The sequence below is a fragment of the Chiloscyllium punctatum genome, chromosome 14 (genome assembly GCF_047496795.1).
Source record: "Chiloscyllium punctatum isolate Juve2018m chromosome 14, sChiPun1.3, whole genome shotgun sequence".
NCBI classification, from domain to species: domain Eukaryota; kingdom Metazoa; phylum Chordata; class Chondrichthyes; order Orectolobiformes; family Hemiscylliidae; genus Chiloscyllium; species Chiloscyllium punctatum.
Window position 1 is genome coordinate 79,500,088 of NC_092752.1, and position 72,089 is coordinate 79,572,176.

Below are 72,089 nucleotides of genomic sequence, written 5' to 3' on the forward strand. Positions count from 1 at the left end.
CTTGCTCCCTATCATGTTCCAGCCTGGTCTGTCTCTTCAACGTACTATTTCTGAATACTGTATTTCCTTCCAGCCTCATATTTGCCTCCCTGCTCTTGAGGATACCACCTCCTGCCAATCTCGTTTAAACACTCCCTTGTAACATGATCAAAACTGGCTGCGAAGATATTGGTCCCCCGTCCAGTGCATGTGCCACCAGTCCCTCTTGAACAGGTCAACTCTGTCACAGAAAAGCTCCCAATGATCTAAAAATATGAATCCCCACCCCCTGCACCAATTCTTTAGTCACATACTTATCCGCCATATCTTCCTGTTCTTACCGACAGTAGCTCATGACAATGGAAGTCATCAGGTGTCTGTCAAGGTCCTGTTTTTTAACTTTTCTTCGAGCTCTCAGTAATTACTCTGAAGGACCACATTCCTATGTCTACCTGTGTCATTTGTGCCAACGTGCACAATGACTTCTAACAGTTCACACCTCCCCCCACTCCCCCCCCCCCCCCCAACTCCAGCAGACACTCAGAGACATCCTGGACACTGACAACTGAGAGGCAACACACCAGCCTGGTTTGCCGTTTGAGGCCACAGAATCTCTTATACCTAAGACCCTGTTTACCTTTATCCTTTCCCATTGCTCCCCAGACCCAGTCGTAATGCAACTAAGCTGGCTACTGCTGCTTTCCCCTAAACGGTCATTTCCTGACATCCATTTCCCTACACCACAAAGTCAGTATCAAAAACGGTATACTTGTTTTCGAGAGGACTGCCACAGGGGATTCCTGCACTCTCTGCCTACTCCCTTCCCCATTCATGGTTGTCGTCCAGCTACTCTCTGCCTGGAACACGACAGGAAGCAAGGAACGCCTGTTGGATTAAATTGCGTTTATTTAAATGCAACACGGCTGACAGGTAAGGCTGATGAACTCAGGGTGTGGATCTTTACATGGGACTGGGATATGACAGTCTTTAAAGAAACACGGTTAAGGGAGGGACTTGGGTGTGACCACCTCACGAAAGCTCTTATCTCTGAAGTGCTCTGTATCTGGATGATCCGGAGAACAGCCAACTCCAGATCCTGAACACTGCTTCCCAGGAACTGCAGCTGGTTGCACTGCCCACATGTGTAGTCACCAGGGACAGTGGAAATCTCCCTGAGCTCCCACATCCCGCATGTGGAACGTGCAACTGCCCTAACTGCCATCTCAACAGCTGTCAGACTAGCGTTAAAAAGACTTTACGTGAACTTACCTGTACCTTTTGCTGAGCCTGTGCTCACCAAAGCCTCTGGAACCAAAGCATTACTACCTATTCTGCCACTAACAGCACGTCAATAAACCACTCCACATTTAGTTTTGGTTAAGGCAGGAGGGAAACACTGCAGTGATGTATTGTTTGGGACTTAAGCACCCCTTGACACCAGACCCATACTTGGACTTGGAGAGTGTCTTGCTGAGGTTTTCCTTCTCGTCGTGGTGACTGTGCTGATGCAAATATTCACCCTGACAGCCAATCCACGTTGTCGCAGTCCTCTGATCTTTTCTGTCTATTAGTACTGCATTTATGAATTCCTTGAATCTATTGATTGCTTTCCAAACTGTGTCTCATTCTGGAGGGAGAGATGCTGGTGTTCCAGTGAATACAGCCTATTTGAAAAGGTTTACCATTAGACATATGAGCGATATGATGCCCATCCGCTCGCTGACTCTGTTTTTCCTTTCAATTAGGGTACATTTATTCTGATAACCTTCAATTCCATTTTCCAGCATTTTCCCTGTAACCCTTGTTTAAAACTCTGTCCATCTCAGCCTTGAACATATTTAGTGATCAATCCCCAACAGCTATCTCAATTTTCTACAATTGTTTCCCTCCCACTGATGTGAGACTTGGTGGTCTTTAATCCCATGGCTTTTTTTCTAGCACTCTGTGTGGAAGTTGAACCTACATTAGATGTTATCATGTTCGATCATACCAACTTTGTGTCCAGAGGCATAACAAAAAAAAAGCAACACAAAGTTTAAGAGCCTGTAATCTCCTCCCTCATCTTCCACATCAGTCTAAGATACAGTTCATCCGTATCAAGGGATTTGGCCACATTTTATCATACACCAACTTCCAATTCTTCCTCAGCTTCTGTGTCAATTTGCTCAAGGTCACACTGTCAGGAACAGACATTGAATACAGTAACTGCTCCTCCAAATTGAAGACCAATATGTAATAGGTCTTTGACATATTCTCTGGCTCGATGCACAGGTTGCCTCCTCGGATCATAATGCTCCCTATTCTTTCTCTAGTTATCCCTCTTACCCTTAATAAACCGATAAAATGTCTTTGGAATCTTGTAAATACTGCCCACTAATATTTGTATCACCGCTGCACACCCACCCTCTTTTTGCTCTTTTACTTACTTTCTTGAGTTTAGACCTTCACGTTCTCTCCTCTTCTGGGACCTCCATTGACCTGCTCCCTTTATGCCTGTTTTAAGCTTCTCTTTCATTGTTAATTCCATTCTGAATATGTGTAGATATCCCAGTCTCTCCGGGCTGGTTTTCCTACATTTCATCTTTGGTGTAACATGTTGTGGTGACACTCTCATCAATTCCATTGTGAGCATGTGATCCCCCACCCCCCCCCCCCGCCCCCACCTAATACGCTGTGCTGTTACAGTTTCAACCAGAAGTAACTGTACTATGGCCAGATCCTGTCTTTCTCTTGGTAAGATCTGCCTCCATCATCCAAATTATTTTCAATTTTCAAGCCTTTTTCTTTTGGTCTTTTCCTTAAGAAGATAAAAATGCTTGAGTCACGGTCACTGGTCCTGCAATGCTCTCCCAAACCTGCCTGGCACCTGACTGGCTTCGCTCCCCACAGTCACGCCTATGCACTGCCCCGCCCATCGTTGTATCTGCTCCATGTTGATATAAGAGTCTCTCTGGAATAAATGTCAAGTCCTCTTCCCCTCTTTAAAAAAAATCACTGTCCTAATGAATATTTGGAATTGAAATGTCTAAATATCATAATCCTGTTATTGTTTTTACACACCTCAGTGAATTGGTTATATACCTGCTGCTGTATTTTCTTTTATCTGACAGTCGGTAATATATCCCCAGCAGTGCATCTGTCAACCCACAAAGCGTCATTTGAATACCCTTCCAAGATATGATGCTAGCTAACTGCAGTCATTGACTCCATAATTAATAAGGCAATGCCACCTTCTCTTTTACCCTTCTCCTGTGCTGCCCATAGTTCTTGTACCACAGAATATTGAGTTGTCAGCCCTGACCACCCTCAAACACATCTCTGTGATGGCAAAAATGTCACACTGCAAAAATGTCAACTCATTCCCTTATCACACCTGTCGGTCCGATAATATTCCCAACATTAAGGTAAAGGACATCCAGCCTGGATAATAGCACATGGAATACTCTGTACCTCGCAGTTCTTCAGTCATTTACTGTTTGTTATCAAACTGCCTTTCCATGAACTAAAACTGTAACTCTGGGACTGAATGAATAATTGTTGAATTGTAATTTCTTTTTTAATTAATGTGTTAATCAAATGCAACGTTCCAGAACTGAACAGTCAGCTCCAAATACCTTACTTTGCTTAGTGTGCAGAGGGGTCAGCCCTCAGTAATGGAAAAAGTGAGGACTGCAGATGCTGGAGATCAGAGTCGAAAAGTATGGTGCTGGTAGAGCGCAGCGAGTCTGGCTGCATCCGAGGACCAGGAGAGTGAAAACTTTGAGCAGAGTCCCTTCATCAGGAAGACATTGGTGCATTCACATTTTTTCCATTCCATGGGAAATTTGGAACTGTACTTGCTCAGGAGGGCAGCACTGTATATAGCCCTGAAATGGAAAGCAGTCAGTCAGTTGTTTGGACAGGGGGTAGACAAAGTAAGGTGAGTACAGACTGATTGAAGTACAAACATAAGGATAGATAAGTCCCCTGGACCAGGCAGGAGGCACCCGAGGTTACCAGAGGAAGTGAGGGAAGAGATTGCTGCGCCTTTGTAGATGATCTTTGCGTCCCCACTGTCCACTGAAGTATTGCCTGATGATTGGAGGGTGGCAAAAGTTATTCCCTTGTTCAGGAAAGGCAATAGGGATAATCCTGCAAAATACTGGCCAGTCAGGAAAAGTATTGGAGAGGATTCTGAGAAACAGAATTTATGATTACTTGGAAAGAGATAGTTTGATTAGAGATCGTCAGCATGGCGTTTTGATGGACAATCATGCCTCACAGAACTTATTGAATTCTTTCAGGATGGGATCAAACACGTTGATGAAGGTAGAGCAGTGGATGTGATGTACATGGAGTTTAGCAAGGTGGTTAATAAAGTTACCATAAGATCGGCTCATTCAGAAAGTAAGGAGGCATGGGGTACAAGGAAACAGGGAAATCTGTGTGTGTGGATACAAATTGTCTGACCTGTAGAAGACTGATGGTGGTAGAACATGGAAAGGGTTCATCCTGGAGATTGGTGACCAGTAGCGTTCTTCAGGAATCGGTTCTGGGACTGCTCTTCTTTGTGATTTTTACAAATGACTCGGATGATAAAGTGAAAGGGTGCTTTAGTAAGTTTTACAATGTAATAAAGATGTTAGAGTTATGGATAGTGTTAAGGGCTGTCTTAGGTTGTAATTGGACATTGACAGGATTGGCTGGTAAATGGAAGATGGAGTTCAACTTGGATAAGTGTAAAGCAATTCATTTTTTAAGGTCGAATTCGAATGCAACATACAGGTTTAAAGGCAGGATTATTGGCAGACTGGAGGACCCTAGGGATCGTGTGGTCCATATCATAGGATGCTCAATGTTGTTTCCCAAGCTGATAAGGTTGTTAAGATGTATGGTGTTTTCATTAGCCAGGGATTGAGTTTAAGAGCCGCAAGGTTACGCTGCAGCGCCAAAAATCTCTCTTATGACTACACTTAGAGTATTGTATTCAGTTCTAGTCGCCTCATTACTGCAAAGATGTTGAGACTTCGGAGAGGGTGCCGGGGAGATTTACCAGGATGCTTCTGAGACTGGATTGCATGTCTTACAAAGAAGCGTTGAGGGAGCTAGGGCTTTTCTCCTTGGAACAATAAAGAATGGGAGTTGACTTCATAGACGTGTATAAGATGATGAGAGATATAGGCAGAGTTCGTAGCCAGAGACTTTTTCGCACGTTGGAAATGGCTATCTCCAGCGGGCATAAGTTTAGTATGATTAGAAGAAGGTTTGAGGAGATGTCAGAGGTAGGTTCTTTAAACAGAGAGTGGTGGGTGCTTGGAATGCACTGCCAGCAGCGTTAGTGGAGTCAGCTGCATTACGGATATTTAAGTGACTATTGGATAGACACATGAATGATAGTACAATGAAGGGTATGTCAGTTAGTCTGAACTTCGAGTAGGATAAAGGTTCGGCAGGACGTCAAGGTTTGAAGGGTTTGCACTAAGCTGTACTGTTCTGTGTTTTATGTTTCACCCAGCCTCTGGATTCTTTTCAATTGTTGAATGTGTGAGGGAGTGATCTGAGTGAGATTAGGAAGCTGGGGAGGGGCGTTAGCCCAAAACTTCCAGTTATGTTGTTCATTGTTCCATTCAACTGAATGCCAGTGCAATATGTGACGTGTCCTACACCAGAAAGGCTCCGCCAAGTTCAGTTATTAGCGTAATTCTTGACTTATCATTTGCTGCTGTTTTCTTCAGATACAATCTGTTGGGTGACCCATGTATTAATCAGATGTTTGCTATGTTTCGTGAATTGCGCAAAAATAAGACGTCAACTATGATTATTCGACTGAACTATAATCTCTGAAAAGAATTAGGCTGATTCTATATTTATGGAACAAAAATATAAACTCCTGTCAAGATTTTCTAACACAGAAATTAAGAATGTACATTTTATTTTGTATCAAACAAACAACATGGATGTAACTCTTTTGGCGATCAGAATTACACAAACAATGTCAGGATTCAAAACTATGCATTGTCACTCCAACATCTTGAAAGTGGTTGGCTTCTGAGTGATTACATGTTCAGGGTGAGCAAACGATTGAATAATCAAATAGAATGAGCATTCTTATATATTTATATATAATCAATCAGTTCAATTTCTCACTGAAATGTACAAGCTACAGCTATTTGTCAGCGAATTAGAAATGGCTATAGTTCAACATGCTCTTTGAATATTAAACTAACTAAATGATTTGTGCTATCAAATTTTAGTGAACAATAATTTGAAAACGTTTAACTTTTAGAAAGAATGTTATTTAATTTGAAATGCAGACAGTGAACAAAAACGATGAGCATATTATCGTGTAAGTGAAAAGTCAAACCTTTTCGAAGAGATTTGTGGCAAAGCAATGACAGATTTGTTTTCGTAATTGGAATTCAACATTTCAAATATTCATATTCTGAGCAATAATTAGATTATTTAATGAAGCTGACCTTGCAGTAGTTGCATTTTAAATGCTTATGCTGCACTAAGTAATCAGATATTCGTGAGTATTTACAATGGGAAATAATCGGATCCTGAATTTTATTCGCATCAGACACATGATAGAGTGCAAAACCTTAAAGTACAGGAGGAGGCCATTGGCCACTGTGTGGGCATCAGCTCCAGGAATGTCTCCCAAGTCCCTCCAATTTGCCAACCCTATCTCTGCAGCCTGTTAAATACATATTTCCAAATGCATATCCAGTTCTATTTTTTAATGTTCATCCACAACTCTCCCAGGCAGTTCCATTCCAAATCCTAACAACTCTCTCAATAAAGAAGTTTTTCCTTATCTCATTCCTGGCTCTTTTGCTGACAAGCTTGAAATAAGAACTCCTTGATGCTGTAATGCCAACTAACGGAAGCAGAGTATTCCTGTTTTACTTGACAACTTTTTTTCATACATTTGAGCACCGCAACTAGTTCACATATTTGTCTGTTCTGCTCAAGCAAGAATAAGTCTTGCAAGAACTGTTACAAGCACTACATCGGAAAAACAGTCAGAAAACTAGCCACCTGGATACATGAACAACAACTGGCCAGAAGAAAAAGACATGACCCACTATCACTAGTATCCTTACTTATAGATGAGGAAGTACACGATTTAGACTGGGTCTGCATATCCATCTAGGACAAGCCAAACAGAGACACGCACGAGAATTCCTAGAAAAATAGCATTCCAACCTGAACTCTATCAACAAACATATTGATTTTGATTCCATCGAACACTCTCTGACAAAAAGAACCGGACATGAAATCACCAATACTGGAAATTATATCACTGACTCAAAGAAACCTAAACACATAAATAGCAAGTGGGACATAATATCAGCACTTCGCCAGAGGTTCACTGATAATGTTCCCTAGTGCAGTGATGAACCGTCTGAAAATGAACTCTCCAACTCAGGGAGCAAACTGACATCCAGAAGAAGCACAATTTCTCTCATCCTCCCTTTAACTAAATACTTCATTCCACTTGTCATTCCGATTATTTTAAGGTTATTTGCATTATTTTGCAAAGTAATATAGTGTCTTTCTGTGTGTGTTTGAATGTGTGTGTGTATATGAGAGAGAGAGAGACAGCGAGCGAGAAAGAGAAAGAATAATCCTCTGTAATCACTGGATTACTCCCCGTGCCATGTGGAAAAGAGAGAAAGATGAGGAAGACACTAAACCTTAACATGTTGTTAAAAATCTAGTTCAGGGGTGAGAGTTCCAGATTGTTGTATCATTGGAATCTCTTCCAGGACAGGTGGGGACCTGTACAAAAAAGACAGATTGTATCGTAACTGTACAAGCACCATCATCATGTGGGGATGTTGTCTAGTACAAGTCAGATGGATTTGAATAAACCAGGAGAGTGAGAACCAAAGCAGAAGATCAGGAACTGAGCAGAAAGTTAGGTGAATAGGACATCAGGCACGGCCAGTCTAATGACCATGCCGAGAGAAGGAATCTAAACAGTGAGTTGGGAGTTGGAATAAATTATAGAGAGGAGGCGCAGGTTTTTCAGAGATTAACAAGTAAGGATTGAGAGTGTGGGGGATGTGACGGAGTGAGGTGTGTGGGATCAGGGAGACATTGCACAAGAAAATGTTAAATGGGAAAGAGGTTGGGCTGGGGAATTCCATGATAAACAACTGACAGCAAAACACAGGAAAACTTGCTGCTTGTAAAAGTGAATACCTGGGAAAGAATTTATTATGCTTCAGATAAATAACACCCTTATTGCTAGAGGTCTGTATTATAATGGAGGAAAAGCTGTCTTCATATTATGGCTGTAGCTTTAATAATGGTTGCATACAGCTAGAATAGTGTCAGTGTTGTTGTTGGAGAGCATCCACTGAGCATATGAATTCCACTGGATGGTCCCAGAGATGGCTGGGCTGCCTTTGGTTGACTGAGTGCTGAAGATGCATGAGATGATGCTGGTTTGTAATATAGCCACTTACTGAGTACAGTCAAAGGAACAAAGCAGCAACTGCCATTGTTAATTGTTTCAGAATATACCAGATGCTCATGGCTGCCACTGCAAAGAATCATGCAATGAAAAACAGGCCTATCACGTCTGTGACAGCAAGTGCACATCCAAAGACATTTTAAACATTTGTGAGGTTACCTGCATCAACCACCCTCCTAGACAACGCATTCCAGATTCATACCATCCACTCAGTTCTAAACACATTCCACACATCCTCTCTCAATCCCGTGACATTCAGTTTAAAAGTGTGTCTCTTTGTTTTTGATCCTTTGACGAAGGAAAACAGCTGCTGTCTGTTCATCCCCTCAATACCCCATTTGCTCATGTACACCTGTACCATATTCCCTCCTCAACTTTCCCTGCTGCAAAGAAAAAAAGAGCAAATTTAGCCCTCCTCTTTCATACTCACTTTTAAGTACTCACTTGTCTTGTTACTTCTTACTTGCATCTTCCCAAATTATCGGTGTTAAATTTCGTCAGACCATTGACTATCTGAATAATCTGTTTCTATCCTTCTGTAGCCTAACACTTCCCTCCTGACTCTGATCCATCCCGCCCATTTTTGTGTCATCTACAACATTGATCATCATTTCACTGCTCCCCAACACCACATTCTCAAAATCGGCATTTCTGAATATCACAAACAACCAGTGATTTCCTTCCTGTTCTCCAGAAGTTATTTAGATGATGATTGGACAATTACAGTCTCTTGCTTTTCCGATTTTGGTGAATTTATGAGTGATGTAATTAACACATTTTATGAGGGATCCACAATTAACATTTTCGACAAAGAGTTGAATTCACCATTTACACTCCGCCCCTCTGCATGTTTTGTTTTTAAACATTGTAAATAATTTAGGATAAACTAGGATTTGGCATTTTGCGGTAGAACATTAGCATCTTGTGTGGCACTGTTCTTTGTAACATTCCCTGCAATAGCCAGAGCTGAAGAAATTTTTCATCTGCAGGATGGACATGCACTCATTTATTGTTTGTTTTAATCAGCGAGTGTGATGAGGATAAATATTCCAATAAATTCTATATTATGGGCAAACTGCAGAAGATCAAATCATGTTCTCATATCCACCTTGAATTGGAAGCAAATATATACTGTAAAAAAATCAAAAATATTGAAACACCACGTAGGGGAGAAAGAAACATGTCGTTTGTACTTGATGGAGATATAGAAATATATAGTACATGTACAACATGAACAAGAATCAAGTGATAGAAGAGAAAGTACAAGAAATCCTTTCTTAATTTTGAATGGAATCCCGATCCCGATTTTCTTGTACAGTGATGTTTTCTCATCCAATCTCACTTCCTCAAAAGCAAGCTTTTCCCTGTCACTAAAACTTCATCTGCCTTTCTTCCTCCTCCGTACTACTCTTTTCTTACAGTCCTACTTCCCTTGCAATATCCCTCCTGTTGCTACATACTCTTCCACTGATGATCTCCCTTCACACTCTTCTTCTGCCACTCCCCTGTAAGTTACACCAATTCCCCAGTTACTCCCACTTTCTCTGGCCATTCCTTCCCCATTTTGCTTTCCAACTGGGATGATGGGAGCCGCTGGCTTCTGGGCTGCTATTGAGCATCAGTAAATGATGAGATTGAGATGATCAATGTCCAGTAAGAACTGACAATAGTTGTTTCTGTCACTGTCTGATGCACCATGAACAGGGTGGTTTTGTTCCCCATGGTACAGAGTGGAGTGCCTTTCTGTCTCTCTGTCACAACGCTTAACCAAACAGCCTCATCACGAATAGGACAAACCTCACCTCACAATCAGAAATCCATGCATCAATTTTACCTGAAACATTGTGAGTAGAGTGAGCACATTGTTCTAACAGGCTGTGTACTGGCCTTTTATTCTTTATTCATTTAACTGATCTTCCAATGTCAGTTGAGGTGAGATCAGAGTAACTTTCGTTGCATGAAAGGAGTATTTGACTCATGTGATATCAGAGACCCTGAGTAAACTGTGGTCACTGGGATTCGCAGGAAATTCTGCGCTGGTAATTTCCTCACTGAACAATGACACTTTCCCCAGAGCTATTGGGAATGACAAATAAACTCTGCCCTTGCTAGTGCCTTCGAAAACCATGGATAAATTTGCCCTGTTAATAACATCAAGCAAAATTATATTTTCACAGTTTGGTCTAAAGTCTCCGAAAAGGAACACTTTGCTGCTTGAGTGTCACTCCATTGAAATCAGGATGTTACAATAAGATTACTTTCCCAATTATTTTCAATCAGTTACTTTCTGAGGTCTGATCGTGCGATATCAGTACCACTGAGATCAACATTTTCTCTGTCCAACATTATATTGTCTCAAGGCTGCACCACTCTACAATTCTAATTTATTCACCGGCTCATTCGTCGTGCTAAACAGATGTACTGGGCACAAAATTTGCAACAAGGTAGAGATGCCCTTGACCCTCTGGAACCTTCCTCCCCTCCCATACCTGCCCACTGACTCCATGCCCTCCCCCAGCTCCACCTCCTATCGTTTATTCACCGTCCCTCCTTAACTTCCACTCTCTGATGCTGAATGTTCTGTACTCAGCAAATATCTGAACATTACCTCTCTGTGCCCCCACTTTAATGAATTTTAAGCATGACATTTAGTTGAGCTCTTCTGCTGCCTTCGCCTCAGTGCCCATTTCTTTCGGCAAGATTCCTCTCCCTGTCCCATATACCACGTTACCCAGCTGCAACACTCTCCCTCCACCTGGACCCCTCCCTCTGGCCTTTACCTGAACTAAATCGGTTCATTGAGAAATCTCAACATGACATTGGTTGTCTTAATTTCTCTGCACTCCCCTCACCAAATCCATACTATCAATGTCCTACAGCCTACACTCCATGTGCTTAGGTCCAACCCTGACTGTGTTACTCAGCCTGTGCCGACAAGGGTGGTGCTGCTATCATCTGGTGGACTGACCTCGACATTGCAGAGGTTGAACGCCCACTCTCAGGTACTGCCTCTAATCTCCCCCTAGACCATGACCCTACCATGGCACATCAGGCAATTGTATCAACTCCGATAACTGACCACATTTCATTGGAGATTTCTGCCCCACTCGCCCCACGCCCCTAACTGCCCCCGAGCTGATGGTCCTCTTATAGCAGAGCTCGCTTCTATCTCCTCTCAAAAATTCACAAACAGAACTGCCCGGGCAGACCCATTGCTTCACCCTGCTCCTGCCACACAGAGGAAGTGCATGGATACATACTTGGGCCCCAGTTATGCCTGTTTCTTCTTGGGGGATGTCGACCATTCCCTGTTCCAGTTCTACTCCAGCACCCATCCACAAATCTTTGTCCGATAAATAGATGATATCATTGCAGATGCGTCTCTCTCTTGTCCGGAATTGGAAAAGTTCATCGATTTCGCTTGGAATTTAAAACTCTCCATCACTTTCATCTGGCCGATCTCTGGCTCCTTACTTCCTTTCCTCAACATTTCTGCTTCCATTTCTGGGGACAGACAAGCCACTGATATCCAGTAAAATCCCACCGAATCCCACAGCTTCCTGGAGTATACATCCTCACACCTGGTTTCCTGCATCGAGTCAATTCCATTCCCCCAGTTCCTCCGTCTCCACCGCATTGCTTCTGATGATACTAAATTCAACAAGGAAGCCTTTGAAATGTCCACCTTGTTCCTCCATCAAGGGATTCCCCATCACTGTTGTCAACAGGGTCCTCAACCGAGTCTGACCCATCTTCTGCATTTCTAGCCTTCCCCTCCCCTTTACTCTCGCAACAGAGTTCCCCTTGTCCTTGCCTACTATCCCAGCAGCATTCACATGCAGAGGATCATCAGCCCACATTTCCCCCACCTCCGGCGAGATGCCCCCACCTGCACATATTCACCTCTCCTCCCTTGTCCACCGTCTAGAGGGATTATTCCCTCCAGGATACACTGGTCTACTCTTTATTCACTGCCACCACAGGTCCACTTCACTTTCCCATGCCGGAGGTGTGACACATTCCCATTTACCTCCCTCCTCATCAGTATCAAAGGGCCCAACTGTACCTTTGAGGTGAAGCAGCACCTTACCAACATTTCCCACAATCCAGTCTACTACATGTGCTGCTCACAATGTGGTCTCCTCTACATTGGGGAAATGGAGGGTAGACTGGGTGACCGCTTCACGGGACATCCAAGTTGGACCGCTGCAAATGACACTGAGCTTTCAGTTGCCTGCCAGTTTAACAGCCCATCCTATTCCCTGGCCAATATCTCTTTGTCAGGGTTGCTGCAGTATTCCAGGCAAATTCAGCGCAAGCTGAAAGAACGAGACCTCATTTACCATGTGCGGACTTTACAGCCCTTTAGATTCAATATCAAGTTCAATAATTTTCGGGCCTGAACTCCCCAAAGTCCTAGCCCCCTATCCATACACCATGCCGAGTTGTCACATAGCCTTCTATTACTCACACCCTATTGTTAGCTACTAACAGTCTCCATTAAGAACTATCCAGTCTCTTCTGCATATAAACCAACATATTCCGTGTTACTATCAGTTCTGAGGAAGGGGCACTGGACCTGAAACGTTAACTCTGATTTCTTTGCATAGATCCTGTCAGACCTGCTGAGCGATTACAGTAACTTCTGTTTTTTTTCAATATTTTCATCGCAAGGTCTCACAATGCAATACGTCATCGATATTTAGAGCCCTGTCAAACATAGGAACTTTGTAATTTCTCATTTAATGTCCATAACAAGTTACTCAAGATTCAACTGAGATAACAACTTTGTTGTTATCATTCAGATCGGACTCTTTGTCACAGTTCAGAAAGAAGAAAGATATCAAAAGAGCTGGAGCGAAACTCAGTAGATCTGCTAACATCTGAGCAGAGATGAAAAAAATTAACCTTTGATTCTAATAGGACTTTTAAGAACAGTGTCACATCATATGACATATGCTAATTCTGTTGCTCTGTGCAGACGCTTCCCCACCTTTTTCGTTTCTCCAGCATTTTCTGTTTGCATTTCATGTTTCCATTATCTCTATATTTCATGTTTCTTGACAGGTCTACATGTTGACCTTGGTAATATTTGGACAATGTGGTCCTTTCATGTTTCTATTACAGTTGGTGTGTCTGTGACACCTGAATTACAGCCGAAATCTGTTTCTTCTTTAAGACAGAAAGTAAAAAGAAAATCTGAACATCTTGTAAATCTCAGGAAATCTATTTTGTTTGAAAATAGATGTTAGAGGCAGCTAAACTTCATTAAATAATAGGGATAGATTTTGAACACTTGTGTCCTTCATTGAACTAGCTTGTCTCTCCTATCTCCAAAAGCTTTTATGAATAACATAGAATTATTACAGCAAAGGTGGTCAAAACTCAGCCTATTGTCTCTTCCAGTTTGGAATGAGCGATATTTCTACTATCATTCTTCTGTATTGTCCACGTAGCCCTGTACATTTTGTTATTAGCATCTGCTTTTAATTGTAAGCATCCTGCCAGATATGAACAACATGATCAATCTCAAACAAAAACAGACGTTGGAGGGAAGGCTCAGCAGTTCTGGCTGTATCTGTGAAGAGACATCAAAGTTACTGCTTCAGATGCGGTGACAATACTCAATCTGTATTCCCAATGATTAAATGGTGTGTATATAAAATATAGTTCACTTTATTACTTTTAAAATTATCAGGTTCAGTTCACATTGTCATTGAGCATTACATATCCCAAACGTTGGCTCGTTCCTTGTTGTGAACTATATTAATTCTATCTGACGTTACGAGTGATGATGACTGGGGAATATCATTGTACTCCCCATGCAGTCTCCACAGCCACTATCCCCATTCCGCCCGATCTACTAGGTAAATCTGACTCATTAATTCATAAGTCTTAATGAATAAGTTCACTTTTGGTTTTGGACTGAGGGGGAAAAGGCGAAAAATTATTGCGTTACAGCAAATAAAACTGCATTAAAATTTTTATCAATTTGTATAAATTAATTCCTGAAACATATTCTATATGGAAAGTCCAACGTTTCTGTATTAGAGCAGTGAGAGGACCATTCAGAGAAGTCCAAACTTCTTGTCTATGTTCAGGACAGTTGTGCCCAGTGACAGTCTGTTGGCTGGGGTTTGTTCCCGTGAAGGAGACATCAGCACTGTAACAACATCCTGATTGTGTTTTTTTGTGTGGAGGGGCAGAGATTCGGGGTATGATGGTGACAGCATTGCAAGCGTACAACAGGACAGAGTCATCTAGCCTGCGATAAGAAAACGTCCATCATTCTCCTTCACAACTGACTTCACTAGAGGAATTAGTGATCGGAGATGCGACCATTAGCCAGCAATGTCAGCATCGAGTCCAGTCCAGTCCAGATATATTGTGAACTGAATGTGCTGTATTGAAATCTAGAGCTGTTTGCTCAGTGACTGCATTGTAACTGTGTCCTATTGGTGAGGAGCTTCACTCAGTGCGCTATCCCAGCCTAGGAGCAGATGCATCAGCTCCAACAGTAACAGGGATCAGCAGCTGCACAGACGTGGAGAGGACAGAACTGAATCTGCGAATAATGGACTGGATAATTACACCAATGGAGAGGAGGCTTCCCTTGGTTCTTTTCAATATTTTCCTCTGATGGAAATTTCTACCCTTTCGGATATTAGTGGTGCTGATTATTATTTTGGGCGGGGTGGAGAGTGTGTGACTAACCTATGGTGGAGGAGCGACGCTCCGAAAGCTAGTGTGCTTCCAATTAAACCTGTTGGACTATAGACTGGCGTTGTGTGATTTTTAACTTTGTACACCCCAGTCCAACACCGGCATCTCCAAATCATAACCTATTCTCGCTATTGTTGGTGTTCTTTACTTCTGTCCATTCATTAATCCCATAAACAATTTTGAACTTCATTGCAATTTCTGTTATCTGTATTTTCCCATGAAAGAAACTTTTATCTTCAATTTCAATTGCAGTTTCCATTCATCTGAATTGCAGACCACTCCCTCACAAATATCTGAGAACAAAACTGTGCACAACCTCGAGATCCCTTTTTGCCCTGAACTGATTTTTGTCTCTTGTTCTCTCTGTCACGAACCCTATCCACTACCAGCTCACAATGTCCCCAGTCTCCATCTCTGCATCACTGCTGTGGCTGAACAAACCGTTGTATGTACGTTGGTAAAATTCAGACTTTATGTTTCAAGCTCTCTCCTGGCCACTTTTCCAGCTACAAGTATTTCAATCACAAAATTGTTCTTGTCTCGGACGTTACTTCATGATTAGGACAATGTATCAGAGTAGGAATGTCGCTGGATGTAATTCAGGAGCAAAACTTATTAAACGAAAGACTTTGTTTCAAGCGATTTGTTTCAAGTCTTACCACAGCTGATGGCAGAACTTAAATAAAAATGATAAGAATTGGAATAAAAGTGCATTTCACGAAAAACAACTATAAAACCCACATTTTGTCTGAAAATTTTCCTGTTTCACTGATGACCTTCGGTAAAGAAATCTAACGTTACTACCCGGTCTGGGTTAAGTGTGACTTCAGACCCATATCAATGTGCTTGACTTCATATTGGCTTGAGGAATGGCGTCAGTTTCAGGGCAATTAGTGATGATTAACAAATGCTGCCCTTGGCAGAGACGCCGACTTCCCATGGAATAACAAACTTGAAGATTAAACCAAATAAAGAAAGATGCTGTAGATCTGAAATTGCATAAATAATGCAAAGAAAAGATCAGAAAGTGCTGGGAAGCTTTTGTGAACTGATATCAGCTGGAAAATAGTGTGAACAATGCTGGTGACAGGGAAGTCTGCTTTGAAGGGCAGGAGGAGTGAGTTGAATCGATAGAGAAAGAGAGAGATAGAAGACAAAGAGCAAACAAAGGGAATGGTTATCAGCTGGGTTGGAAATAAAATATGAGATCCTCCTCATTTATTTTTAACTTTTCCCACCTTCCTGAATATCATGCCGATGGTGGTACATGGATACCCCGCTTTTCAAAAATTCGCTTTTTTCCACTTCTCTTTCCTCAAATCTTCCATTATGTCCTGTTTTCACTAACCAAAAGAAATCCGAAGAGGATTTTCACTTTTAACAAGAAAAGTAAATTTTTCGCACATAAATTAATGCTACTTCACTTTATGCCTTTTCAGCTTATGAAAGGCTTTGTAGGAACACTCTACTTTCAGATACTGAGGGAAATCTCGATCTATCTAAGATCATGTTTAAAGCGATTTGATCCGACCTGTCTGTGTTCCCTGAGTGTCGTCATGTTCTTATATTTATTAATGGGATATAGGAATCGCTGGTTGGGCAGCATTAGTTCACTTTGTTGATTGCCCTTGAGAAGACCTTGAGCCTCACAGGGCACTTAGACAGAGTGAGGCGGACAAGGTGACAGCAACACAGGAGCTGTGGAATTCAAGATCGACTTTCGCAAGATTAACATTATTTGAAAAATTAGAGATGTCAATTCGTCAGTCTAATAACGGTAGGAAAGAAGGTATTCCTGAGCAAGCTGGTCCATGTTTTCAAGTCTCTGTATCTCCTCCCTCCTGGAAGAGGTTGTTGGAGATCATTACCATTTTGGGAGAGATATTTGATGTTGCCAGCCTTTCACTGACAATGAGAAGCATAAATGGATGGAAGGTTGTCCTCCATGATAGTCTGGGCTATGCACAAATCCGTCTATAGTTCATTATGGTTCTGGGAAGAGCAGTTACCGTCACACTATTATGCACATGAATAGAAAGCTTTCAGTTGCCAGTATGCAGAGCACTGGGAGAAGGCAGTTCCAAAATATTTAGATGTAACAATTGACCGTTAAATGGATATCTACATTCTGATTGCTGTTTTGACAACAATTGAAATTTAACCAATAAATTTAAATTATGTCTAAGATACCAAATTGAGTTTATTGTATTGCCAACATCCAACCAAAGAGCCATCACATGCTTCAAAATAATAGAGAAGCCATCACCATCAAAACGAGGGAGAAAGAGACAGACACGTAGAAGGGGAGAGAGAACACAGCGAGGCAAACAGAAGGACAGTCAGTAAAACAGAGAAAGGAAACAAAACAAGAAACAAACAGTCACAAGAACAGGGAGAAGGGAAGATTGTAATCTGGGAAAGAAGCAGAAGACAGAGAAAAGGAAAACACGGAAACAGACAGTGTGAGAGAAATAGTGAGATACAAAGCACACAGGGAGTGGGGATGGGGTCACAGTGTGCTGGGGTGGGGATCAGAGACAGCTGGGAGTGAGCACTGGAGGAACTGGGGGAAGGGAGGTGAGGATTTACTTTGACCTCTACCAAGATATACAGGCAAAGCATATTAAACAATGATTACAGAACAATGGCTATAAAATATGTTTGAGAGCCATGCAGGTTATGCTGCACAGGGCGTGGGCGAGGCGAGATCAACAGGAACAAGATCAGCATTATCTGAGATTAAAGAGTACACTCATCACTTTAATAACATTCAGGATGAAGCTGTTCCTGAACCAGCTGCTCAGTGTTTTCAAGCTTCTGTACCTTTTAGCCAGATGGAAGAGGTTATAGGAGAACATTACTGAGGTCTGATGGGTCATTGATAATGTCATAACAAAGAACATTCCAGCACAGAAACAGGACATTCGGTGGTACAAGCCTGTGCCGATCCAAATCCTCTATCTTAGCCTGTCGCAAATTTTCTAAGGATCTGTATCTCTTTGTTCCCTGCCCATTCATGTATGTTTCCAGAAACATCTTAAAATAATCCACTGGTCACAGTTCTCCATTTTGCGAAACTCCCTCCCCCTACTATTCTCTGCCTCCTGTTTCCCAGCCAGTTCTTTATTCACCAGCTCGCGCACCATGTGACTTCACTTTCGACATACCCCGACCATGGGGAAACATGCCAAACGCCTTCCTGAAGTCCACGTACATGACATCTACAGACCCTCCCTCATCAATAAATTTTGTCCCTTCCTCAAAGAATTCCATTCATTTGGTAAGACATGACCTTCTCTGCACAAAGCCATGTTGCCTATCACTGGTAAGACTATTTTCATTCAAATAAGAATAATTCCAATCTCTGGACCATGTCTTTGTGGAGTTTTTTTTACAATCTCCCCGTTTCTGCATTGGGAGAATTAACTCTTTTCTCTCTCCAGTGTATGTTTCTATGTTTGTTTCAGGTTTCTGCAGTATAATTACTTGTATTTGATGGAGAATTGCTGCAAATATGACGGGTTTATTGTAAAAGTGGCACTGGTGCTCGGGCTCCCCGAGTGCTTGGGAATCTTGCCCAGCTACTTATGTGAGTGCATGTCCCTGATTACCTACTCTGTCTCTCTCAATCCCTGAGTCCATCCGTCACTGCATGCAGCCTTTCATCAAGCCACCCTGGGATTCCCCACACCCCATCGCCTGGCACTGGATGCTCCCTACGCAAGGAGCACACAAAGCCACTGGGCACTTTCTGACCCACCAGGGATGCGGGGCAAAGACTCTGCCTTTAAAAGGAACAGAATAGCTAAAATCCAATTGAACAGCAAAGCAGAGTAAACAGGCTGAATGACAGCCATCTGTTATGACATTTTCTGGTCTTTTGGACTAATTCTGTTTATCCTCGTCCATCTACAAATAGATGCTCTATATCTATACCTTGTCAGACAGGTTTGGTGAAGGTGATAGATATCCTGTGATCATTGCGACTGATTCATTGGTCTCCACTTTCCTGTTTAATGAGATCACACTAAGTTTTTATTGTCCAGTCTATCGATTTCAAAGTAAAGATCTTGCCGGAGTTGTGCTGAAAGGATATTTGAATGTTGGAGAGACTAGATTATGCCACGTGCCAGTGAGGTTAGGGATAGGAAGGCAGTAAAGTTAAAAACATGGCTAAACAACTGGTAGTATAGGAAGCACTTGCAATATATGGATCATTTGGATTCCCGGGTTGGTAGGATATACACAAGATGGACGGGATGGACGTGAACTGGCAGCAATCTCCAATATGTGGATCATTGGGATTCCCGGGTCGATAGGATACACACAAGAAGGACGGGATGCATCTGAACTGGCAGCAATCTCCGCTATGTGAGTCATTGGGAATCCTGGGACAGTATGAAATGCACAAGAAGGACGGGATGGACGTGAACCGGCAGCAATCGTCTGGCAGGCAGGTTTGCTATTGTCACTCAGGAGGGTTTAAACTAGTGTGATTTTGGGGGGAAGGGGGGGGGGGGAGAGCCTGAGCAGTACACCCACAAGCACAGTGACTGAAGAGCAGTTGCAGACTAATCCCAGTACAGCTAAGACTAGCAACAAACTGGCAGTTGGGAGTGAACACAATGGGGCTGGCGGTCTGAAGTGTGCTGATTTTAATGAGAGCAGCATGGCAGGCAAGACAGATGAGCTTGGAGCTTGGAGTTTGAATGAGTATATATAACTATGATATATATATTACAGAGATTTGGTTGAGAGGGGGATCAGAAAACAGTCAATCCAAAGGTCCAGAGAGAGTTGAAGAATGTGCAGTGAGAAGCTGGAGACTGTTGTTTGAAGCATAATAATTATCCAGCAGTTTATTGGAATTGGACAGTGTGTGATGCAAAGTACAGATAGAAGGGACAAGGGAGGAAAAAGAAATTGTCTGTTTGCAATATTTTCTGCTTTACTGACAGTCTTTTCTAATCTCCTATTACCAGAGAATAGACAAGGAGAATTTACATCAGGGAAACTCAAACCAAATATCAGGTCAGGATCTGATGGATTTGGGCTGAAGTGTATTTATTTCAATGGAAGAATTATTATGGTTAAAACCGATGAACTGACAGCCTGAATCCGTGCATGGGACTATGATGTTGCAGCTTTACAGAGACTTGGTTGAGAGAGGGAAAGGACTGGCCATTTAACATTCCAGGGTTTCATTGTTTTATGCGAGATGGAGAGGAAGGTAAAAGAGGTGGACGAGGTGTTTTACTAATCGGGAGAATGCTCCATCTTTACTTGAAGAGGACATACAGGAGGGATCATCCACTGCAGCAATATGGGTAAAGCTCAAAAATAAGATGGCTGCAAGCACTGCGTTACTATAATCCCCCCCAACAACCACGGAGGGATTGAGGAACAGAAATGTACGTCGATTAAGGAAAGGTGTATTAAAAATCAGAGAGATCATCGTGAGTGACTTTAAGATCTCCAGTAATGACTGGGAGTCCCTTGGAGCAAGAGGCTTCGACGGGCAGAATTTATTAACTGCAACAGTATGTGGATAGTCCAACCAGAGGAAGAACCATACTGGATCTCGTATTGACTCATGAACCTGGACAGGTGACTGACCTTTCAGTCGGACTTAATTTTCGAAACAGTGGTCACAGCTCCTTCAGATTTAAGATAGCTATGAACACGGATATGTCAGGACCTTGTGGGAATCTACTGAATTGGCGGAAGGCAAATTACGTGAACATCAGGCAGAGCTAGGCCATGTCAATTTGAAGGAGATGCTGTCAGGCAAATCCACATTTTGTATGTGGCAACTGCTTGTTAAATCCTGACAGCTGGTGAACGTCTGGTGAACGTCCTCCCGACAGCACGAATTTCAATCTATTTTTTTTGAACAGATATTTCAAGGCCGCTGCATATCAGGCAACAGGAAGAGATAAAGGATGATTCTGCACTGTGTCCTTGGCAGGACCAGCTTGTCTCTCCAGGCACCTGATGTCTTTATTGTGTTAAAGTCTTCATTGTGGTTCAAAGAGCTTCAGAATTAATCGAGCACTGATTAAGGCCGTTTAGCAAATTGTACAACGATGAGCTCTCCAGCATCACAATTTGAAAAAAGAGAGAACTGCATGTGTGTGTGTGTGTGCGTGCGTGTGTGCGTGAGAGAGAGAAAAATTAACAAAGAAGAATGAAGTGAAGAGAGATATAAGGAATAGAGTGAAAACGGAGCGACAGAGTGAGTGAGAAAAAGGGGTGTCAGACGAGTGTGAAGTTAGATCAGAAAACAGCACGAGGAGAAATACACAGACATTTTATTTAGAAACTCCCACAGACTGCAAGCCCTTTGTCTGGTGCTTTACCCTGTGAGCACTATACTGACATCCCAGATCATTTATCGCCAATAATATCACAGAGCTGGGTTGCTGACTGCTGAACAAGGTCCAAAATAACTATAGATTGGTTCCAGGGAGAAGGTGAATTAATTTAAATATTCTGGGCCAACAGGAACTTGTAGTCCCTCTGGACACTGTGTGACAGACAAGGCGAGAGAATCTCAGTGAGGGGGATTACTGACTGGGGGAAAATCAGCATCTCAGCTGTGGGTCAAATAATGACCAATAAAGCTTGAACACCTCGTCCGTGGTTTTGTAATTCACATTTCAATTCATATAGCTCCACATAGTAAGTGAATTTTAACAGACTTGCCTCTTTGTAGTTTTCATGTTTTGGTATGTGCAGAAACGCTTGTGCCTTGTCCAAGTATTTTGTTTTGAATAAACACATTTTATTGTTGTGGTTCTGTTCGCCGAGCTGGGAATTTGTGTTGCAGACGTTTCGTCCCCTGTCTAGGTGACATCCTCGGTGCTTAGGAGCCTCCTCTGAAACGCATCTGTGATCTTTCCTCCGGCATTTATAGTGGTTTGAATCTGCCGCTTCCGGTTGTCAGTTCCAGCTATCAGTTGCAGTGGTCGGTATATTGGGTCCAGGTCGATGTGCTTATTGATTGAATCTGTGTTTGAGTGACATGCCTCCAGGAATTCCCTGGCTGTTCTCTGTTTGGCTTGTCCTATAATAGTCGTGTTGTCCCTGTCGAATCATATTGCTTGTCATCTGCGTGTGTGTATACTAAGGATAGCTCCTCGTGTCGTTTCGTGGGTAGTTGGTGTTCATGGATGCGGATCGTTAGCTGTCTTCCTGTATGTCCTATGTAGTGTTTTGTGCAGTCTTTCCATGGGGTTTTGTACACTACATTGGTTTTGCTCATGTTGGGTATTGGATCCTTCGTCCTGGTGAGTTGTTGTCTGAGAGTGGCTGTTGGTTTGTGTGCTGTTATGAGTCCTAGTGGTCGCAGTAGTCTGGCTGTCAGTTCGGAAATGATCTTGATGTATGGTCGTGTGGCTATTCCTTTGGGTCGTGGCATGTCCTCGTTCCGTTGTCTTTCCCTTAGGCATCTGTTGATGAAATTGCGGGGTATCCGTTGTTGGCAAATACATTGTATAGGTGTTCTTCTTCCTCTTTTTGCAGTTCTGGTGTACTGCAGTGTTGTTGCCTTTGTGAACAGTGTCTTGATGCAACTTCTTTTGTGTGTGTTGGGGTGGTTGCTTTCGTAGTTCAGTACTTGGTCTGTGTGCGTGGCTTTCCTGTATATCTTTGTGGTGAATTCTCCGTTCGGTGTTCTCTGTACCATCACGTCTAGGAATGGGCGTTGGTTGTCCTTCTCTTCCTCTCTAGTGAATCGGATTCCTGTGAGTGTGGCGTTGATGATCTGGTGTGTGTCCTCTATTTCTGTGTTTTTAATGATTACAAAGGTGTCAACCACATATCTGACCCAGAGTTTAGGTTGAATTTGCGGTAAGACTGTTTGTTCGAATCTTTGCATTACTGCTTCTGCTATGAGTCCAGAGATGGTTGAGCCCATGGGGGTGCTGTTGATTTGTTCATATATTTGGTTGTTGAATGTTCAGTGTTGGTGAGGCACAGGTCCAGTGCAGTTTTGTTGATTGGTTCCCCGTCTTGTTGTCCGTTCTGCATGTCCAGCAGGTTGGCTATTGTTTCTCTGGCTGGGGTTTTGTCAGTAGAGGTGAACAGTGCCAAAACATCGAATGAGACCATGGTTTCTTCCTTGTCTATGTGTATATTTCTAATGATGTCCAAGAATTCCTGTGTTGATTGTATAGATTGTCTGGATCCGCTGATCAGGTGTTTCAGTTTCTGCTGTAGTTCTTTAGCCAGTTTGTGTGATGGTGTCCCAGGTAGTGATACTATGGGTCGATGACATCTTACATATCCTTGAAATACCCTAGACCCCTTTTCTCATGAAAGGTGTAAATGTTTTGGAGGTGGTTCAAAGGAGGTTTACTGGACTGATAGCTGAAATGACTGTGATGTCTCATGGAGAATATGTGGAAAGGCTGTTCTTACAAACAGCCAGACAACACACACCAACTCATCAACACTACACTCACAGGAATCCGATTCACTAGAGAGGAAGAAAAGGACAACCAACTCCCATTCCTAGACGTGATGGTACAGAGAACACCGAACGGGGCATTCACCACAAAGGTATACAGGAAAGCCACACACACAGACCAAGTACTGAACTACGAAAGCAACCACCCCAACACACACAAAAGAAGTTGTATTGAGACACTGTTCAAAAGGGCCACAACACACTGCAGCACACCAGAACGCAAAAAATAGGAAGAAGAACACCTATACAATGTATTCGCCAAAAACGGATACCCTCGCAATTTCAACAACAGATGCCTAAGGGAGAGACAACGGAACGAGGACATGCCGCAACCCAAAGGACTAGCCACACTATCATACATCAGGAGCATTTCTGAACTGACAGCCAGACTACTGCGACCACTAGGACTCATAACAGCACACAAACCAACAGCCACTCTCAGACAACAACTCACCAGAACGAAGGACCCGATACCCAGCATGAGCAAAACCAATGTTGTACACAAAATTCCATGCAAGGACTGCACAAAACATTACATTGGACAAACAGGAAGACAGCTAATTATCCGCATCCATGAACACTAACTACCCACGAAACGACACGACCAGCTATCCTTAGTAGCCACACACACAGATGACAAGCAACATGACTGGGACAACACTACTATTATAGGGCAAGCCAAATAGAGAACAGCCAGAGAATTCCTGGAGGCATGTCACTCAAACACAGATTCAATCAATAAGCACATCGACCTGGACCCAATATACCGACCACTGGAACTGACAGCTGGAACTGGCAACCGGAAGCGGCAGATTCAAACCACTATAAATGCCGGAGGAAAGATCACAGAAGCGCTTCACAGGAGACTCCCAAGCACTGAGGATGTCACCTAGACAGGGGACGAAACGTCTGCAACACATATTCCCAGCTTGGCGAACAGAACCAGAACAACGAGCACCAGAGCTACAAATCTTCTCACAAACTTTAAACACATTTTATTACGAAGAAAGTAATAACCTGTTCCGATGGGACAGTCTTCATCTGAACCGTGTGTGTGTGTGTGTGTGTATGTGTGTGCGCGGGGTGGGATAGGGTTATAGGGTTATAGGGTTTAATTAGAAAAAAGGAGGTAAGAGTACAGAGCTCAGGAGAGGTTATTCAAATCTCCAGCATAACGCAAATAGAACAGAGTGTATGGAAAGTGTAAGTAATTAAACTTCAATCACACTGGACAAACAAATGGCAATAGAAGAGGGACCGTTAACACAAGATTGAAGGGTTATATCTGAATGCGAGCAGTATAAGGAATAGGGTAAATGAGCTTGTGGCATAGATTGAAATTGATAGGTATGACGTGATGTGCATCACAGAGAAGTGGCTGCAAGGGGATTAGGATATTCAAGGACATATATCCTATCGAAAAGATAGAGAGAGTGGGTCCACATTATTAATAAGAAATGAAATTAAATTAACAATAAGAAAGAAAGTAAGGTCAGATGGTGTAGAATCTGTGTGCGTAAAATTGAGGAACCACAAAGGTAAGACAACCACAGTTGGAGACTTGCACAGACCTCCAAAGAGTAGTCAGGAGCTAGGGCACAAGATACACCAGGAGATAGAAAAGATCTGCAGGTAAGGCAAAGTTACAATGATCATGGGGGATTTCAATATGTAAGTGCAATGGAAAACCATGTTGGTAGTGAATCGCAAGATAAGGAATTTGAAGAATGTCTACGGGGATGGCTTTTTGGAGCATCATGTGGTGGAGCCCACTCGGGATCAGATGACACTGGATTTAATGACGCAGGCGAGACAAGGGAGCTTAAGGTGAAGGAAAACTTCAGAAGCAGTGATCAGAACATGGTTGAATTTATTCTGCAATTTGAGAGAGAAGATAGAATCAGAGTGAACAGTATTTCATCTGAATAAAGGCAATTGGAGAGGCATAAGGGAGAAGCTGGGTAGAATTGACCGGGACAGGCGTCTAACAGGAAAGACAGGGGAACAGCAATGGCTGGAAATTCCACGATAATTTAAAAGACACTGCAGAGATTCATGCTGAGTAATAGAGGTATGGTACAGGGAGGATGAGGCAACCAGTGCTGACAAGGAAGTCAGGGATGCTATATAAGCAAAAGATCAAGCAGAGTGAAGGGCAGTGGGAAAAATGGAGAATTGGAGCCAACGGAAGGTAAGAAAAAATAAAGAAGGAGGGCGAAGCTTAAGTATGGGGTAAGCTAACTAGTAATATAAAGGAAACTGTAAGAGATTCTTTAGATATATAAAGTGCAAAAGAGAGGTAAATGTGAATATGGACCACTCGGAAATGATGCTGGAAAGAGGGTAGTGGGAATCAAAGAAATGGCTGAGAAATTTTGCATCAGTCTTCACGGTGGAATACACGAGTAATTACCCAAGAATTGAAGAAAGTGAGAGGGAAGTCCTAAATACAGTGGCCATCACCAAGAACAACATGTTAGAAAACGGAATGGCCTGAATGTGGATAACTCACCTGGACCAGATGGACTACGCCCTAGACTTGTAAGGGAGATCGCTGAAGAGTTAGTGCAAGCGAAAGTGGTAATCTTTCAGGAATGACTAAAATCAGGAAAGGGCCAAGTGGCTGTATAATTGCTAACATGTCACCCTGTTTAATAAGGGAGTTAGGCAGAAGATGGAAAACTGCAGACTGATTTGCAGACTTGGTTGTGGGTAACATCATGGAATTCATCGTGAAGAATGGGATTTCTGAATACTTGAAGGCCTTTGGTAAAATAGGAAAGAGTCAGCATGGTTTCATCAAGGGGAGGTCATGCCTGACAAGCCAGCTAGAATACATTGAGGGAATAATGTGCAGATTTGATCAAGGAGAACCGATAGATGTTATCCATCTGCACCTCAAGAATCCTTTGACAAGGTGCTATGCATGAGGCTATAGAGAAAGATATGGGTCCATGGTGTTAGAGGCACGGTGGAAGTTGAAGTTTGGCTGTCTGACAGAAAGCAGAGAGTGTGGATTAAAGTGTCCTTCTCAGGATGACAGCCAGTGACAAGTGGTGTTCCACAAGACTGAGTTTTGGGACCACAGCTTTTCACTTTGTGCATTCATTATCGATATGAACGAACTGAGGGCATCCTGGCCAAGCTTTCAAACAGTGCAATGATAGATAGAGGGACAGGTAGCATTGAAGAGGTGGTTCAGCTGCAGGAGGGTGCTCTAGCACATCTCCTCAAGTGCCCAAAACTCTGCCCTTGAACTTCACCCTTCCAACTACAACAAGTTAGAACCTCTCTGGAGCTTGCCTTGCATCCCACCAACTTCAGGCTACAACGCATCATCCCCCGTCATTTCTGCCACCAACAGTCAGACCCCACCACCAGAGATATACTTCCCTCCCTACCCCTATCATCATACTGCTGTGACCATTCCCTCACAGGTCCCTCGTCAGGTCCACACAACCCCAACAAGCCACCTTCCACTCCCGACACTTTCCCTTTGCCACTACAACACGTATGAAACCTGTGCCAACACCTCCCTCCTCACCTCCACTCAAGGCCCCAAAGGATCCTTCCACATCCGGCAGATAACATCCTGTGCATTCAAACACCTCTTCTAATCTGTCCATTGCTGCTGGTCTCCACTACATTGGCGAGACAGGATTTTAACTTGCAGAACTGTTCAGGGAATACTCTCGGACACACACATCCAATAACCCCACTGCCCTGTGGCTGAATATTTCAACTCCCCCACCGACTCCGCCAAGGCTTTGCAGGTTTGTGGCCTCATCCACTGTCAAATTCTAACCACCTGACGTCTGAATGAAGAACGCATTATCTTCTGCCTTGGGACCCTTCAAACACACGTTATCAAGGACAATTTTACCAGTTTCCTCGTCTCCCCACCGTCCATCTTATCCCAGATCAAACCGACCAACTCAGAACAGCCGTCTTGAAATGTCCTACCTGTCCTTTTCCTTCCCATCTATCCACTCCAGCTTCCACTCTGACCTATCACTATCACCACCCACCTTCATCGAGCTGTCACCTTCCAAGCGACCTTCCTCCCAGAACCAGCCCCTCTCATTTATCTCTCTGGCCCATTCCGCCCACCCCACATTCCTGATGAAGGCTTTATGCCTGAAGCGTCGAATCTCCTGCTCCTCGGATGCTGCCTGACAGGCTGTACTTTTCTATGACCACACTTTTTGACTCTGATCTCCAGCATCTGCGGTCCTCACTTTCACCTGCTGAAGGATTTTTACAGGTTTGGAGAATGAACAAAGAAGTGGCAGATGAAGTACAATGTGGAGAAGTGTGGAAAAGCATTTTGCCAGGATGAATAGAGTCATAGACTATTTTACAAATAGCAAGCAAATTCAGAAATCTGAAGTACAAAAAAGACTAGGGCGTTCTAGTCCAGGAGTCTTGAAAGGTAAAGTTGCAGGTTGTCAGTAGTTAGGAAGGCAAATACATTGATGGCATTTATTTCAAGAAGGCCTAAATATAAAAGCAGGGATGTACTTCTAAGACTCTACAAGGCTTTGGTCATGCTACATTTGGATTATTGTGCGCAGTTTTGGGTCCCATATCTCAGGAAACATGTAGTGGTCTTGCAGCGTTTTCATACGAGATTCACGAGAATGGTGCCAGGAATGAAAAGCTTGACATATGAAGAATATTTGAGAGCTCTGGGTCTGTATTTGATAGAGTTCAGAAAAATGTTAGGAGGTCTAATTGAAGCTTACAGAATACTACAAGTCCAGGGACAGAGTGGATTTTGAGAAGATATATCCAATGGTAGGAGAGACAAGTTCCAGAATGGACAGAGTAAAGAGAAGACCTTTCCAAACAGAGATAAAGAGAAACATCTCTAGTCAGAGGGTGGTGAATCGATGAAATTCACTGCCACAGAAGGCTGTCGAGTCCAGGTGATTGAGTACATTTGAGAGTGAGACAGATCGGTTCTTGACTGTAAAGTGGATCAAGGGTTACAGGTAGAAAGCGGGAGAATGGGTTGAGAAGCCTAACAGCCAATTTTGAATGGCATAGCAGGCTGAATGGGCCTAATGGCCAAATTTCTGCTCCAATGTCTTCTGGTTGTATGGTTAATATTGGCTCTCCACATTTCTCATTGGAGTTGTATCCTGGAATTTGATCTTCAAATGATTTACAAAGAGTAACGTTTCACTACTGATGACTGGGAAATATCATGTTCCCTCACTCCAGTCTCAGCAGCCATGTCCCCAATATCATAATCACACTGCAATTGAAATCCAATGGTACTTAATCACAGTTGATTGACATCGATAACATTAACAGCATGACCCTCACCTGCCCTCTCTGATCCTCGAATAACCATCTGAATTGTGTGACGCGTCATATTCTCTGTTAACATATCCATATCAGTTGTCGGTTATCACTCATGTTATCATAGGCACATTTTCCGGTCAGATTCTGGACTAGAAAAGTTCTCTCCATATTTTACTGACATTATAACCACTGATCAGTAGTTACAGACTGTGTGTTTCCGTTTATAAACGGAGAACCTTGTTTATGTTCTGACAATCCTTTGTCATTATTACCATATCCAAGGCAGATTGATTGATTGCACGCAATCAATCTACCATCTCCAATATTCCGTCCCTCAGTCACTCCCACATATCCCATGCCAAATGTATAAATTTTAAACGTTCTTTAGAATTTTAATAAAATCATGGTAAATTGAAAGGGGTTAACTGGAGCTATTTGTTCAGTAACTGTGATTAATGTCAATCTCCGTGGATCCTAATTATCCCAGTGGAGCGTTTCCATCACTGAATGATAAATGGGCTCTTTTCAGCGTGTTATCCCATAGTATGAGTTGGAGCATCGCTGACAGTACTAACACGGATCATCAGCTCGAGAGAGAGGGGCAGTAGAGATCAGAATCTGAGAACATTAGACTGGAGCGTTACAATAATGGTTCAGAATGGGAGGACCTTCGATTTGAATGTTCTAATAGTGAATCAGAATCTAAGATCAGTAAACTGGAATGGTACAACAATGGATCAGAATCTGAGATCATTTGACTGGAATGGTTCAACAATCTATCAGAATCTGAGAATATTAGACTGGAATATTACAATAACAGACAGGAGTTTATCCTCGGGTCTTTACTATCTTTCTCAGCCTTGGATATCATTAGCATCACGGATCCAGGATATCCTTTGGATTATTCAAGGTGGTTACTATCCCATCCTCACTATAGTTGGTGTTCCTGGTAAGTCATTATATTTCTCTACTAAATTGAGTTGAACTGAATTTCTGCTCATGATATATAAAATTTGGATCGTGCAAAACAATGTCTTCAGTTACAAACAGAACCTCCTTTCCTTATATTAATCAGTATCAAACTACTATTTCTGAATTACTCACTGATATGCAAGAAGGAACCAGACTGTTCTCAAACTCCATAATCCATTTTGTCCTCCACAGATTTACATCTCCATCTCGTCCCCACTCACCAATCCTGTCCAATACCACCGTCATGATACTCCAGCCTCGTCTCAGTCTCATTGCAACTTCTGAATAAACCATAATTTGTGCCTTTGTTTAATCCAGATGAAACAGTTTCAAGTTCCTTCTAACCATATATCCGTCACTTAAAAAATGCTCCTGAGGATGTTTAACTTGTTCTCTGTACAAACGAGACAACAGTTTATGGTGTTCAAGACTCATACTCTAGAGCCACAGAATCATAGTCTGTTGATATCTCATGAGGGAAGTTAAAAGCAACTACTTTCATTTGCCATAAAAGCCCATCTGCTTTCCCCAAGTCCTAAAGCGAAGTCAATGTGTCCATCTTCCCTAGTCAGGTTTCAGTGTGACTTCTGTGATGAACATGTGGGTGTTCTGCACCTTTAATAGAATTAAAAGCCAGCAATAACTACCTGACAGCACCAAGTCTTCTGAAAAATAGATTTAATGTAACATTTGGTTGAACGTCTCGATTAGCTTATTTTCTCAAGACAAAAACAAATTCAGCCAAACAGTTTAAATTATAACCCAAAATGCCCACCTCCAATCAAGTTTGAATTTAGTATATTGATAATCTTAAAAGCCAATGACACATTCCAATGGTATAGGGGGTACAAGACCGCGGGAAGTTGACAGTTGAGAGGATAACTGCCAAGTTACCAGTAGGCAAAGACTGCCTGAAAAATAGTTCTCCTCTCGGTAACTTTATTGATTAGTAACTGGTAAAAGCAGAATCTCAAAGAAGAAAAGAAGACAGGAATATGAAGAAGAACCAAAAGCTTCTTGGTTTTGAGATTAGAAACTTTGTAAATCTTAATTAGGAGTCTAATAGGACTAGCATAATGGGGGGGGGGGGGGGATAACATATTTCTTAGAGGAAGAAGCTGTAAATATTCGTTCGTCTATTATTCCCTGCTATACTTTAAGAAATAAAGTTGTTAATTTTTACTTCAAATAGTTTAGGACTCTAGAATTATCATGGACTACTGCAGTGGATAAACCATTTCCCTGTTGTTGGTTTTACAATAAGCAGGAGTATGTATCCTGTGTTGTAACACTACAATCCCACAGGAATGTGCTTTTCTCTTTACTGTCGTGTGGAACTGCTGAACCAAACACTCAGTTCAAGATCGGCATAACATGCTGCCGTGACCAGGGCTGCATATATCCTGTGAGAGAAGAACAGAAGTAAAGATAGCTCCCTTCCTCTGCCTGTTTCCCTTATTCCTATAGCTCATTTCTATTCAAGTAAGTGATCATCCCCTACTTTATGTGTATTCATCTCATTGAAATTCTCCCCGAGAGTGATGCACATCTCCATACGCATCTCTGGTGTTGGCTTTATTGATGCTGACGTACAGATGTAAGAAACTTATACATTCCGTGTCAGTGATAGTGCATAGAGAAGGAATGGCTTCTTGTGGCACAGGAAAGAAACGGCGATGTCTCAGTGAGAGAAAAAGATTATTGCGATCATCCCTGAGAGTGTTCTTGAGGAAGCATTTGGGGTACTGTGGATAGACTTGGTCTCAAGTTTCACCAGACTGATCCCTGGGGTGATGGAACCATGAGCAGTGAGTGAAACTCTGTGACAGAATAAGAGATGATTGTATTGAACCTTAAGGGAGATGAACAGTCACTCATGATGTTCTAAACAGGCACTGATACGATGATAAATTCCATGGCTTTTATTAACTCGGGTTAAATGATTCTCAATAGGTTAAGAGCCTCCGATGACGTTCCCCTCATCCCACCCCCACTCCATATGTTGATTGAGAGAGACAGAGGGTCAGTCTTTGAATAAATTCTCCCCACATTAATGCAGTGCATTTAGTGTATGATACTGCATTAAACGTCATGTTATCCACAATCCCTACAACAGCCACAATACCTAAATTATAAAACAGTTAACTATTCCCACCAGCTTGTGACGTCCATGGAGAACAAGGGTCTGTCTTCTCAGAGATGGAAGATGCACCTCTGAGACTTGAGACAAAGCATCTGGCTACCTTTCTCACTGCCAGCAAACCACGTTAAAGTGCCATGTGTCCCACAGGTAATGGAGCCACGAGGAACATCGTGGATCCGTCTCTGAATGTGTTCTATGCTCCAATGATTTGTCAGGTTGGAGCATCAATGACACCCTCCTGTTCCTGTATAAGTGTCTCGAGGTGCTGAATGGCCTCCTCCAGGTCCCATGGAACAGGTTCATCAGTCTGACCTGGCCCTGCCTGTTCCTGTTTAACAGCTTGTTTTGGTAATCAGACCTCTTCTCTTCCTGTGGAACAGGCAGGAGGATTGAATCGGCTATTCCTCTCTTTGTTCAGTAGTTTCGATGGGCTGAATGGCTTCCACATATCCGTTTCTAATGTGCCTGAGATGCTGAATGAGCTCTTCATTTAACTGTGGAAATGTAGAGTGTCTGGCCTTGCTGTTACATGAATGTTACCGACATTTTAACAGCACAAACCTGAATGCTGTCCGGTTCTTCCGCTCATGGACACAGACTAGTTCAGGAGCTGAGGTGTGAGACATTGTTCTGATCATTGGGTGATCTTCAGTGACCATCCCCATTTCTGAACTTATGATAAGGTAAGACAGTGATGAAGCAGCTGAAGGTGTTTGTTTTGAGGCAGCTACCCTGAGGATCCCCTGCAGAGATGTCCCATGACTGACAGGATTGTCGGTCACCGAACACAAACATCTTCCTTTGTGCTCTGAAAGACCCCAACCAGTGGGGAGGGTACACCTGATTCCTATTAAGCTCAAATAAGTAGGTGGTCCTGAAGCCATCCACAGTCAAATGCTACCTTGTTGGCGAGGCCATTCACTCTTTCCTGAGCCCCTGTGTTCACCTCTTGTTCATATCAATAGATGATGGTGTCTGTGTTAGGAGTGTTTTCCTCTCATAGAGGGTAATCAATGCCAGGAATCTGGGCTATATAGTGAGGAGGGTTACATCACTGAAAGTATTCAAAGAGGTGGTACATGAATTTCTGGCCTGTCAGAGAGTTAAAGGGTGTGAAGAATTGGGCATTAAAGACCAGTTATTGCTAACAGTAGGTCAGCCATAATGGTATACAATGGGTTGACCGTCCGAGTCACCTAATCTTGCTTCTTATGTTCTCATATTCTGTAATTACAAAGTTAATAATTGTAATTTTCCTGAACGTTCTGTTATTGAATGTTGCAGTCACAGAGAATAAAGTATTTTGTGAGTCATCTCAGGATGAGGTATGGGAACTGTATTCACAGTGAATCTGGGTCTCCAACATGACCAACAAATGAAGCACAAGTTGCAGAGAGGAGACGCTCTGTAAAGAAACGAGAGGTGTCTTTCGAAACCAGCCTAGTGTTCCAACCAAACCAAACCGTGTGTGACAGTCTTGAGGGATTGAATGATATCCTGTGTTCCGGTGGACCAGGTATTTGGAGCAGGCGGCCTCCATCTGCTAATATCAGGAGCAGTGAGGAGCTGAATAGAACATAGGGACATAGGGATGAGCAGCAGGAGTGGGCTATTAGACACTTTGTCACCCCTCCACCACTCACAAATTCCATGGGTGATGTGATTGTGGTCTCAGCAGCATTTTTCTGTCTGTATGCCATTTTCCTACATTCACTTTTCTGTCAAATGTCACCAAATATAACTTTGAATAAATGCAAGCATCCAGGCACCACAAACTTCTGGGGAAGGGAATTGCCACTTGAACAGCCCTTTGAAAATTTCTCATTTGTGTTTCAACCAATGTTGGGAGGTCACTCCGTACTTTTCCAGTCCCACTCCTCCACTGGTTACACCAATCTTAAATGCAACCAGTTTTGTGATGTGACCAATGATGTGGGTCTCAGAGTAGGTCATTTTCTAGAAAAGTGTGAGACACTGAAAGTTGGATTCATAACAAATGGTAAAATGATAGAGTGCCCAAATGTTATTCTGCCTTTGAAGTTATTCTGCTCACACGAGCTACTGGGAGTGGGATTTCACTCTGGAATTTGGCTGAATTCCTTTTGTTTCAGGCAGTTGAGAGATACCAGTGAATTCTCACCAGAAATCCTTCACTAGTGGTAAAGATAACACAGGGATTTTATGGTCTTACACTTTGCTATCAGATGGAACAACATAAGAGAGAGAGAACAATAGGCTGCTGCTTCTCAGGCAGGGGACATTTTTCTCCCTCTGTGTGTTGAAACATGCGATAATGTCAACTGAACACCAAACTGGACCATGTGTACTCTTCTGGAACATTCTCTGGAAAACCCGATTATAGATTATATGAAAGTGCATTCGTTTCAATCGCAAAAAAGTCCCCACTTTATAATTTGATGACATGCTTACAGGTGTCTGTGTAAGTTGTAAATATTGGTAGGTGTCTTCATAGTATGTCTGTTAATATCAATGCATCTTTTTCTTAAAGTTTATTCTCTAGCTTTAGTCTCCCTGACAAGAGATAATGTGCATCCAGTTGATACACTCTTCAGAAAGTCATGGATGGTTCAATACTATTTCTCAGCTTAGATCGAAACTGATAATCCCCCATAACAAAAGGTCCGCATTCCAGGAATGAGTAAAGGGAAACCTCTTTGAAAATCTTCGAAAATAATTAAATCCTTTCATTTTAGTTTCGGGTATCAAAACAGCACACAGTGCATCAAATGTGGTCTCAGCAATGCCCTGTACCGATGCAGTTTAACATTCCTGCGATTAAATCTGACACCTTTTGCCAAAAACAGCATCATTCCGCTTACCTTCCAAATCACTTGCTGCAACTGCAGACTGACGTCATATGATTCATGTCCTAAGAGCATGGAAACCGCCTGAATCACAGAGTTCTGCAATCTCTCTGCATTTACATTGTTTACCATTCTTTTATTCTTCATGCCAAAATACACAACCTACCTTATGCTATTTCTGCTGGAGGTTTGCTCACTAACCTTTCCTGTCTGTTACACATTGCAGACTCACTACCTTCATTTGATGACACATTAAATAACCATCTTGGTGAACGAGCTAATTGAGCTCCAAGCAATGCCCTCCCCTTCTTTCAGATCTTTGATACAAATTGTTGATCATTGATGACCCCACAGTGATGTCTGAGGCACTCCATCAGTTACAGCTTTGCAGCCTGAAAATAAACATTTGTCTCTCCTCTCGATCTCCTGTTAGCGACTGATCTTTGCTGGACAGGAGAGTCAATGTTCCCTGCTCCCGGGTAGCCGTTCAGGCGTGTTGAATGGCCTCCTGCTGGGCTGTGTAATGTACTCAACGAGCTGAATTACTTCATTCTATATTGCTGTGCAATTCCTTAGAGTGACAGAATGGTCTCCTCCTGTCTCATTGTATCGATCCTGTCTGATTTAATGGGGTGGTCCCCTACCACGTAATAGCTTCGAGGGTGGATTGAGGGAACAACACACGGGGTAGGGGCACCAGTTAGTCATTTGGCTGCACCATTCAGAATGCTCATAGCTGATCCGAGTGTGTCTGTTCATCCGTCTCCTGTCTGTTCCCAATAAACATTGACTCTCCTGTCCAACAAAGATCAGTCGAGAGCAGACTTATACACTTAATGGCAAGGTCCTCGGGAGTGTAGCTGAACAAAGAAACCATGGAGTGAAGGTTCATAGCTGTTTGAAAGTGGAGTTGCAGGTAGATAGAATAGTGAAGAAGGCGTTAGGTATGCTTTCCTTTATTGGTCAGAGTATTGAGTACAGGAGTTGGGAGGTCATTTTCCCGCTGTACAGGACGTTGGTTAGGCCATTGTTGGAATATTGCGTGCAATTCTGGTCTCGCTCCTATCGGAAAGATGTTGTGAAGCTTGAATGAGTTCAGAAAAGATTTACAAAGATTTTACCAGGGTAAGAGGATTCGAGCTACAGGGAGAGGCTGAACAAGCTGGGGCTGTTTTAACTGGAGCATCGGAGGCTGAGGGGTGACTTTCTAGACGTTTACAAAATTATGAGGGGCATGGATAGTGTAAATAGGCAAAGTCTTTTCCCTGGTGTAGGGGAGTCCAGAACTCGAGGGCATAGGTTTAGGATGAGAGGGGAAAGATACAAAAGAGACCTAAGGAGCAACATTTTTCACGCAGAGGGTGTACTTTATTGGAATGAGCTGCCAGAGGAAGTGGTGGAGGCCGGTACAATTGCAACATTTGAGAGGCATTTGGGATGGGTATACGAATTGGAAGGGTTTGGAGGTGTATGGGCCAATTGCCAGCAGGGGGGACTAGATTGTGTTGAGATATCTGGTCGGCATGGACGGGTTGGACAGAAGGGTCTGCTTCCATGCTGTACATCTCTATGACTCTATAAACGAGTCTTCACTGCTCCCTGAGGATAAGGACACCACAGGTAGCACAACACTAAAGTGAAAGGGACGTCCTTATTTCTTTGTGGGACCTGTTATTTTAAAACTTTGTTAACTGAACATCAAATCACCACCTGTTTGCAGATATAAGGACAGAATAATTAGGAATAAACATAAAGCATTTTGGACTCCAAACCTGTCCCACATTCCCACTGAACCTTTCCAAACGAATATGTATCAAACCCAGCCTCTGCTGCTGTCTCAGGAAGAGAATACCTGTTAGCATAGCACCGCATGCAAAAAGGAGCACAATGAGGCCATTCGGCCCATCGAGTCTGATATACCATTCAATAATTTTTTATGTGTTCCTCAACCTCATTCTCCTGCCTTCCCCCAAGAATCCTTGAGCCCGTTATAAAACAAAAAACTTATCAATTTGTATCTGTGTCTACGTGTGCGTATGTTTGTCCATCTGCTTGTCATCTGAGTATTTGTGCATCTACGTTTGTCTTTCTGTGTATCAGTCTGTGTGTTTCTACCGATGTTTGTGTCTATTTGTGTGTGACTCAATATGTCTGCGTGTGTTTCTACGTGTGTGTATGCCTATTCCCTTGTACGTATTGTCTTTGTTCGTATATTGGGGCGATATCAATAATTCTGTGTATTTCTGTGTCTGCATCTCTATGCAGCGAGGTTACTGTATTTGGGGTGGGGGGTGGGTGGGAGTTAAAGGACTGTCGTTTGAAATGCCAGTGTGTTTACAGTGAGAATTGACTTTCACTGAACACTGTTCCTTCATCGGTCAGTGGGACATGGATGTTTCAGAAATTTCATGCGAGGCATCCCTGTCCACTTCATCTTGCACTAGGTTCCTCCCCACATGGCGGGTGTGGGGGAGGGGTGAGGGAGGGGATATTGGCCACTCCACCACCCGGCTTGGCCATTTCTGTCCTATTCCAGAAGTGCCTGAGCTTTATTTGGAGATAGAGCATAAGGATTTTCTGGGGTAGGTGCTACAACAGATATACAGAGATGGTGACAGAGCAGAGAGAATTCGGTGACCATTATCCTGACAGAGCGGGGAGGATATTTTTGCTTGTCCTGTATTGATGGAGATATCTTCAGATCATCTCAGCGTCGAGGTGAGCCTCCCCGAATGTCCTGTCCAAGTCTATCACTAATAATGACACATACCTGTCCCTCAGATTCCACAGAATCAGTTTATGTAGAACTTACAAAGGCGCAACAAACATTGATGTGTTATATATCGGTTGCAGAAAATCTGAGCATCATATGCTCTGGAAATTAGATATGCAAGTATCATGGATACTGCGGTTTTATTGGATATTCTCAAATTGCATCTAAACTGTATTTACTACGTGACTGCTTATGCTGTGCAAAATAAATTCTGTACGTGTATGTGAGGTGGGTTGAAGAGTATGTTGTGAAGCAAACTATAGAGCAGTTTATTTTGGGTTTGGTGTTGTGTGATCAAAAGGAAGAATTAATAACCTTGCTCTGAATCAGCTTTGAAGGAATAGAGACGTTAATAAGGTGCATTTTACACGGTGTCTGCATGAATATAGATTGCTTGAACGTTCTGGTTAAACATCATGGTAGACTGGAGGCTAAAGGGTCAAGTTCCCTCCAGTAAATTGGGAAAGTACAATATAACATACAGTGGGAGGCAAGCAATGTTTGTTGAAGTCATAGAGTTAGACAACACGGAGACAGGCCCTTCGGCCCAAACACGTCCATTCCGACTAAAATGTCCGTCCACGCGAACTCCATTTCCCTGACATTTCCCTGTATCTTTCTTATCCTTTCCTGTCCATGTATTTGTACAAATGCCTTTTAAATGTTGCGAATGTTTCTGCCTCAACCATTTCGGCAGGCACATCATTCCATATGCGTATCACCCCTGTGTGAAAAGCAGTTGGTCCTCAGGTTCCCTTTTATTGTTTCCCCTCTGACCTTAAACTGATGCCCTCTTGTCCGTGATTGCCTAACCATGGAAAAAAAACTGAGTGCATTCACTCTGTCCGTCCTTCCCATCACCTTATACACTTCTCTCAGATTCCCCCTCAGCCTCATACATCTAAAGTAAAAAGTCCGAGCTTGTCCAACCTCTCCCAATAACTCAGACCATTGACACACTTGCAACATTCTTGTAAATTTCTTCTGCACTCTTTCCAGTTTAATACCATCCTTCCCATTGCAATGTGAACGCAGCTGAACATAAGACTCCCAATATGGCCTCACCAGCATCCTGTATAATTGCAAAGTAACTCCTTAATTTACATACTCAGTGATATACACTGATGAAAGCCAGTGTGTCCAAAGCTTTATTCACTGCCCTGTCTACCTCTGAATCAAATTTCAGAGAACCATGCACCTGAATTCCAATGTCCCTCTGTTCCACTACACTCCTTAGGACCCAACCATTCAGATGAAATTCCAACTTTGACTAGAATTTCTAAAATGGAAGAACTTACACTGATCTATATTAAAACCCATTTGCCATTCCTCAGCCCACTTCTCCAGGTGATCAAGGTACTGCTGTAAATTCTGAAATTTCTGATAACCTTCCTCAGTCTCCATGATGCTGCCTATTTTAGTGTTGTCTTCAAACTTACAAATCATGCCTGTTCATTCTAATCTAAAAGATAGATATATGTAATATGTAGTGGACCCAGCACTAACCCGTTTATTAATCACAGGCCTCCAGGCTGACAAGCATCCTTCCACTATTACCCTCTGCTTCCCACCATCAAGACAATTTTGTATCTAATTTGGCAGCTCCTCCTCAATTTCATGCGATCTAACCTTCCAGAGCAGTGTACCATGTGGAACCTTATTGAAGGCCTTACTGGAATCCATAAAGACTGCATACACCATCCTGCCCTTCTCAACGTTGCTAGTCACTTAATCAAAGAATTCGAACAGATTTGTGAGCCATGATCTCCCATGCACAAAGACGTGCTGAGTTTGATGATGGACTTTTCCCCAAAATGTTGATTTTCCTGTTCCTCAGATGCTGCTTGACCTGCTGTGCTTTTCTAGCACCACTCTAATCTTGCTCTTAATCAAACTTTGTCTTTCCAAATGCATGTATATCTTATCTCTCAGAACCTGTTCAAGTAAGTTACTTACTACAGATTTTACGTTTACTGATCTATATTTCCCACGTTTTTATTTGTAGCCCTTCTTTAGTAAGGACACAGCATTCGCTGTCCTCCAGTCCTTCGTGACTTCGCCTGTAGGCCAGTGATGATGCAAAAATATCAGCCAGGGCTCCGGCAATTCCTTCTATGTTCTCCTGCAGTGTTTCTGAATATATATGGTCAGGACCAGGAAATTTATAGAAATATTGCAAAGTCTTTTTATTTCAGGCACAAGCACCAAAAAAAGGGAAATGACACAATGATGTTGAACATAACAAATTCGAAAATGTATTAATTATAGGAAATGGCTTCAGAGGATTTCAGTCATTGTGGAAACCTGAGAATTCTCAGAAATTCACGGTCCAGAAACGAGGGCCATAAAACTGATAAGGAAATCAAAAATAGAACATGAATGCTAACAAAACAGGAACAAAAACACTGCATAAATCTACAATGTGTATTTCAAAGGAAAGAAAGTAAAAGCAAGGTCAAATATGGAAATTGGTAATTGGGAGAGGAGAGTTTATTGTGAAGAACAGGGAAATGGCCAAGAAAATAATCAGTTGCTTTGTATCTGTCTTCAAGGAGGAAGATCCATAAAATCAGCCAGTAATACCAAGTGATCATGTAGCACTTGTGCAACTGAAGACAAAAAGTAAATTTATATCAGGAACAAGGTAGTATTTGAAAGTGTAAATGGATTGAGCATTGCTCAACCTGACAAACCTGACGTACTTCATGTTAAAATGTCAGACTTAAATCAGCAACAGAAGTATTAATTGCACTGTCGATGGCTGTGTTTTATTTTCCTGTGTATTCTGCAGAGGCCGGAAGCCATTCCAGATAAATGGAAGTTAGTAAACGTGGTCCAAGCACTATAGATTAATGGAAGGGATCCAAACATCTATAAAGGGAAGAAGCCATAGTTTGGAGAACTGCCGACCAATTAACTTGACATCTGCAGGGAAACTGTTGGAATCTATTATGCAGTATGTGATATTGGATATTTAGAAATTAATAGGATCAATGGAGAGAATCCACATGTATTTCTGGCAGATGTCTACCTCGATGTGCTATTCGTTGTTAGACCCCATCTCCCACCCTCTGAGAAAAGGAACAGAAAGTGACTTCACCACAGGAAATGACATCAACAACCCAAAGAAACCTTAAAAAGAAAGCAGGAGTATGTACATCGCTTCGCCAGAGGTCCACTGGAGATGTTACCTAGTAAGGTAAGGAAACATCGGGAAATGAACCTGCCAGCTCAGCGAGCAAACCTGCATGCATTGGGTACAGTGTTGGTGACCCAATCTGAGAAAGAATATACTGACCACAATAAAAGTGCAATGGACGCTCTCCAGATTAATTTCACAGATGGCGAGATTGTCTGATGAGGAAACTCGGCCTATGTTCTCTAAAGTTTCAAAAAATGAGAGGTGGGTAATAGTGAAATTTACAAAATCCACTAAACATATGACAAATCAGAAATTAGCAGGACGCTTCCCTGGCTGCCCAATCCAAATTCAAGGCAAATAATGGCAAGATAAGGGATTGGCCAATTAAGACCGTAATTTTGAGGAAATTCATCACTCGGTGAGAACTGCCTAAAACAGGGTCATAGAAACGTGCTGGAAGGGTAAGATTAAGGAAAATCTCCAGATATTCTGCAAGTGTATCAAGCAGAAATGTATAACAAGGGAACAGGTACGAGTCATTAATGACATGTCAAGTTGCAGCAAATCAACTTAGTGTTAGGAGACAGAGGGAAGTGGTTGAAGGCTGTTTGTGTGACTCGAGACCGATGGCCAATGGTGTATCACAGGGATCAGTGCTGTGATTCGGAGGTGCTGGTGTTGGACTGGGGTGAACAAACCTAAAAATCACATAACACCAAATTATAGTCCAGCAGGTTTATTCAGAGGCTCAAGCTTTCAAAGCTCACAACCACCTAATGAAGAAGCAGCGCTTCGAAGTTAGTGCCTCCAAATAAATCGGTTTTACTGTCACCTGGTGTTGTGTGATCATTAACCTTATTATTTGTGGTATTCATAAATGATGCAGCTGTGAATATAGACGGGGGTGCTGGGAGTATGACAACTAAGTTTGTGTTTGATACAAAGATTGGCCGGGTGGTTGGCAGTGAGGAGGAAGGTCTTATGTTACAGGAAGATATAGATGGAATGGTTAGATGGGCAGAGCAATGGCAGATGTAATGTAACCTTGATAAATATGATGTGATACACTTTGGATGAAGGAACTGGACAGGGAGGACTCAATGATTGGCAGCACACGAGGAAGCTCAGAGGGTGTTTCTCCACACATCCCTGAATGTGACTACGTTAATGCCCAATTTTGAGAAAGCAGAAGGGACCGTAAACATAATCTTTATTCATCAAGGCATAGATTATAAGAGCTATGCGGAACTTTGGTTTGGCCAAGATGGAGTTCTGTGTGTAGTTCTGGGAACCACATTACGAGAAAGATCTGATTGTAGTGGAGGGGGCTCAGAGGAGATTCACTAGGATGTTCCCTGGAATGGAGCATATCAGCTATGGAGAGAGGCTGGATAAGCTCGGGTTGGTTAGTTTGGAGCAGAGAAGGCTGAGGGTGCCGTAATTCAGATGGATAGGATTCTGAGGGACATGTACAGGGTGGATAGGGAGCAGCTGTTCTTTTTACTCAAAGGGCCAAGAACAATGCAGCACATTTTAAAGTGACGGGTTTGATACTTGGAGGACATTGAGGTTTGTTTTTCACCCAGGGGATGTTGGGGTCAGGAATGCCCTTCCTGAGAGAGAAGTTGTCATGATAACTTCACAACTATTAGAAAATATACGGCTGTGCACTTGAAATGTCATTACATTCACGGCTATGGGTCTTGTGTCGGAAAGTGGGACTAATGTAGACCGTGCTGTATTGTTGATGGCACAAAGTCTGTGCTTCTGTGTTTGATGGCTGTGAAACGTCAATCATTGAGTAACTTAAGATAGGAATTGATGGGTTTCTGAAGAATATATTAACAAGAGTTGTAAGATTGAACTTGTAATATCTGCTGAAAATATGTCAATGGCAAAATTAAGTGGAAAAAGGTGCAGCTTTCTTACAGTCTCATACCAGAGAATTGAGGACAGGGAAAAGGCAGAACTATGGTGCAAATACTTTAATTATGTCTTCACAAAAGAAAACAAAACAAAAAAGAAAACTTCCCAACAATACTAGTGAACATTAGTCTGTTGAGAAAAAGGGAATAGAATGAAATTAGCAACCAAACAGTTTTAGAGGAAGTATTGGAACTGAAAGTATTGAGCACAGATAAAGTCAATAGAGATTGATCAAATGGGAATCATATTTGTGAGAGTGACGTTTAGCATAATTATGGAGAAGCAATCAATGCAATATGATTGGATTTTCAGGAAGATTTTTGATAAAGCCCCAAGCTGATTATGCAAATTCAGATCCTCTGGGACTGGGACTAATATGGTTTTAGAATGGGTCAGCTGGCTGGAAGCAGTGAGTAGGAATAAAACAATATGTTTTTTTTGAAAGAAAGGCTTGGAGGATATAGCAAGGATCGGGGTTTGGGCTCCAACTATTCCCAATACACATCATATATTTTGTTGAGTGGATCAAATTTAATATTTCCAAGTTTGCTGATGGCACTAAACAATATCGGATTGTGAGGGGGTGAGCAGGCTGTCAAAAAACTGCAAATTGATTGCGACAAGTGGAGTAAATACATGGCACATGGAGAGCAATGGGTGTGGGGGGTGGGGGGTATGGTCTATGGGGGATATGTAATATTGTGACCTTTGATTGTAAAAACAGAACGGGAGCCTATCATCTGAAAAGGGATTGTTTGATAAATGTTGATCTACAAAGGAATTTAAGCTGCAATGAGATCTGAATCTTGAAGTCAATACTGGTAATGGCATTGGCACGCTGACCAGTGTACACAGACCCAACAAGTGGGGAGCTGTAACATTGAAAAGGATCTGGATCTCCCTGTGCACGAGTCACTGAAAGCAATTTTGCAGGAGCAGAAAACAGATAGGCAGATAAATCGTGTATTCACCTTCATTTCAGGGGGATTTGAATACAGGAGTTAGGGTGTTTTACTGCAGCTGAGCAGGGCCTTGGTGAGACCTCATCTGGAACATTGTGTAGTATTGTTTGGAGTTTTGGTCTCCTTACCTAATAAAGGACAAACCTGACATTGAGGGAGAGCAGTAAAGGATAACCAGACTGATCTCTGGGATGATAGGCTTGTTGTGGGAACAGGGTTTGGGGCGACTGGGCCTGTATTCTATGGGCTTTAGGAAAATGAGTGGAGATCTCAGTGAGATATATAAAACTCTGTTAGGGCGAGACAGATTGGAAACAGGGGTGACAATTCCCCTGGCTGGGACATCAGAACAAGGGACCACAGTATTTTATGTACAGACAGGCCACTCTGCATTGAGATGAGAATAAATGTTTGCACTCAGAGACTGGTGAACCTGGGGTACTATCTCCCAGGCTGTGGAAACCAAGGCACTGAATATAAATATGGATTTCTGGAAACTAAAGGGATAGGGAGACAGCAGGGTATGTTATGTAGATAGTGGATCAGATACCATTACGGGTTGTTCTCCAATAACGTGGTAGCTGTGTTCCTGTGCATCACTGGGTTGCAGAAAATCATGCAATATTAATGATGTGGTCTATGGGGAAAAGAGGATAATGGGCGAACTGCAAAATATCAGTGAAAAACAAAAAATAAAGTTCGTCTAACACGCAGTGGCACAGTCTATTTAAACCTTTAAATCATATATTGTAATGAAATAGTGCTAATGATGACAATGCAGTCACTGGCTACATCCCTGTACCTTTTACCAAGGTCTTCACCAGCAAGTGCGCAGGACTGACTGACTATGTGATGCCAACATGGAATTCCAGTTCTCCTGCAGATTCTCCCCCGGTTTGAAATAAAGTTCCTTCTAATTGGAGAGAGCAATTCCCTGTTTCAAGCTCAGGTTCAAAGCTTGCAGAGCGGATTGCATTCCTATTTTAGCTGAACACTCATAGGGTGCATTTGGCAGACAGAGGATCCTGAAACTGGGTTTTGTTGTTCAGCTGGTGCCTGGCAAGGCATCGCATCACAGTGAGCGGGAGTTCACTTTATAGAAAAAAGGTGCGCAATTCACGAATCGCATTGCAGTCAAATCAGTTTAATAAATACGCATTATCAGAGAACTGCCTATATATTGAATCGAGGAGCAAGATTTGTGGACTGAAGGAACAACAACAGTTCTTATTTCATATTTCACAATGTTTAAACATATTAATAGATATGAACACTGTGTCGGGAAAACTGCATTGAGGAGATTTTTTCCATGAACTCGAATGGGGAAGGCTCAATGCGTTGTATGACCTTTCCCGATGTTTCTGTGCAGTCTGTGGGAAAGCTCTGTAAATGTTGTCACAAGCTCTCAGGTGTTAGGAAGGAGGTCTCTGCAGGGTCCACAGGACTGTGATTCCCGTTCCCTTTTCTGATATCGAGGCTGGTGTCGGGTATTCTGTCTGTTTTTTTCCTTTCAGACCTCAGAGCAGTGTGATACAATAGAGTGTCTTGCTTGGCCGTTTCAGGGACCATTGAAGAGTTTATCACATGTCTGTGTGTCTGGAGTACTTTTAGGCCATACAAGGAAAGCACTGGAGATTCACTTCCTGAAAGTACGTTGGGGAAGGAGATCAAAGTTTACAATCAACATTGAGTACATGGTCACTGTAACAATCACCAGATTCTTGATCTTGATATTTAATTAATTGTCTTTAACTTCCAACAGCTGCCAGAGCATTATCCTGTCTTGGATTAGTAATCCAGTGACATTTCCACAACAGCACCGTCTCCACATAGGAACCTATTGGAAACACACTGAGCGGGTTATTTCTGGACTGCTTGACAACCCTGTGAAAAAGAACTCCCACCAATTTGATTATCGTGAACAGACTGAGGGGGTGTTAAATGGTCAGAATGCAATTATTCACCTATTAGGGACTGGAAATAGTTGAGTAATTTTCCACATTGTCAAGGAGCTGGAATGAATCAACTTCCCCAGGTACATGGCTTGTTGTGCAGCATAAGTCTTCAGTCCTATTGCAGGAATGCTGTCAGGCTCAATAATCTTTTGTCGTATCTACTGTGTTCAGCGGTTTCTTCATGTCACATACAGCGAATCGAATTGGGTGAACACTGCCATCTGTGATTCTGTGGATATCATGGTGAGGATGAGGTGGATCATCCTTTCAACACCTCTGGCTGAGGATGGTGCAGATGCTACATCCTTGTCATTTTCACTGAGGTGCAGGGCTGTTCCATTATTTAGGATGGGGATATTTCTGGAGTCCTCTTCTCCAGTAAGTTTTTAAATAGTACACTGACATTTATGTCTAGATGTGGCAGGACTGCAGAGCTTAGATCTGATCTGTTGGTCTTGGGATCATTTCGTCCTATCTATCAGATGTTAGTTCTGCTGTTTGGAATGAAACAATTCAAGTGCGGTAACTGTCATGGGTTGTGATCAGCTTTAGGCACACATGGTTCTGACCGTGGCATGTTCACCCACACTCGTCACTGAACCATCGCTCGGCTTGATGGTAATGGTAGACTGTTGTTATATCCTGGGGAAAATGTTACAGATTATGTTTGAATACAATCCTGCTTCTGTTGCTGCTGTTATCTACAGCATCACATGAAAGCCCAGTTTGAGCTGCAATATCTGCAATTCAATTCTACTGACTGTCCCCCAGTTCACATCGAGACCCATTCACCCATCAGTGGTGTACTCAGTGACCTTGCCTGTTTTCTGATGCAGTAATACTTTCATTTTAATATTCTCATTCTGCTGGGGGTTCCCCTTGGTGTCATGCTTCCAATAGGTTACATTACTCAAACCCTTTAACATATTCATCTGAATCTTTTCCTTGCTTGTCGTGCCATCTGCGTTTGAATTGAATGTGTTTCCCTCTGGTTTTCTCCCTGACATGATTAAGAGCTCTGTGGTGTCAGTGATGTCAGCCTTGTGCAGTTTCTGAGCAAATGAATGTGTGCACTTCAGTTCCCAGTGTAGGGCGCTCCGTGTTGGACAGGGCGTTTGAGCAGCTTTCAAACACGTCATTGGAACTTGTTCAAAAACAGAAATTGCTGAGGAAATAATGCAGCTCTGGCAGCATCTTCTGTAGTGAATGTAGAGTTAATCTTCCGAGTCCAGTGGCCCTCTAAAAAGCCTACAGTTTCATCAGCAACTTTTGTATTTATTTTGTATTTATTTCCAGTTTCCATATTTATTTGTTTCATTGAAAGTTTGTGCTGTGCCTATTCGTTTCTGAAGAGCATCAGCAAGTCTGGCACAATCTGCAGAAGCAGAGAAGCAGATTTAGCCTAACAAGTCCAATGTGACTTGTTCTGAACTGAAAAGGGTTGGACACTGGGATTTTTAATCCCTTGCCGGAGATGGGGGGTGGGTGACTTGGAAAAGAGGGCGTGGCAAAAGATAAACGGGCTATAAGCAGTGGTGAACGAGAAGATGATGCAAAATGGGTTGAAATTAAGGTGTGAATGGGGGAAAGGGGTTCTCTCTCGGTGAGTGTAAGATAAAGAAGACACAACCACACAGGGCCATAGGGAGAACAGGAGAGAGAATGTTGACAATGTGGTATTATATAGATCTAGATCTATACGTTTTCCCGGTATACATCATCACTGCCTTCACGCTATGGAATTCAGGTGCTTGTCCTCTTATTGGCACTAGTAAGAGTTTCATGCTGCCTTAGTTTTGTAACATAGAGCAAAACTAACAGTATGAAGATTGGGCTGTTTTCTACACCTGACATTTTTATTATTCTTGCACATTTGCAGTGTTTATCATTAAATGTTTGATCTTGAAGTTAGTATCAGATGGTGTGTACGAGTTTGAAGGGTGGCATTCTAGAAGTTTATAATATCATCGGAGGCATGGATAGAGTGAATAGCGAAGGTCTTTTCTGCAGGATCGGGGAGTTCAAACACAGATGCATAGCTTTAAGGTGAAAGAGGGGAAACTTGAAACGGACGAAGGGCCAACATTTTTTACAAAGAGTGTGATGTCTGTATGGAATTAGCTGCCAGAGTAACAGTGGGAGATGCTTGTACAGCTACAATATTTCAAAGACATTTGGACCAACATATGAATGGGAAACGTTTAGAGGCATATGGGCCAAGTGCAAGTAGATGGGATTAGTTTAATGTAGAAAACCTGGTCAGCATGGACAAGTTGGACCAAAGGGTCTGTTCGTGCACGATATAACTGTATGGATGTAGAAATTGAGGAAAATGTACGAAAAGAGATGATGTAATAAATTGGTAAGAAATATTAAAACAAGCATCATGAGCTTTTCTGTCAACATAAAAAAAAGCTTGAAGATGTGTGTGTGAGCTGAGGGGGAAGTGAACTGAGGAAAGTACATTGAGGCCATTAGGAGGGTGTGACTGGAGAACTACCACAGGGAACAGGCAGATAATTTACACTAGTATTTTAAATCACTCCTCATGAGGAAAGTACTGTAACCATGTCAATGGTATAAACAAAATGTTAACAGGAGGGAAGTTATTGAACTGTCTCTAACAAAAGGTACAAGGTATTTAGCTAGCAGATAAGAATAAGGGTAGGTAGGTCAGCAGTAATTCATAGTTAATTTTAAAAGAAGTGGTCACAGAGTGACTAGAGGCATTGTGTGAATTGTTCTATTACTCTTTGGATTACAGGAGTGTTCCAGTGAAACTGGGGAACCTCCAATGTGGCGCCTGTCTTCAAGAAAGGAATGAGTCAGAACGCAGGAACAATTTAGCCTACAAATTTTTGCTTGGAATCTGCTAGAGCCTGTTATTAAGAAAGGAATTGCAGGGCACTGAGAAAAGTTTCATGCAGAGTTGGCATAGTTTTGTGAAGGGGAAACTATTTTTGCTCTGTAAAATCACACAAATTCTTTTTTGGAGATCCATGAGAATGTAAAGATTAGAGTCATGCTGGAAACGCACAGCATGTCAGGCAGCATCTAAAGAGCAGGAAAAACAATGTTTCGGGCAGGAGCCTTTCATCAGGAATCCCTGAGAAAGTGACAGGCAGATTTGATAAAGGGAACTGGTCAACATGAGGCTTTCCAGAAAGTTTTCACAAGGTATCACACAATAAACATTCTGACACAAGACAGAGGCTTGTAGTATGATGAATAATATATTTGCATGGGATAATGGTTGCTTAACATATAGTAATCGGAGAGTCAGTATTAATGGATCTTTATGATAAAGACATATCTACTGGATTACCACAAATATCAGACCGATGACATCAGTTATTTACAATCTATACTGATAGCCTGACGGAGGGAGCTGAGTGCAATATACATTGGAGTTAGTGGATGACTTTGAGAACCAAAATGCAGGCTGCTAATTAATGAAGAGGACTTCCAAAAAAGGAGTAGTACAAAGGGATTGGAGTGTTCCTGAGTATGAAACGTAACGTCAGCATGCTGATGCAGCAAGTAACTAGGTTCGTTCATGAGGCGGCTTCCTGAGGTGGAAGGGTTAAATTATTGAATACATTTAAAATGGTGAGGCGATTATTCATTGTCGTTGAAATAAATGAGGTTGGTATTACTGAAATGTACAAGATACAGAGGGGGCTTGACAAGGTCGATGCTGAGAAGGTGTTTCCCCTCAATCTCGAACTCGAGGTGGTAGATACTGAATAAGGAACATCGATTTCAATCTGAGGTGAAAAATGATGAACTCTCTCAGAAGGTAGTGAATGTCTGGAATTCCCTAACACAGGGAGTTGTGGAGGGATACAAGGAATTGGAGAGGAAAGTGGAGTTGAGCCCGGAAGTAGATCAATCATGTTCTTATTGAATGAGAGTTCAGTTTTGAGGGGCCGAATAGTTGTCTCATGTTCCTACTTCTTAGTTTTTCATGTCATGCTTTTGGAAAGTAATTGGTTATTTACCTGGAAGGCGTGTTGTACAATGTTGCATTGGGGAGAGGAGAAAATTTGCATGAATTAACCCTGGATGGGATATGGGAACTGCATTCAAAGCAATTCCAGAGCAGAACTTACAGAGTAGGGAAGCATGGAAAAAAGGATGCAGCTGGGGGCCACTTCCTGACCAAGCCTGGAATTTCCAAGTGCATTTCCGAAACTACACCTAACCATCGGCGTGGCTTCGAGCTGCCTGTGTGTAGCAGGTCCAAAGGGCTGAATGGAACATCAGAACATAGGGCTGAGGGGCACGAGTGGGCTAAATGGCCCTTTGACACTACCCCACCAGTAAATAAGGTCGTGGCTCATCTCATTGTGGTCCCAGCTGCACTTTTCTCTCCATGCACCATTATCCCTGATTCACCTGTCTATGGAAAATCAGACAAAGCCAGCCTCGATATAATATAAAGATTCAGCCATTCCAAACTTCGGGGGAAATGAATTCCCACTTGAATGAAATCCCACTTTGTGAATTTTTCCTCACTCCGGTTCTGACTGAGTTTGGAGGGTGTCACTGTTTACTTTTCTAGTACCGCTCCGCCACTGCCACGACACATTTTAAATGTAACGAGGTTGATGATATGACCAATGATAAATGTCTCAGACGGGGTCAGGTTCAGTGATAGGAACAAGTCAGGCAGATTTCTTTCATCAGCCGCAGGTAACTTATAGGGCTAATGGAGCAGTATGTTAGATTTGTGGTTAGCACTGCTGCCTCATATCAGCAAGGAGCTGATATCAATTCCAAACTCGTCCGACACTCTGTGTGGAGTTTGAACATTCTTCCTATGTCTGTGTGAGTTTCTTCCCAGTTCTCCAGTTTCCTCCCACAGTTCAAGGATTTGCAGCTTAGTTTGATTGGCCATGCTAAATTACCCAGAGTGACCAGCGATGTGAATGTTAAGTGGGTAAGTCATGGGAAATGCAGGGTTACATGGATAGAGTAGGGGGACAGGTCTGGTCGGATACTGTTTGGTGGGTTGGTATGGACTCGATGGGTGGAATGTCCTGCTTCCACACTGTAGGGGTTCAATGACAACAGCATCAAGTTTGGGCTCTACAAACTCCCAGTCAGTAGATACCTGGTTCACTCGCCTCAAGGCTTTGTATATTTCAATAAGATCAGCTCTCACTCCAAGGGTAAACTCTTAACGTCTCCATAATATCAGCCCTTCACGCATGGAATAAATGAATTGAATCACCTCTGAATTGCTTCCAGTGTTACTATGTCCTTTCTCAGATAAGAATGCAAAAATAAAACTAATCTCGCACACCAATGAGTCTGTTTAATTTTGTTTTCTCAGGGTGCAGTGAGTCTTTGGAACACTCTTCCCTGCAGACCATTCGAGGCAGAGATAGCGAATATTTTTGAGGCAAGGTTCACGAATCACGGATTATCGAGGAGTGGGATTATCAAGGAGTGGGCAGCAATGTGCAGTGTTGGGGAAAATGTAGACAGTGGTACTGAATGGCACGGCTCCAGAATATACAGGAATTAAATGAAATGATAACATCGATAAAGTTTTAATGCGGAAGCAAGATGGCAGTGATCTGAAATGTCAGCTTTGCTGATCTCTGCATCACAGTAATGCTCTACCCATCCCACCACAGTCATTTACTTACAATTGAACACTAAAAGAGCTATAGAATCCTTACTAATCCCGTTTTGTCAAGTGGAAATGACAAAACATGGGAAAGGATCGAGTAAGTCCCAACACGCAACGCACCCATCAGAAGCATCGAACATGCCTGTGGCCGCACCTGTAACACCGTCTGCTCGTTCAATGGACCGAGTTACTCACCAGGACTTGGTCACCGAGTTCACCAAGTTACGTGAAATGATTGAATCCATGATTGAAGAAAAATTCAGCAGGAGGATAGAACCACTCTCAGCAGTGTTCCACAAAGATGAACAGCAACTTGAAAGCCTTGGAAACAGAACGGATGAGGTCGAGAGCCAAACTGCAGGGGCAGAGACTGTGATCGATTCCTGTAAGGAGCGGATCCTTATCCTTGAAAAATAAGTCCATAACTTAACTGAACAAGGTGTTGACCTCGAGAACAGGGGTAGGATGAAGAATGTTCATATAATCGGTCTGCTGGACCGGACATAAGGTGATCAGGCAGTGAGGTTTTTTGTAAGAACTGGCTGCAGAGATTCCTTCACTTCGAAGCTGAAGAGGGACGGGTGAAGAGTGAGACAGTTCATCGGGTTACGGTGGTCAGGTCAGGCTCATACCAACGCCTTCACCCTGTCCATGTGCGATTACATCGTTGCAGGTACAAACAAAGACTTAGGGAAGCTTCCAGAACACAGGGGAGAGAGCCGAAGAGGGCTACAGGATTAAGTTCTTCCAGGTCTTTTCATCGGCAGTGATTCAGAAAAGAAAATCTTTTGATGATATGAAGAGAAGATTAAGGGAACCTGAGATTCAGTATTCCTTAATGAACTCAGCGGTGCTCTGTATGCACTAGTGGATCTTTCAATAGATCCACTGACTCTCCAGAGGATGAGAAAACTTTGTGGACACTTGAACGTAGGCTGGATGCGTTAATGGAAAGCGATAACCTTGTTTATCTTTTTTAAAAGAAAGTTTGTTGACCGTTTCTGGTATTAAGCAGTGTTAAATTATAGTCGGGGATGGGTAGAGTACATACTTTTAACTTCTTCATTCGTCATACTACTCGTTTTTCTCTTGCTTAGTTTGTGTGTCGGGTTCGGCTCACGCTGGAGGGAGTTGTGAAGTTGATCATGATGACTGAATGCCTACCTAAGAGCAGTTCAGTCCCGATGTTTGTGATTAATTGCCCTGGATGCAGTATTGATAATGACGCAGAAGATAGAGATTTGTGACGTGCAAATGCCCCCAGTCGGTGGAGGGTAAATGCCCCTCCTGAGTGCCATTGCCACTTTGTATCTTTTTTTTGTATTTGTATGTATTTAGTTTTGGAACGTTTTGAGAGCTTGTTAGTTGCAGTAGCTTTAGTTTGTATGTTTTTTTTAAGCTCTATGATTCTTTTTCATCGGTGCTCAGTGATTTGTAATTTGAGTTCTTCCTCTCTGGATTTCAAATATTGTTTCAGTGTGTACTGGATAATGTCGTGGTTAAATGGTGTATCTGGAACATTAAGGGGAGCCATTCGCCAGTTAAGAAAAATGAGAGGGTGGATATTGTCGTATTGCAGAGATGCACTTTGATGTCAAGGAACATTTGACATGACAGCAAGGTGGGTTTGATCGGGTTTATTTCTAGTCTTTTAACACTAGGAATAGGAGAGAAACCATGCTGGTGAGGAAGAATCTTTCATTTAAATTACTAAATTGTATTAGACACCCACGGGAGGATCATAACCCTCAAAGATATATGGGGAAGAAAGCAGTAGTTTGAATGTTTATTGCCCCCGGCTCACTGCCGTAAATTCCTGACAGATGCATTTTCCAAATTGAGTAATCTTTCTTCGCAGCACATTATCGTTGGAGGAGATTTCAATTGTCTTTTGCACCCACTGTGGACAGCATGCCCAAAGGCTCCCAGCACCATCTTTCCAATCTAAGCAATTAGTGGAGTTTCGTGTGGAAGTGGGGCTGGAGGATGTATGGAGGCAGATCTACCTCATAAATAGGGATTTTACTTACTTCTTTAACCGGAAGAAATACAACACTAGTGTTGATCTCTTCCTCACCTTGCAGAAATATTCGATTCATTGGTTTTCTGCACAATTGGGAATATTACCAATTCTGACCATGCTGCGGCATACTTACTGGTTAAGATTAAGGGCAATATAGCAGGTGCGAGACACTGGCGAATGCCTTTATTCTTAAGGATAGTAAGTACATTGAGTGTTTCTGTAATGAATTCAGATCTCTCTTAACCATTAATTCAGATTCAACCAGTAACACATCCATTCTATGGAAAATTGCTAAGGCTTATGCCAAAGGAATAATTCCATAGGACGCGGCAGAAGCTGGAGCAGGAACGCTTGCTCCAGGCACTGTTGAAGGCAGCCAAGAGGGCACACTGTGATAGACTCTCAGTAGCTAGGCTGCAGAGAATCACAACGCTTGGGTCTGCAGTGAATTCCATGCTCACACAGACAGCCAAGAAGGTACTTACGTTTGCAAAACAAAGGCTGTTTGAACATGGTGATAAACTGGGCAAGTAGTTAGCCTATCTTGCGATGATAAAGAGAGCTCCAAAGCCATTACCTCAATTAGGGAAGGTACTGGGACCCTTTCCGATCCCATAAACATCAAAGCAGCATTTCGGAGATTTTACTCTGAATTATATCAGACTGAGCATTATGGGGATAGATGAATCAAGATAGAACCTTTCTTCAAGAACTTGGACCTTCCAGGGGTAACCCCCAAATAAGCGTCTTGCCTTAATGCACCATTGTCAGTGCTGGAGGGTGTAAAGCAGCTTCCATGCGAAAGGGCACCCGGTCCTGACGGATGTCCACGTGAGCTTTATGAGGAATTTATAAACCTGTTGCCAGAACCTGTTGCCAGAGCCGATGCTGACTATGTTCGTCACTCACACAGTTACGACTGTATCCCACCATCCTTAAGAGAGGCTCATATCTCTCTTATTCTGAAGAAAAGGAAGACACCGAAAGATTGTGCTTCCTATAGGCCCATCTCACATCTAAATGTTGATTTCAAAATTCTATCTGAGTTCCTTACATTAAGGATGGAAACTATTTATCCTTCCATTGTCAAAGTATACCAAACCGGTTTATGAAAGGCTGCAGATATTCCAATAATGTTAGGAGATTACTCAATATGATCCAAGCGTGCCAACAGCAAATTAAGCAGGTATTAATGATCTCTTTAGATCCAGAGAAGGCATTTGCTTGGGTTGAGTAGCTGTATCTCTTCTATACATTAGAATGGTTTGGTCTCGGCAAAGTTTTTATCAAGTGGCTGGGTCAGATAACTCTTATTAACATGAATTCCCTCCCTTGTTTGCTAAAATCTGTGTGAATGCTTTCTTTGATGTTTCCCAGACAGACATTTAGGAGACTAAATGGATGATGTAGCTCTGATTTGTCACCATAAGCGACCCCTTATCAAGTTAACCTCTGTGTACGATCCTGTAAAATTAATATTTCTAGAGGCAGTCGACAAGGTTGTTTATGCCATACGATGGTGATTGCGCCACAGACGAAGGCCATCTGCAGGGACCCCAACGTATCTGCCCCAGAAGTGGGACAGAAGTCACGTAAGATTACATTGTCTGCAGATGATGATCTTAAATTTTTGGTAAATCCCACAGCTTTTGTACCCCACCTCATACAATGCATCAGTTCGTTTGGTGCCTTTTCCCTCTATACTATTGATTTTACAAAGTCGGAGACCCTGCCCCTGGGCGAACTCAGGGAAATACCTGATGCCGTGGGAGAATCCTGATTTCCTTTTCAATGGTCCCAGGGGGAAATGGGGATGTTCCCTGTTTACGTATATTCATTAATCCTATCTTTGAACTTATATTTAACGTGTGATTTGTCCATTTGTTTGACAAAATTAAACAAGACCTTCGAAGCTGGGCGACACTTCCAATATCCTGGCTGGGTCAGATAACTCTTAGTAACATTAATTCCCTGCCTTGTTTGCTAAAATCTGTGTGAATGCTTTCTTTGATGTTTCCCAGACAGACTTTTAGGAGACTAAATGGATGATGGAGCTGATTTGTCACCATAAGCGACCCCTAATCAAGTGAACCGAATTAAGACGACCCCACAGTTTGTGGGGAGTAGATGTCCCGGATATTAAAAGCTATCAATTAAGCTCTTCTTTACCCGATGTTAGTGAGGTTTCGCCGTCAATATGGTTAGATAAGGAAGCTTCTCAGGCAAAGTGCCCTCTTATTAGTCGGCTACTCATAGACAAGATGAGGACAGTTACGAAGTATTGCCATTTCCCAATAAATATCAATAATTTTAAAGTAGGAAGGGCAACGTGTCCGATCGAGGGCAACATAGCCAAACCTCATTTCTTACCCCAAAACATGGTGTACCATGTTTCCGATGGGGAATACTGGATTCCATGTTTAAACTATGGACAACTCGTGGGTGTATCTTGCTTTGATGGTTTATCTGAGGGAGAAACAAGGATGTCCCTTGATCAAATTAGTCGTAACTATAGACTACCGAGTAGAGATCTCTTCTGTTTTCTTTTTATCAGATCAGAGATGTTATTCAGAAAAGAACCACGCTTTTAACAGACCCGTACAGATCCGATACAGAGAAGAGGCTGCTTATTGTTAAGAACACACTCTCTGTCAGTACCCTTTATCATTTGTTGGAGAGTGGCTCCTTAGACGAGACGTTGTGCCTTTCTGAGGTCTGCAAAGACTTTTGGGAGTTCAGATCTCCTCGGACACAGGGGAGGATATTTGTGAAAAAGCAAGAAGGATTTCGATCTGTGAGAAGACTCTTGCCATGTAGTTGAAGATTCTTCATAGAGTCCATCTGGCCCCAGATACTCTCTCAATATTCAAGGTGGGGGTATGTATTAAATACAAAAAGACTATGGACACTCTTACTCATTGATTGTTGACCTTCCACCGGCGCTATAGGAGCGGTGTGTTCGCTGGGATGGAGACGATCTTGCGGACAGAATTGGAGATGGGTCAGGTTTCCCTTTTCCTGGGCCTGCCCAGTCTACCTTACTCAGATGTGAATAGGAAAGAATACTTCAATATCCTCAGTCTCTGTGTTCAGAAAAAGAAAAGTTCTGTTGTGTTGGGTGTCTGAAAAACCCCTGGGTCTATTGGTTTGTCGTAATCTCGTCATGGAGCATAGCTCTTTGAACTTTTTTAAAGGTATGTTGCTCCAGTAAATAGAGGATTTTTTATAAGACATGGCAGCCCTTTTTGAATTACCAAGGTACAGGCTGATCTGCCACTCTAATAAGGACTTGTATATAGCTGTGACGAACTTGACTAATGAATCTAATGTCCAGAGAGGAGTAATTACAAACAAATGAACGTGTATTAGTTAATGCTCTTGAAGTTTGAGAGCTACAGTTTTGTTACAATGAGTTCTAGTATTCTTTTTTTTTATTTTTCTTCGGTCCATTGATTTACCTTGTTTTTCTTATGTACATGCACATGGGTGTAATTGTGTTCAATTTGCGTTGTTTTTTCAGTTGGGTACTTATTGGTTCACTGAAGCATTAAAAAGATTTTCTCTGAATAAAAATATTTTTGAAAAAATTAAAATGTTAACATGGATAGAATAGAGTCACAAAGGACCACTTTCTCTTTCGTGAGACCACAAATTATGATTTATCTTAAAGGTCATCACACCTTGGGTGACAGGATGATGTGGAGAGGGTGGGCCCTTCGTGGCAACCTCTGTCTGTGTGGGGAATTGAACATGCGCTGTTGTCGTTCCTCTGCATCATAAGCCAGTCATCCAGCCAACATATTGCGAGATTGTGTAACTGCTATAAAAAGAAATAGCCAAAGTCAAAGTAAAATATAAACTTTGATAAGAAGGAAAAAAAAGGTACAATTCAGTTAACGGTCAAGATAATGACTGAGGAGAAAAACAATCTCCGCTGGAATTTGTACTTTATAACGAGAGAGTTGATTGGATGATATCTTTGCTTGAATAAGTTGAACCTAGTGAAATAACCAGAATTATTAATTGTGATTAGATGTCGATAACTATACAAAGTGAGTACATTTTTGATTGGTCTGTGTAAACATGCTAACCATTGTATGAAAGTAAAAAGCTGATGGAACATATTTTTTGGAGGGTTGGTCCCCATGGGAAATGCCTCCCAAACACATGCTTGAAGAAATCCAGGGTAGAAAATGCGTGAGTGTCGTCTGGTTTGTGACAGGAAACCAGGGGGCTGAAGGATTGAAAGTTCCTGCAATGTGAAGCTCAGGAGACAGTCAGATCACCCCCGATCTTATTAAATGGTACAGCACATTTGAAGGGCTAAGTGGACTCATGATGGATTTTAATTGCATATGACTGAAAAAAAAACACTCTTTACTTCACCTAATGTTTTACACACTGCGGCAGTGTCATTTTCCTGAAACTGGGAATTATTTGGAATATTATCTGGAACATTCCATAATCAACATTCTCCGGAGCATTCTACAACCTGTGGAGAGATATTACAAAGGAAAGAGACACGGCCGAGGTGGGGGTGGGGGGGGGGTGCTGCATGCAAGAGTGAGAGTGGTGGAGCATGAGCCTTGTTCGGGTGTCGGTGCTATGTTGAGTGTGAGGGACCAGACAGCATACAATGACACTTATCCTCACAGAGCTGAAAATGTGTTGCTGGAAAAGCGCAGCAGGTCAGGCAGCATCCAAGGAACAGGAGAATCAACGTTTCGGGCATAATGCCTTCTTCAGGAAGGGCTGTCTGACCTGCTGCGCTTTTCCTGCAGCACATTTTCACCTCTGATCTCCAGCATCTGCAGTCCTCACTTTCTCCTTATCCTCACAGAGTTGGGAATGTTATTGATGTTTGTCCTGTATTGCTGGACATTGCTACTGATCGCAGATAATGCACTGAATTGGGTGGTGAGCTCAGATCATGCTCGGTGGGTCTGGTGGTGTGGCCCACTCTGGGAATAGATGCACTAACCCATCCGCCAAGATATCTGTGACTCTGTTGACAAACCGTGGTCTAATTGACCATTATCTGCTATGCTTTGGGTAAAACGTACATGGCAGCTCCAAACTGAGGAAAGCTCAATCGAGTGCCCATTGTCCTTTTAAAGATGGCAGCAGTGCCAGGGATAATGGAATATCCAGCGGCATCTGGGCGATGGTGGGTACCTCCAGCCAAAGTGGGTGGGAGAATCGGGTTAACATTGAATTAGAGTGACGCCATGGGTTAGGGTGGGTAGTTAATGAGGTGAGTTCGATAAGATAGCACCAGGAAACTAGCACGGCCTCGTACAGAGAATCCCCCTGTCACACTCATTGAAAATCACTCAAAAATAAATTATTGTTAGATTCAGGCGGATGAGTTGAAGACTCTGCTGACCCCATTCACAGTTGCAGTGCTGCAGAACAAATCCTCATCCACAACTCTCCATCATCTGAACTCACACCTATATTCCGTTCACCATCATTCCTGGTAATAGTGGCTTATTTTGCCTGATGCTATCGAAATGTCTATATCTCAGCGTTCTGAAACCTGTGAGCACATCCTTCCATGATATTGTTGCTCAATCTCACCCTCTATGTCTATACCCCAAACCACTTTCATTTACAGTCATGCACGGAGACAGGCCCTTCAGCCAAAACTGGTCCATACCAGCGCTGGAGGCTGAGGGCTGACCTTCTAGAGATGTACAAAATTGTGAAGGGCATGGAGAGGATAAACAGAGAAAGTCTTTTCCCTGGCGTCGGGGATTCCAGATCTAAAGGGCATAGGTTTAGGCTGAGAAGTGAAGAATGTTGGGTGGCACAATGGTTAGCAATGCTACTTTCCAATGCCATGAGACTCAGGTTCAATTCCCGCCTCAGACTGTGTGGACTTTACACATTCTCCGTATGCCTGCGTGGGTTTCCTCCGACAATCCAAACTTGTGCAGGCGAGGAGTATTGGCTATGTTAAATTGCCTGTGCTGTTAGGTTAGGGGGATGGATCTGCGTGGGTTGCACTTTGGTGGGTCGCTGTGGACTTGTTTCCACACTTTAAAAAATCTAAACGTGAAAGAGACCTAAGGAGAAGCTTTTTCACAAATATGGTGGTACGTGTATGGAATGAGCTGCCAGAGGATGTGGTGGAGGCTGCGACAATTGCAGTATTTAAAAGACATTTGGATGGTTATATGAATAGGAAGGGTTTGGAGGGATATGGGTCGGATGCGGGCAGGTGGGTCTAGATTGGGTTGGGATATCTGCTAGACATGGACGGGTTGGACTGAAAGGTCTGTTTCCATGCTTTACATTTCTATGCCTCGATAACTCACAGAGTGAGTTCGTAAATGCAATTAGTGTGAATGGTATTTGGAGCAATACATGTAATTGGAAAGTTAAAGTTAGGTTGGAGATTGTTTAAAGGGATTGGAATATAGAGGTAAAGACATCATGAAGCAGTTGCATAGAGTGTTGGTGAGAGTGTACCTGAGGTATTGAGTGCAGTGTCGGTGACCTAATCTAAGAAAGATTACACTGATCACAGAGGACGTGCATTGAACATTCTCCAGATTAATTCCTGATATGACAAGATTTTCTGATGGGGAGATTTGTCCTGCGACCTCTCCAGTTTCAAAGCATGAGAGGTGATCTCAGTGAAATTTCAAAATCTATGATTCATGTGATGAGGTGGAAATAAACAGGATGTTTCTCTAGCTGTCTACTCTATATTTAAGGCAAATAATGACAGGATAAGGGATATGCCATTTAAGACCGTAATAAGGAGGAAATGCTTCCCTTGGAGGGGACTGACTAACACAGGGGCATGGAAGCCTGTTGGCAGGGCAAGATTAAGGAGAATCCCCAGATACTCTTCACGTATATCAAGTGGAACAGAACAACCAGGGAACATGTAGGGCCTATTAGTGACTTGGCAAGTTGCATGCCAACTCAACTTCATGGTAGAAGGCTGTTTGTGTGACTGGAGCCCAATTTCCCCGGTGTACCCGGTAGAGATCAGTGCTGTGTTCCGTATTATTTAAGGTATTCATAAGTGATGTCAATGTGAAGTGGGTAGGGGGAGTGTGATAAGTAAGTTTGTGTTTGACACAAAGATTGGCCGTGTGGTTGACAGTGATGAGGGAGGTCTTATATTACAGGAAGATACAGATAGAATGGTCAGATGGACAGAACAATGGAAAATGGAATGTAACCCTGAGAAATATGAGGTGATACACTTTGAAAGAAGGAACCAGACAGGGGAGGACTCAAAGAACGGCATCGCACGAGGAAGCTCAGAGCGTGCTTCTCCACACATTCCTGAATGTGACTGGATATGATAATTGATGAGTTCAGCATGACTGTAGATAAAGCCTTTATTCATTGACCCAAAGATTATCCGAGTTTTATATAGCGCTTCGGTAAGGCCAAATGAAATATTGTGTGAAGTTCTGGGAGCCACATTACAGGAAGGATGTGATTGTACTGGATGAGGTGCAGAACAGATTCACCAGGATGCTCCCTGGGAAGGACCATATGAGCTGTGGAGAGAGGCTGGGTAAGCTCGAGTTATTTATTTTGGAGCAGAGGAAGTTGAGCGGATAAGTCATTCAAGTTTAAGATTACAAGGGGCATGGACAGGGTGAATAGACAACAGCTGTTCTTTTTAGTCAAAGTTTCAGCTTCCTTACAGAGTTAAACCAGGGAATGGAGAATGGAGAACAGAGAAACATGACACAGCTACTTCACTTCTGTCTTCACAGAAAAATACATAAACAAAGCCTTCCCAGCAATAGGAGAAAACCTGAGTCTGATGAGAAAATGATGTGGAATGAAACTTGTAAATAAACTAATTTGGAGAAATTATTGGAACTGAAAATAATGGGCATAGAAAAAAAACAACACAGATTGATGAAATGGGAAACATTTGAGAAATTCACTGGTAGAGTAATTAAAGAAAATACAATAGAGGCACTGAACTAGGATTTTCAGCAAGAATTTTAATAGAGTCCCAAGCCTCGTGTGCAAAGTAAAAGCACATGGGATGGGGGGTAATATATGAACATGGTGTTAAAATGGGAGTGTGGACAGGAAACAATGAGGAGGAATAAATGGATGGTTTTCAGTTTGGAAGGCTCATGAGGCATCGTAATGATTGGTGCCGGGGCACCAGATATTCACAATACATCTCAAACATCTCGTTGAGGGAATCAAATGCAAAGTTTCCAAGTCTACTGACGGAACTAGGATTTTGAAAGTGAGGAGGATGTGAAAAAAACTTGAAGGAGATTGAAACAAATGGAGTGAATGAGTAAACATGTGGCAGATGAAGAGCAGTGTGCATAGATGTGATGTTGTCTACTTGGTTGTGAAACACTAAAGTTCCAGCCAACCATTGGAAAAGGAAGTGGTTGAGAAATGTCGATCTATGAAGGGAACTGCACTTTTCTTCTGTTATTATTTAGACAGACATCTGTGTTCCATGCAGGGCAGTGAGTTCTGAAGAAAGAAGCCAATACAGGGAATAAATTGGCACACAGACCAGTTGGCACAGACCCACCAAGTGGGGAGCTGTAACATTGAAAAGGACCTGGGATCTCCCTGTACACCAGTCACTGAAAGCAATATTGCAGGAGCAGAAAGCAGTCAGGAAGATAAATGGGTGTTGACCATCATTTCAGAGGGACTGGAGTCCAGGGGTAAGGGTGTCTCAGTGCAGCTGTACAGGCCCTTGGTGAGACCTCAACTCGAACATTGTGCAGTGTTGTGTGCAGTTTTGGTCTCCGTACCTAATAAAGGACAAACCTGACATTGAGGGAGTGCAGCGAAGGATGACCAGACTGATCTCTGGGATGACAGACTTTTTGTGGGAGCAGGTTTGGGGCAACTGAGCCTGTATCCCATGGGGTTTAGGGAAATGAGTGGAGATCTCAGTGAGATATATAAAACACTGACAGGGTGAGGTAGATTGGAAGCAGTGATGATAATTCCCCTGGCTGGGAAGTCTAAAACAAGAGGCCACAGTATTAAATACAGATGGGTCACATTGCATTTAGATACGAATAAATGTCTGCACTCAGAGACTGGTGAACCTGGGAATTCTCTCTCACATAAGGCTGTGGAAGACAAGGCACTAAAGACTAATAAGGATGTCTAGACACCAAAGGATGGGGGAGAGAGCAGGAGTATGGTGTAGAAATAAAGGGTCAGCCATCATTATATTGAATTGGATAGCAAACTCGACAGACCAAGGGGACTACCGCAGTTCCTAATTTATAGCTTCACAAGGTTAATCACATTAAGGGGTGTGTAAAGTGTGTGGGGAAAGTGCATTGAGGAGATGTTCAGACATTAACTAGAATGGGGCAGGCTCAATGTGCTGTATGGCCGATTACATTCCCGATGTTTCTGTGCGGTTTGTGGGAAAGCTCTGTAAATGTTGTCACAAGTTCGCAGATGTTAGGAAGGACGTCTCTGCTGGCTCAACATGATTGTCTTTCCCGTTCCCTTTTCCATACCGAGGTTGGGGTCTGGATATTCTGTCAGGTTTTATCCTTTTAGACTTCAGAGCAGTTTGATACGATAGAGTGTCTTGCTTGGCCTTTTCAGAGACCATTGAAGTGTGTATCACATGTCTGTGTGTTTGGAGTCACTTTTAGGCCAGACCAGGAAAGCACGGGAGATTCACTTCCTGAAAGTACATTGGGGAAGGAAATTGGTGTTTACAATCGACATTGACTTCAAGGCCATTGTTACTGACACCAGATTTGAGATCTCGATATTTCATTAATTGTTTTTAACTTCCACTAGCTGCCAGAGCATTAGCCTGGTCTGGATTATTCATCCAGTGACTTTTCCAAAACAGCACCATCTCCACATGGGGACCGATCGGAAACCACACTGAGCAAGTTTATGTCTGTGCTGCTTGACAGCTCTATCAAAACGAACTCCCAATTTGACTATCATGATGAGACTGAGAGGGTTGTAATTGTCCAGATTGTAATTATTCCCCGACACTGAGTAATTTTCCACATTGCCAGGGAGATGTCAGAGTTATAGCTGGAAGGAAACCGCTTCCCCAGGGGCACGGCTTGTTGTACAGCACAAGTCTTCATTCCTATTTCAGGAATGGGGTCAGGACTCATTGCATTTGCCTCTCTAAAGTGTTCAGCTTTTTCTTCATGGCACGTGCAGCGAATTGAATTAGTTGAAGACTGATCTGTGATCCTGTGGGCATCATGATGACGGTGAATTGAATCATCGACTCAACACCCCTGGCTGAGGATGGTACAGATACTATTTCCTTGTTTTTTACACTGATGTGCAGAGCTGATCCATTGATAGAATGGGGATAATTGTGGAGCCCTCTCTAACAGTTAGTTGTTTAATCGACTATCACGATTTTTGGCCGGATGTGGCAGTCTGCAGAGGTTTCATCTGGGTGTATTGACCTTGTGACAATTTCTCTCTCTCGATCATACGATTTGGTTTTATTTGATTTGATAGGATTCGTTGTCGCATGTATCTAAGTAGAGTGAAACTCTTTGTTTATACACAGTTCTGGCAGATCATAGTGAGAGTTGGAGCTGCCTTTTTTTAGAGACATGGAGTGGCCGAAAATTAAAAGTCTACTTCAGCTGTCTGTTTCTGAAGAGCCACATAATAGACAGAAATTAAAATAGATTGCTTCAGCATCAGTGAAAAAAGGGCCTTTGAACAGGAAATTATTCCAAAGCAAAAGAAAGGATAATCTGATTCGCAAGATTCTGAAACATGCCTATATAGTGGTAAAGAAGGTTCTTTTTTTAAAAAAAAGTGATGATTTGTAACAGAACACAGATGAAAAAATGAAATTGTAGCACAAAAACTTTGAAGAATCACTACAAAAAGTAACTTATTCTGATCTCAGTAAGGATTATTTTCATCCACAAAAATAGCATCTCAAGTTATCTTTCAGAAGCTAGCTGTGCCTTTGAAACTGTTTACAATAGTAATAAGCTCTAGTTAAATGTTTGGTAAATAATCATGGACCCAGATTTCAACATAATAATAAAACCTTAACGAGATGCCTGGCTTGTCTTGTCGAATTAGCGAAGAAAAAGGTTAACCGTAGATAATAATAATATTACATATTTTGTATCAGAATCAGCTTTTTACTGTAAAATGTGATCACGGAATTTGATAAGAGATCGTGTGCCCATTGGAGAATAGAATTTATGCAATCCTTCAAGATAAACAATGGGGGATATGACTGAAAAGAGCAGAGCCCCGAACTTTGGAATGCATTATAGAAAGATCCCACGGACTAGAGATAACAACAATGGTTAAACTTCCGAAACAAATAAGAACCTCGGGCTGTCCATGGGAGTGTCCATCATTGATCAGTTGTTTCACAAGATTGATTCTGCAGAAGGGGAGTGGAGGGTACACTGACAAGGTTGTGTACGATCATTTCAACACAGAACGTATAAAAATACTGTCTTTTTACTGTAAACCCGAAGTGTGTCATTGATTTGCCTTCTGATCTAAGCGAAAGATTAAGGAAAGGATTGTCTTCTCATGTCAAAGCCAGATTCGAGGAAGATCCTTTGGGATTCACCCAGCATTAGCCAGTTTTTGCTTGAATTAAAGTCCATTCCGTACCTGTGTCCTGTCTGCCTCCAGAGTCTTTGTCCCTAGCTGGGGAATCTCGCTCCTACAATAAGCAAGGACATACAGGTCATAGGGTAAAGGAAAAACTTAGACTGAGGCATAAAGGCTACACCAGAAAGGGCATGCAATAGGCAACATCAATGTGATCATGATCAACATTATTTGAAGTTAGAGAGTCCATTCCTCAGTTTAATAATGGGCTGGGAAGATGCTGTTCATGAGCCGCTGGTTTGTGTGTTCAAGATTCTGTATTGTCTGCATGATGGAAGAGATTGTAGGAGATCCAGGGTTCGATGGGTCTTTGTAAATGCTGTCAGACTTTCCACGGCAGTGAGCTGTGTAAATGGAGACAATGGATAGGACGTTGGTTTCCGTGATGGCACGGGCTGTGCACACAACCTTCTGTCATTTCTCTTACTGTCCTGGGCAGGTCTGTGACCACACCAGGTCATTATGCACACAGATAGTTTGCTGTCAGTGGTGCATTTGTAGCCATTGATGAGGGTCCTTGTGGACATGTCAAATGTCCTGAGCAGCCAGAGAAAGAAGAGACGTTGTTGTGCCATCTTGGCTGTCACGTCTACACGGGAGGTCGGTTATCGTCACTCCAAGCAACTTAATGCTTTCCACTCTTTCAACTTCAGTTCCATTGATGCAGATGGGGGCATATTCTCCTCATTTCTTTCTGAAGTCATTGATCAGTTGGTTTGTTCTGCCGATGTTGAAAGAGAGGATGGTCTCAGTGCAGCACATCACTAAGTCCAATATTTCCGTTCTGTATTTTGACTTGTTATCATTAAATACCTGTCCTACTATGATGGTGTCATCAGTGAACATGTAGATGGCATTCGTTCAAAATTTGGCAACACAGTCGTGGGTGTACAGGGAGTATAGTAGGGGGCTGAGGACACATCCTTTGGGATTTCAGTGTTGAATGTTATCATGGAAGAGACACCCTTACCTATTTTCACTGATTGTGTACTGTGGATCAGAAAGCTGAGGAAACAATTTCAGAGGGCAGAGCCAAGACTAAGGTCAGGGAGTTTTGTGATTACTCTGAAGGGAATAATGGTGTTGAAGGTGAACCTATAGTCAATGAGCAGGCATCTGACGTGGGTGTCCTTGTCGTCCAGGTGTTCCAGGGAAATGGCACTCACTATGTACCCATTATACTGGTAGGAAAATTGTATGGGATCGAGGCAGGCTGGGAGACTGGAACTGATATGGGCCATGACTAGACTCTCGACGCATTTCACTCCCCTCAGTCTCCTGTGCTCTAAAGAGGAATGTCCCAGCTTATCCAACCTCTCCCTATGACTCAGACCCTTGAGTCCTGGCAACATCCTCGTAAAGTTCCAGTTTAATACCATCCTTCCTACAGCAAGGTGACCAAAACTGAACACAATGCTGAACTTGGACATATTTGGAACTGTAAGTTTTACTCTGCTGCCAATTATTATGCTGCTGCAATATTGCTTTTTTTTTGTTATTCTGAAATCTTATTATTCATTGAATCCCCTGACGGCAATCCCCTCCGGTGAACGTTCTCCTGACTGCTTGAATTTGAATCAATCTATTTTGTTTGGACTGATATTTTGATGCCGCTGTATATCAGAGAACAGGATGAGATGTTGGATGGCAGTGTGTGTCCTTTACTGGACCAGCTTGACTCTCCAGGTACCTAAAGCTTTTATTGTGGACCAGAGTGCCTCAGAATCGTTAAATCACAGAAGGAAGCTATTTAGCCCATTGTAGGTCCATGCACATAGAACATTACAGCTCAGTACCTACAACATCCTTCAGCACTGCCGACAGATCCACCGACCTTACTGACAACCGTAAATTTACTAACTCATCCTTCTATACCCTAATTAAGGTCATTTTCAAAAGGACAAACAATAGTCACTCCAAAGCAGATCCTTGCAGTATACCACTAGCGACTGAAATCCAGGATGAACATTCCCCATCAACTATCACCTTCTGTCTTCTTTGAGCTAGCCGATTTGTGATCCAAACGCTAAATCGCCCAGAATTCCACGTCTCCATATTTTCTGGGAGAAAGTAAGGACTGCAGATGTTTGAGATCAGAGTCGAGATTGTGGCGCTGGAAATGCACAGCAGGTCAGGCAACATCCGAGGAGCGAGGAGAAAATGAAGACTGCTGATGCTGCAGACCAGAAAACTGATTACTGATGAAGGGTTTACAAGAGAAACATCAACTTGCATGCATCTTGGACGCTGCCTCATCTGTTCTGCTTTTCCAACACCACGCTCTCCATATTTTCTTCAATAGCCTACCATGAGGGACCTTATCAAACGCTTCACTGAAATCCACATACCTCACTTTATTCTTATCCACCTGTTTGGTCACCTTCTCAATGAACTCGGTAAGATTTGTGAGGCATGACATACCCTTCACAAAACCTTGTTGACTATTCCGAATCAAATGTTTCCTTTCTAGATGATAGTAAATCCTATCTCTTATAATCCTTTCCAACACTTTACCCACAACCAAAGTAAGACAGGTATATAATTACCAGGGTTATCTCTTCTCCATTTCTTGAACAAAGGGACAACATTTGCTGTCCTTCAATCTTCTGGCACTATTCCTGTAGACAATGGCGATGTAAAAATCCGAACAGTTGGTTGCATAAACTCCTCCCTAGCTTCTCAGAGAATCCTAGGATAAATCCCATCTGGCCCAGGGGACATATCTATTTTCACACTCTCCAGAACTGCTAACATCTCCACGTTACGAACTTCAATCCCATCTCGACTAATAGCCTGTTTCTCAGTATTGGCCTTGACAGCATTTTCTTTTTCCATTGTGAATCCTGATTCAAATATTAATTTACAGCCTGTCCTATCTCCTCAGACTCCACACACAACTTAACACTACTGTGTTTGATTGCCACTAATCTTCATTCGGTGATTCTTTTATTCGTGACATGCTGATAGAAAGCTTGAGGGTTTTCCGCGATCCTACTTGCCAAAGACTTGTCATGCTCTATCCTGGCTATTTTTAGCTTTTTTTAAAAGTCCTTCCAGGCTAACTTGTAACTCTCAAGCATCCGAACTGAGCCTTCATGTTTCATCTTTACATAAGCCTCCTTCTTCCTCTTGACAAGAGATTCAACTGCTTCAGTAAACCACAGCAGCCTCACTCGACCACTTCCTCCTTTCCTGGCAGGTATACAATTATCAAGGACACACAGTAGCTGTTGTTTGAAAAAGATCCACACTTAAATTGTACCCAACCTCTGCAGTTTCCTTCCCCATCCTATGCATCCTAAAACATTTCCTAATCGCATCATAATTGCCTTTCCCCCAGCTATAACACTTGTCCTGCAGTATACACCTGTCCCTTTCCATCGCTAAGGTAAACATAACTGAATTGTAGTCACTATCAGCAAAGTGTTCACCTACCTCCAAATCTAACAGCTGGTCTGGTTCATTACTCAGTACCAAATCCAATTTGGCCTCGGCCCTTGTTGGCCTATCTACATAATGTGTCAGGAAACCATTCTGCACATATTGGACAGAAACTGACCCATATAAAGTATTTCTACTGTACCATTTCGAATCAATATTTGGAAAGTTAAATTCTTCCATAACAAATGCTCTGTTATTTTCGCTCCTATCCAGTATCATCTTTGTCATCCTTTCCTCTACATCTCTGGAACATTTCAGAAGGCAATAGAGAACTTTCAACAGGGTGACCTCTCCGTTTTTGTTTCTAACCTCTTACCATACTACCTCATTAGACGAGTCCTTATCAAGCATCCTTTATACCATCGTAATGCTGTCTTTGATTGTCAATGCCACGCTAACCTCCCCCACCCCAACCACCACCCCAGCCCCACTGTTAGTACCTTCCTTTTTTTCAATGAAGCATCTAAACCCCGGACCCTACAAGGATCAGTCCTGTCCCTGCTCTCTCCATTTCTCCAAAATGGCCAAAACATCAAGCTGTACAACTGCACAATTTGGAAACAGGGATGTTAAACGAGGGTGAGTTGGATAGATCAGAAGACAGCATGAGGGGAGATAGAAAGGAACGGACAGAAAATGGAAGTTTTATTTAGAAATTCTCACGGACGGCAAGGCCTTTATCTATTGCCATACCGTTTGAGCACTGTGCGGATACTGACTGTGGTCCCAGAGCATTTATCGCCAATAATATCACAGAGATGAGTTGCTGACAGTTAAACAGACTCCAAAAGGCCAAGTGATTTTTTTTATTTCTCTACAGTGAGAAGGTGATTTAATTTAAATAGACTGGGTGAACAGCAGCAGGAACTGAGAACACCCTCAATACTGAGATAATGCGCCAGAGAATCTCAATGAGGTGGATCACTGACAGAGGGGTAATCAGCATCTCAGCTGTGGGCCAAATAATGATTGAAAAAGATTGCACACCACTTCCGTGGTTTTCTAATGCACATTTCAATTTATGTAGCTCAATATCACGAGTGTATCTTATTTCTTCGTACTTCCCATAGTTTAGTACAGACGGAAAATCATTTTGTCCACGTATTTTGTGTTCAATAAACAGAAGTAATACGGTGATAAAGTCCATGTTTTTTTAAATTTGGTTTACATGATTCACCCATCAGTGGGCCAGCAGGTTGGAGGAATTATTGAAGGCCTTCCAGCACTCGGGTAGCTGAAGGGCCTCTTCCCAGTGTGGACCCACCAGTGCTTCAGCAGGGAGGAATTGCTGAAGGCCATCCCACACTTGGGGGAGAGGCCTTTCAGCTGTCCCAAGTGCAGGAAGGCCTTCAGCATTTCCTCCACCCTGAAGCACTGGTGGGTCCACACGGTGGAAGACTTAATAGACTCTGAGAACGTTCCTCTCACTCCACGCCACTCCCCATTTCGATTGAGAGAGAGAGAACCAGTCTTTAAGTAAACTCTTCCAACATTTATACAGTGCATTTGTTGTGTGATCATACTTCACGTTATCCACCATCGCGACAGGAGCCACAATACCTTCATTCTAAAACAGATAACCATTCCCACCAGCTTCTGAGCCCCACAGAGAACATGGGTCTGTCTTCTTGGAGATGGAAGATGCCTCCTTGAGGCTTGGCACAAAACATTTGGCTTACTTCCTCACTGCCAGCAAAATACGTTAAAGAATCATTTGTTCCACAGGCAATGGAGCCACGAGGAACATTGTGAGCAGTCTATGAGTGCAGTCTCTGCTCCGTTTGTTTTCCAGGTTGGAGCATCAATGACACCCTCCTATTCATGTGTACGTGTCTGGAGGGGTGAATGGTCTCCTTTTTGTTCCATAGAACAGGTTTAGGGGTCTTACTGGACTCTGCCTGTTCCTGTTTAACAGTTCAATGTACTGACCAGACGCCTCCTCTTCCTGTCGAACAGGCAGGAGGATTGAATGGGCTGTCCCTCTTGATCAGTCATTTCGATGGGCTGAATAGTTTCCACATATCCGGGTGTAACCAGCTTGAGATGCTGAATGAGCTTCTCTTTTAATTCTGGAAATGTGCAGTGCCTGGCCGTTCTGTTACATGAATGTTACCGACACTTTAACAGCACAAACGTGAATGTTGTTTGTGTCTTGCTGAATATAGACACAGACCGGTTCAAGAGCTGAGTGGGGACAAAATGTTCTGAATATTGTGTGATCTTCAGTGATCACTCCATTTCTGATCTTGGCATAGATAATGGGTGACAGGAATGGGGGCACATAGACGTTGACAAAGGAGCTGAAGATGTTTGTGCTGAGGAAGTTAATCTGAGGATCTCCTGAAGAGATGTCCCGGGACTGAGAGGATTGTTGGCCACCGACCACAAACATCTTCCTTTGTGCTCTGAAAGACCCCAACCAGTGAGGAGGTTAGACCTGATTCTCATTAAGCTCAAAAAACTAGGTGGTCCCGATGACATCCTCAGTCAACTACTGCCTTGATATCAAGGCCATTCACTCTATCCTGAGCCCCTGTGTTCACCTCTTGTTCATATCAATCAGGTGATGGTGCATGTGTAGAGAGTGTTTTCCTCTCACAGAGGGTAATCAATGTCAGGAATTATCTGGACTAGAGAGTTAGGGGAGCTACATCACTGAAAGTATTTAAAGAGGTGGTACATGAATCTTTGACCTGTCAGAGAGCTGAGGAGTGTGAAGAACTGGGCATTAAGGAGGAGTTAATGCTAACAGTAGATCAGCCATGATCGCATACAATGGCTTGACCATCCGAATTACATATTCTTGTTCCTTATGTTTTCATTTTCTGTAATTTCAAAGTAAACAGCTATAATTTTCCTGGATGTTCTGTTATTGAACGTTGTAATCAGAGAGAGCAAAGCATTTTTGAGTCACGTCTGAGTGAGGCTCTACCATGCACTATGATCTTATTAAGTTCTCAGCAGCACTTTTCTGTCAGTGTACCATTTTACTACATTCATTTGTCTATCAAATGTCTGACATAGACAATTTTGAACAAATCGAAATATCCAGGCATCACAATCTTCTGGGGAAGGGAATTCACACCTTCACAAACCTATGAGAATCTCTTGTTCATGTTCTGACCAATGTTGGAGGGTCACTCATGTCTTTTCCCACTCCTCTATTGGTGAAAGCAAATTTTAAATGTTGAGTGCTGTGTCCAATGATATAGGTATCGGACTGGGTAATTTTCTAGAAAAATCTGTGACACAGAAATTTGAACTGTGAACAAATGGTAAAATGATAGAGTGTCCCAAATGTTTTTCTGACTTTGAACTTATTCTGCTCACACAAATGTCTGGGAATGCGGATTTCTTCCCGGAGCAGTTGAATTTGGCTGAATTCCCTTTGTTTCGAGCTGTACAGAGATTCCTATGAATCCTCATCAGGAATCCTCCACGGTGGTAAAGATGACTCAGGATTTTTGTGCTCTCACATCTTGTTTTCAGGCAGAATAAAGTAAGAGAGAGAGACCAATTGACTGCTGCTTCTGAAGCAAGGAATATTTTTCTCCGTCTCTGTGCGGAAAAAAAATCAAGAATGTCAACTGAACACCAAACTGGGCCATGTGCACTCTCCATGTACATTCTCTGGAGTGGATGATATTAGACTGTATGCCGTATGCAGCATCATTGCTGTTGTTGTGCACAGTGCCTTTCATTAGCAAATGAA